Source organism: Bombina bombina, chromosome 4 (assembly GCF_027579735.1).
Source record: "Bombina bombina isolate aBomBom1 chromosome 4, aBomBom1.pri, whole genome shotgun sequence".
NCBI lineage: Eukaryota > Metazoa > Chordata > Amphibia > Anura > Bombinatoridae > Bombina > Bombina bombina.
This window is the reverse complement of record NC_069502.1, coordinates 328,193,913-328,266,001: the sequence shown is the minus strand read 5'-3', so window position 1 is coordinate 328,266,001 and position 72,089 is coordinate 328,193,913.

Here is a 72,089-nt window from a genome sequence, read left to right as displayed (position 1 = left end):
TAATTATTTCCCTATTCCCTTGTTTAAACATTTAACACTAAAATAAAAATTTACTTCATCACCTTTACATCGGCAGTCACTGATGGCTAGATTTAGAGTTTGGCGTTAGCCGTCAAAACCAGCGTTAGAGGCTCCTAACGCTGGTTTTGGGCTACCGCTGGTATTTAGAGTCAGTCAGGAAAGGGTCTAACGCTCACTTTGCAGCCGCGACTTTTCCATACCGCAGATCCCCTTACGTCTATTGCGTATCCTATCTTTTCAATGGGATCTTTCTAACGCTGGTATTTAGAGTCGTGGCTGAAGTGAGCGTTAGAAATATAACGACAAAACTCCAGCCGCAGAAAAAAGTCAGTAGTTAAGAGCTTTCTGGGCTAACACCGGTTTATAAAGCTCTTAACTACTGTGCTCTAAAGTACACTAACACCCTTAAACTACCTATGTACCCCTAAACCGAGGTCCCCCCACATCGCCGCCACTCTATTAAAATTTTTTAACCCCTAATCTGCAGACCGCACACCGCCGCCACCTACATTATCCCTATGTACCCCTAATCTTCTTCCCCTAACATCGCCGACCCCTATATTATATTTATTAACCCCTAATCTGCCCCCCCCAATGTCGCCTCCACCTACCTACAATTATTAACCCCTAATCTGCCGCTCCGTACACCGCCACAACCTACGTTATCCCTATGAACCCCTAATCTGCTGCCCCTAATACCGCCGACCCCTACATAATATTTATTAACCCCTAATCTGCCGCCCCCGCTATCGTTGACACCTGCATATTTTTTTTAAACCCTAATCTGCCGCTCCGTAAGAGCTTTCTGGGCTAACACCGGTTTATAAAGCTCTTAACTACTGTGCTCTAAAGTACACTAACACCCTTAAACTACCTATGTACCCCTAAACCGAGGTCCCCCCACATCGCTGCCACTCTATTAAAAATTTTTAACCCCTAATCTGCCGACCGCACACCGCCGCAACCTACATTATACCTATGTACCCCTAATCTGCTGCCCCTAACACAGCCGACCCCTATATTATATTTATTAACCCCTAATCTGCCGCCCCCAACGTTGCCTCCACCTACCTACAATTATTAACCCCTTATCTGCCGACCGGACCACACCGCTACTATAATAAATGTATTAACCCCTAAAGCTAAGTCTAACCCTAACACTAACACCCCCCTAAGTTAAATATAAAAAAACAAAATAAATTAACTCTTATTAAATAAATTATTCCTATTTAAAGCTAAATACTTACCTGTAAAATAAACCCTAATATAGCTACAATATAAATTATAATTATATTGTAGCTATTTTGTAGCTATTTTAGGATTAATATTTATTTTACAGGCAACTTTGTATTTATTTTAACCAGGTACAATAGCTATTAAATAGTTATTTACTATTTAATAGCTACCTAGTTAAAATAATTACAAAATTACCTGTAAGATAAATCCTAACCTAAGTTACAATTAAACCTAACACTACACTATCAATAAATAAATTAAATAAAATACCTACAATTATCTACAATTAAACCTAACACTACACTATCAATAAATAAATTAAATAAAATACCTACAATTATCTACAATTAAACCTAACACTACACTATCAATAAATTAATTAAATACAATACCTACAAATAAATACAATGAAATAAACTAACTAAAGTACAAAAAATAAAAAAGAACTAAGTTACAAAAAATAAAAAAATATTTACAAACATTAGAAAAATATTACAACAATGTTAAACTAATTACACCTACTCTAAGCCCCCTAATAAAAGAACAAAGCCCCCCAAAATAAAAAAAATGCCCTACCCTATTCTCAATTAAAAAAGTTCAAAGCTCTTTTACCTTACCAGCCCTGAAAAGGGCCATTTGCGGGGCATGCCCCAAAGAATTCAGCTCTTTTGCCTGTAAAAAAAACCACATACAATACCCCCCCCCCAACATTACAACCCACCACCCACATACCCCTAATCTAACCCAAACCCCCTTAAATAAACCAAACACTAAGCCCCTGAAGATCTCCCTACCTTGTATTCACCACGCCGGGTTCACCGATCGGTCCAGAAGAGCCTCCGATGTCTTCATCCAAGCCCAAGCGGGGGCTAAAGAGTGAAGTCCATCCTCCAGCTGAAGTCTTGATCAAAGCGGCAAATGAAGAAGTCCATCTTCGGAAGTCCATCTTCGGGAAGAAATCTTCATCCTATCTGCGCAGAAGAGGACATCCGGACCGGCAAACATCTTCATCCAAGCCGCATCTTCTATGTTGTTCCATCCGATGACGAGCGGCTGATCTTCAAGACCTCCAGCGCAGATCCATCCATCTTCACCGACTACTTCCCGACGAATGACGGTTCCTTTAAGGGACGTCATCCAAGATGGCGTCCCTCGAATTCCGATTGGTTGATAGGATTCTATCAGCCAATCGGAATTAAGGTAGGAAAATTCTGATTGGCTGATGGAATCAGCCAATCAGATTCAAGTTCAATCCGATTATTGGATCAGCCAATCGGATTGAACTTGAATCTGATTGGCTGATTCCATGAGCCAATCAGAATTTTCCTACCTTAATTCCGATTGGCTGATAGAATCCTATCAGCCAATCGGAATTCGAGGGACGCCATCTTGGATGACGTCCCTTAAAGGAACCGTCATTCGTCGGGAAGTCGTCGGTGAAGATGGATGGATCCACGCTGGAGGTCTTGAAGATCAGCCGCTCGTCATTGGATGGAACAACATAGAATATGCGGCTTGGATGAAGATGTTTGCCGGTCCGGATGTCCTCTTCTGCCCGGATAGGATGAAGATTTCTTCCCGAAGATGGACTTCTTCATTTGCCGCTTGGATCAAGACTTCAGCCGGAGGATGTCACTCTTTAGCCCCCGCTTGGGCTTGGATGAAGACATCGGAGGCTCTTCTGGACCGATCGGTGAACCCGGCGTGGTGAATACAAGGTAGGGAGATCTTCAGGGGCTTAGTGTTAGGTTTATTTAAGGGGGGTTTGGGTTAGATTAGGGGTATGTGGGTGGTGGGTTGTAATGTTGGGGGGGGTATTGTATGTGTTTTTTTACAGGCAAAAGACCCGAATTCTTTGGGGCATGCCCCGCAAATGGCCCTTTTCAGGGCTGGTAAGGTAAAAGAGCTTTGAACTTTTTTAATTTAGAATAGGGTAGGGCATTTTTTTTTATTTTGGGGGGCTTTGTTATTTTATTAGGGGGCTTAGAGTAGGTGTAATTAGTTTAAAATTGTTTTAATATTTTTCTAATGTTTGTAAATATTTTTTTATTTTTTGTAACTTAGTTATTTTTTATTTTTTGTACTTTAGTTTATTTAATTGTATTTATTTGTAGGTATTGTATTTAATTAATTTATTGATAGTGTAGTGTTAGGTTTAATTGTAGATAATTGTAGGCATTTTATTTAATTTATTTATTGATAGTGTAGTGTTAGGTTTAATTGTAACTTAGGTTAGGATTTATTTTACAGGTAATTTTGTAATTATTTTAACTAGGTAGCTATTAAATAGTAAATAACTATTTAATAGCTATTGTAGCTGGTTAAAATAAATACAAAGCTGCCTGTAAAATAAATATTAATCCTAAAATAGCTACAATATAATTATAATTTATATTGTAGCTATATTAGGGTTTATTTTACAGGTAAGTATTTAGCTTTAAATAGGAATAATTTATTTAATAAGAGTTAATTTATTTAGTTAGATAAAAATTATATTTAACTTAGGGGGTTGTTAGCTTTAGGGGTTAATACATTTATTATAGTAGCGGTGAGTTCCGGTCGGCAGATTAGGGGTTAATAAGTGAAGTTAGGTGTCGGCGATGTTAGGGAGGACAGATTAGGGGTTCATAATATTTCTTATAGGGTTATTGAGGCGGGAGTGAGGCGGATTAGGGGTTAATACATTTATTATAGTATCTGTGAGGTCCGGTCGGCAGATTAAGGGTTAATAATTGTAGGTAGTTGGAGGCGACGTTGGGGGCGGCAGATTAGGGGTTAATAAATATAATATAGGGGTCGGCGGTGTTAGGGGCAGCAGATTAGGGGTTCATAGGGATAACGTAGGTTGCGGCGGTGTACGGAGCGGCAGATTAGGGGTTAAAAAAAATATGCAGGGGTCAGCGATAGCGGGGGCGGCAGATTAGGGGTTAATAAGTGTAAGGTTAGGGGTGTTTAGACTCAGGGTTCATGTTAGGGTGTTAGGTGCAGACATAGGAAGTGTTTCCCCATAGCAAACAATGGGGCTGCGTTAGGAGCTGAACGCTGCTTTTTTGCAGGTGTTAGGTTTTTTTTCAGCTCAAACTGCCCCATTGTTTTCTATGGGGGAATCGTGCACGAGCACGTTTTTGAAGCTGGCCGCGTCCGTAAGCAACGCTGGTATTTAGAGTTGCAGTGGCGGTAAATTATGCTCTACGCTCCTTTTTTGGAGCCTAACGCAGCCCTTCTGTGAACTCTAAATACCAGCGGTATTTAAAAGGTGCGGCCAAAAAAAAGCAAGCGTAGCTAACGCACCCCTTTGGCCGCAAAACTCCAAATCTAGGCCTGAGAGTTTGCACAAATCAATTAATTTACACAAACTGAATGTATGGGCACTTGAAAAACAGCCTTAAACAATAAATAGTCTAGCAAAACTTTAATTATGTATGTGCCTTTTGCAGTTTCATATGTTTAAAAAGTCATTATATGTGGATTTAGCTTTTAACATATATTAAAAATATATCTGTTTCATTAAACATGTATGGCACATTGTTATATGAAGCAATAATCATTTTATTGATTTACTATGCCATGTTTTATAGAACAGACCAAGAAAAGATTACAGGCTTTATGATACTATATGACTAAAGTCCATTTCACTTTTTATGGGTGTGTATATACCATATGTATATAAAATGCATAAAAATGTAATAACATTACTTAATTGTTAAGAGTTAAATGAAGTAATATAAAATATGTATAAAAATTTATTTAGCCCTATTTGAACTAATTAGGGTGATTGAAGAACATATCCTTTATCTGTTAAAGTAAATTAAACATTTACCTCATGTATATATAAATTCAGGATAGCATGGTTAATAACGATCTTACCATTGTTCATATACTTCACCTAAGACATAGTTTATCATGTATGCACTTTAATAAAGTAAACTGTGACAAAAATGCTACTGTATATTATTCAATGGCAAAAAAAACCCAACATCATTTTATGCCAGAGGCGACCAATATATGATCCCATAAATCATACCAAGGCATCAATAACAGTGTAGATTAATACTCTACACACTATTGTACAGTTACACACTATTGTGATTTTGTAGTATATTCTTTTATAGAAGAAAGCCTAATAATTAATTAATTATTTATCTTAATGTATACATTTTTTATTTATATATAGATATATTTATTGTACATAATTACTGAATTAAAGAAAATACTACAAACAATAAGTATAAAGAATTGATTTGTTTTTAATTTAACTACCCAATCAAATAATAATTTGGATAAATACAATATATCAGGGACGGGCAGCTGGTGCCCATAGACCACATGCGGCGCCCTGCACTAGTTTGTGTGGCTCCTAAGGGAAAAGCAAAACTATAAATCAGTGCCATTGTTTTTGTGGTCCCAGGAAAAAGCTCAACTTAATATGTTTTTGGAGATTCTGATGATGGGTAAAGTGACCCACAACTCAAAAAAGCCCTAAAGGTGAGAAGAGCAGATAGAAGGTACCCTGAAATCTTACCCAAACTGTTTCACTCTCACTTGCACAACCCCACTGTCATTGCTCTCTAGCCACTACAACTTACTGGATCTCATCCACTCTGCCTCTTGCAGGCTAAGCTCGTCACTGACTGAACCACTCACATTTTACTCATTCCCTTACAGACCCACTTGCAGACTGGGCCCTAAACACACTATTTCAGCCCCTCTTACAATATCAGCTACAATCTCTCCTCAAACACCACAATAACTAATCATCTGCAAATGTGTAGAAAAAGAAAAGAGGTCAGATGAGTTTTTAAATTAAAAATGTGCATGCTTGAAACATTATGTAAAATAATTAAGAGCACAAATAACCATGATCACTTTTGTTCAAACAAAAACTGAGCATGTGTAAAAAACATTACCTCTGAAAAAGAGTTGATTGTAGGGTTGGTTACAGAAGAGCTTAAACTTTTTTCACCTGGCATCCCTTGTCATGGGTATATGAGTATACAATCATTATTTTTTTTTATACATCAATATACCACATAAATCAGGGGATTATTATCAAAAATAAGTTAATTTAACAGTCTAACTCCATGTACCTTCTAGGTAGTCTTTTCTCAATGTGTGGCGATCATAAATGCCCACTCAGTATGTGTACTCTGCACGCAATGTTCCCTCTCATTTTGTGAGCACAAAAGTGTGAAAATGTGATCTTTGCCGTTTTTAACCAAGTGGCTAAAATGTGTGCATACTTTGAAGAGGTTTAAAATAAACTATGTTCCTGGGGGCGGAGTCTGCCCACGCTAGCTGATGGTCGCACACCGATTGTGCTCTGAGACCTTAAAACCTCTTATATAAGGTTAAATGCATCCAATAGCATATTGGAACTAAAATTAACAGCCCAAAACCTAAGAGAACTGATTGCATACTTAAACCAAGGAGCTTATGTGCTATAGCACTTGATGTACTGTGAAAATCATTAGACTGGACTGGGATTGCACTAGCGCGGGACACAGAACACAGTAGTCAGCCGCCAAACAGAGGAGGATAGCTTCGGCGATCCAAGAAGACTGTCACATATGTCAGCACTCAGCCTGCACAAGTGGAGGAAGGAAAATATGGGAGACACTACCTAAGACCACGACTATACCAGCTGGAAGTCCCGCCACTCACCTCTGCACGATTGCATTGCCTGCAAACTCCCAGAGAGGAAGGAGAAGTGTGGCGAGTGCTAACATCCTGCAGGCCCTGACCACCAGCATTGACCAAAGACTGGCATCACAGGTGGAGAAAGGGGTGAGTGACATCCATGGCTGCATGACTGCGAGATTAGCATAGGAGTCTAGGCGGAACCGCCAACACCATCCAGAGTCAGCAGAAACTACACAGCACCAAATAGGGATCACCTACCTACAACAGAGGGACTGTGTGGGGCCATACATAAAGTACTAGGAGTGGCCATCACATGATAGTGAGCATTGGGCTGCCTAGAGGGGATAAGGCAGATTGCCCACGACACGGCCAGGGCAGGACTCTGAAGTGTATAGTGATATTTGCCCATTTGGTACCAAGAGGGGCAACAATATAGAGGAAAACACTGTCATAGAACCTTCACTGCACTGTTTAGATTGAGAAGCTCCTACAAACACAATAATAATAGCTTTAAGCCTTCATGAAAAGAAGCAACATATTGTGGCCTTACTCTCTACTATAGAATAAGCGAGTAGACAATTATGTGAAATAGAAAGAACATAAAATCAACCAAGATCTCACAGTCTGTTAATATGGAGAGTTTTCTGATCCCGAAAGAAACAACCCCCTGCTCCTCTAGAGATTCATCAGAACATAGCAGACATGCCATCACAGCCCAATTGCATAATACAGAGCACCAGCCTGATTATGTGACTAAGGAAGATATCAAACACCTATGACAGGGGCCATGCTAGAAATGAAGCACATGTTTAGTGAGCTTAAAAAAGATATTGTGGCAGTAGATCATAGAGTCACACTAGTAGAGGAAATGCAGGAATCCTTGCGTTCTGATCTTCAACATCAGTAAAGCTGCATACAATCCCATGAAATGATAGTGCTAAACCTCACAGAATGAATAGAAGACCTAAAAAATAGGAGTAGGCGGAACAATCTCCGGCTTAGAGGGGTCCCAGAGTAATTGAATCCGCCAGATATAGGTCAGTACATTCAGGATTTGTTTAAAATTCATAAAAAAAATCTCCAACGGCAGAAGATATCCAAGTAGAGAGAGCCCATTAAACTTTGAGGCCTAAATCCCCAGCAAGAGCCCCGCCCAGGGATATAATTGTAAAACTCCTATCCTATAAAGACAAGGACGAAATACTCAGATAGTCAAGGAACAAACATCCTTTCACATATGAAGGTTCTAAAATACAAGTATACACGGACCTATGTCCAGCAACACTATAGAAGAGGAGGGATCTACGTTACATAACCTCAGTTCTTAAAGAACAAAAAATTCAATAAAGATGGGGCTTCCCCACCTGCCTCAAAGGATGGAGTAACAGCTACATTTAAGACGCCTGCTGACTTGCTGGCCTTTAATGAGGCATTGGGCACACAAATAAAGTCGCTGAACCTGGGAGCAGGCCCAGCACCACCTGGCCTAAGAGATGACTGTAATGAAGAGGAGATCCACCCCATCTAGAGACTAGCTCAGAATATAGCCATCTTGGCCGCAGTTGGCCGTTTTGGTCAGCCCTAGTGCACCCTGGGCTGAAACAACACCTACAGCTGCATACTGGACACTTCACAGCTATGTTTTTGCTCTTTTTTCATAAAGGGATAAGATTAGTTCACAACAGGTTGTAATGTTTTATTTAGTTCTTGACAGTGCAGCCGTCGGATTGGTCAGGACTCTTGTTGGATACCTAATAGAGTCTACATAGTGATTGATGTCACGGTGCGGACTCAAAGACAAAATGAAGGGGGACATTACCAGTCCCGATGACTTTGATTGCTTACTTTGCTACTGTTGTGTTCAGATGTACTTTGTTTTGATGTATCGCATATTAGATCGTACTTGCTGTTGTTTTTATATGTTTTCCTTTTATGCTTGGTCGTGGCCCTAAGCGCAGGCGCAGTATCACTTAATATTTGTATGCTCAGACAGAGTACCAGGTCCCCCCCCCCCCCAGGATATTCAGATCAATCTACACTGCACGGAACTCACCATTCTAGAACGCATTTTAGGTCCAGTGTATTTCAACACAAACATACTTACACACCTCTAGAGTACGTTATACGTGCACCCTAACCAAATAGCAATATGGATGCCCAAACACGTATCAATTAAATCACTCCTGTGCATCTCTAAGAGGCATCATATTCACTCCATGACGCAAATACAGGACAGCCATCTCCTACGACATCCGACACACCCTCAATAGGGATAACACTGCGCAACAGAACACACAGGAGGGTAACGGCAAAAAGCAATGGTACTGTGTATTATACTGACATAATGCTCAAATGCTGGGAGGCGAATCAATGTATACTCTAGTGCTTATTAACATGTTTAGAGCAGCATATAGCATAAAGGTTTAAATTGTATTTTATATAGGTTCCAATGATAGCAGAAAATATTTATTATGGTTGCATTTACCTACAAATGTTATAATATATATTTAAATTTAATTCTATGAGAGTAACAAGGTTACTACCCCTTAATATATATATATTTTCATTTGAGTGAGATACTAATTCTTCACCTTCAGAATAAATTAATACCTGAAGGTTTTCCGATACCCATTAGAATTATTTCCATAGGAATTCACTTTACCCCATTAGATTTTTTTCGCTAGGAATTCACTTTCCTAGCCCCTTGACATTACCCCGTTATCTGACTATAATCTATAACACCCTCCTACTTTCCTTCTAACTGTCTGTATACCTCCCCTAATGTGACTGCTTACCTATAATCCCTCCTTTCTTCTCCCTTTTTTTTCTCCTTGAGCCCCCTCCCTTTCCTCTTATACTAGCCCTCACCAAAACACCACTCAAATGACGGGCACACATAAGGGCGCTAACAATCTTGCTATGGACCTTTTCACAATAAACGTTAAGGGTTTTAATAGTCCCGGGAATTGCTCAATTATCACTAGAGACTTGCACAGAATGGGCGGATACATAATATATATCCAAGAGACATACTTTTCAAAACACAGGGAGCCAAAGTGGTTTAATCGTCAATACTCAACAGCATACATTGCATCAGGCTTCTCAAAAACAAAAAAAAACGAAGTGGGAATATTGTTTAGTGCCATGGTACCTTTCCAGCTAGACCAGATCATTAGTGACCCTGATGGCAGGTATTTGATTTTGGTTGGCACTTTACGTGGCAGGCCCATAACCCTGACTAACCTTTACTTCCCGAGTTGTGCACAGGATTCTTTTTTTAAAAAGATCTCTCACAAAATTTTAGAAGTTCAAAAAGGGATTCTCTTTATGGGGGGATTTTAATGTGTCACTCTGCTCCAGCATGGATACCTCAGATGGCCTCTCCAGCACCTCTCACAGGGTAGTTAAGCATCTTACCAAATCTCTAAGGGACCTAGTTTTTCATGACATATGGACACTTTGCACCCCACAATCAAAAACTATACTTTTTACTCTCATACACATAGGAAGTACACAAAAATTGACTATATCTTTACTGACCCAGCAGGTTTATCTATCACAACTAGTAGTCATATCAGCCCAATCACATGGTCGGATCCCGCACCAGTAAAATGTTCCATTGAATGGCCTAATACTGCAGTAACTCCCTATGTGTGGAGGCTTGACGAGTCCCTGTTAGACAACCAATTGCTGAAACAACAGCTAAATAGCCATATTGAGGAGTACTTACGTCTGAACTCAGACTGCACCATGGGCAACACCACTGTTTGGGAAGCACACAAGTGTGTCCTGAGGGGTGTCTTGATCAGACATAAGTCAGCAATAAACTGTGAAAAGTGAGAGCAATACAACACCCTTCTAGCACAGGTGGTACAAATAGATACAGCACATAAAGAACAACCTGCTAGCAAAACACTACAAGCTGACCTTGTGCGGGCTAGATCGGCCCTTTTGAGCCACTCATCAAAAGAAGGCGCTGATGCTTAGGCAATACTATTTTGAACAAAGCAACAAAGCAGGGAAATAGCGCGTCAGAGACTAAAAGCATATGTCTATGAGGTAGTGGATCAGAGCGGGAACTGCCATAGGGACAGACAATCCATTGCAAACACTTTTGGAAATTTCTATGAAGCCCTCTACAATATCCATCCGCCGGACCGTGAGCAAATAGGGCAACCGTACGGCCTCGCTTCTGAACAGGCTATAATAGATTATCTATCTGAAGTAGAAATGCCTAAGCTGTCGCAAGTAGAGGCTGACAAACTTGAGGCCCCATTCACTCTGGAAGAGGTCCTGCACGCTATTAAAGACCTCCCAGTTGATAAAAGCCCAGGCCCCGATGGGTTTGGAATGCGATATTATAAAACTTTCTCTGATATGTTGGCTCCTCGATTGCTCCAGATGTTTAATCAGCTTGCAGAGACTCCAAGCCTACCACATTCGATGTTGGAAGCATTTATCTCGGTCATCCCTAAGCCCGAGAATCAGCCCAGTCGTTATAGACCAATCTCTCTCCTTAACTCGGATGTTAAGATTCTGGCAAAGGATATAGCTAACCGCCTCAATAAGTTCTTGCTTCAACTGGTCTCCACAGACCAGGTGGGGTTCATCCCAGCCAGAGAGGCACGGGATAACACCCTTAGAGTAATTCAATTGATCTTTTACGCTCATGCGAACTCAGAGTCGGCAAAACAGAACACAACTTGGCCATGTATGCCGATGATATTCTTTTGACACTATCCAATACCCCATGCTCCCTTCAAGCATCACTATCAGAATTCGAGGCCTATGGGAGGGTATCAGTCTTTTTTCTTAATCCAACTAAATCAGAGATCATGAACATCTCTGAACCCTTGAATGTCTTTGAAGACCTGAGCTCCCATTGCCCGCTTAAGATCGCTCAACATCACCTAAAGTACTTAGGGATCACCTTAGTCCCTTCAATAAAAGACACTGTTGATTTGAATTCTAAGCGGATTAGGGATGATGTACTGAGAGATATGGCTAATTGGAAAATAAATCCATCTCATGGATGGGACGGATACACGTTGTCAAAATTAATATCTTACCTAGAGTGCTGTATATGATGCACACAATCCCTCTCTCATCCGCCTTTACACCTCATTCATCAGATCCAGTCCAAAATGGAATTGTATATCTGGAATGACCTAAAGCCAAGAATTAGCAAAAAAACTATATATCTCCCCATAGACAGAGGGGGCACGGGGGTCCCATTGCCAAGGGAATATCATAAAGCGATATGCCTCCAGCACCTTGTTGAGTGGAGTCATAATTCCGCTGGCAGGGCATGGATAGACTTGACAATGAGATATTGCAAAGGGGCAATGTTGGCTCACTTGCGTGGGTAACAGCTCAGCACCAGCCTCATTTAATTAGACAATATCCCCTATTGGAGGATGTTCTTCAAAATTGGGACAAACTAATCAAAGTTGAAAGTCATATTTCGACCATAAATTCACCAGTAACACAAGTGCACAAAAATCCAGATAATGGCTTAGCAGACAAAACCCTGGCCTCGGCCCCTACATATTCTCTAGCAGAAGTGGCCATATTTAATTCCTTTCATCGGGGGAAACTCAAGACGCAGGATAGCCTGATGGAGTGGGATTGTTGGTTGTTCTCCTCCTGCTTCAGAGTGTCGCAGTTTCATCACTACGTGAATGGGCACAAGGATAGGGCCTCTTTTACCAGGGAAAAAACATTCTTTGAAAAAATCTGCACTATGACAAATCTGCCGAGACACCTGATCTCCCGCTTATAAAAACTGCTGTTGGTAGGGAAAGACACCATCCTGCCTTCCTATGTAGATGTTTGGTACAGAGAACTAGGATCCAACATTGATGCAAACACATAGCTAAACAATTTTAAGAAAGCTAAGAAAGCATCAGTTTTAATAAGATTCCAAGAAATGCACTATAAGTTTTTAAGTAGGTGGTATTTGACACCTCAGAGGCTGAAAAAACATAATTTATGTAAGAACTTACCTGATAAATTCATTTCTTTCATATTAGCAAGAGTCCATGAGCTAGTGACGTATGGGATATACATTCCTACCACCAGGAGGGGCAAAGTTTCCCAAACCTCAAAATGCCTATAAATACACCCCTCACCACACCCACAATTCAGTTTAACGAATAGCCAAGAAGTGGGGTGATAAAAAAGTGCGAAAGCATATAAAATAAGGAATTGGAATAATTGTGCTTTATACAAAATCATAACCACCACAAAAAAAGGGCGGGCCTCATGGACTCTTGCTAATATGAAAGAAATGAATTTATCAGGTAAGTTCTTACATAAATTATGTTTTCTTTCATGTAATTAGCAAGAGTCCATGAGCTAGTGACGTATGGGATAATGACTACCCAAGATGTGGATCTTTCCACACAAGAGTCACTAGAGAGGGAGGGATAAAATAAAGACAGCCAATTCCTGCTGAAAATAATCCACACCCAAAATAAAGTTTAACGAAAAACATAAGCAGAAGATTCAAACTGAAACCGCTGCCTGAAGTACTTTTCTACCAAAAACTGCTTCAGAAGAAGAAAATACATCAAAATGGTAGAATTTAGTAAAAGTATGCAAAGAGGACCAAGTTGCTGCTTTGCAGATCTGGTCAACCGAAGCTTCATTCCTAAACGCCCAGGAAGTAGAAACTGACCTAGTAGAATGAGCTGTAATTCTCTGAGGCGGAGTTTTACCCGACTCAACATAGGCAAGATGAATTAAAGATTTCAACCAAGATGCCAAAGAAATGGCAGAAGCTTTCTGGCCTTTTCTAGAACCGGAAAAGATAACAAATAGACTAGAAGTCTTACGAAAAGATTTCGTAGCTTCAACATAATATTTCAAAGCTCTAACAACATCCAAAGAATGCAACGATTTCTCCTTAGAATTCTTAGGATTAGGACATAATGAAGGAACCACAATTTCTCTACTAATGTTGTTGGAATTCACAACTTTAGGTAAAAATTCAAAAGAAGTTCGCAACACCGCCTTATCCTGATGAAAAATCAGAAAAGGAGACTCACAAGAAAGAGCAGATAATTCAGAAACTCTTCTGGCAGAAGAGATGGCCAAAAGGAACAAAACTTTCCAAGAAAGTAATTTAATGTCCAATGAATGCATAGGTTCAAACGGAGGAGCTTGAAGAGCTCCCAGAACCAAATTCAAACTCCAAGGAGGAGAAATTGACTTAATGACAGGTTTTATACGAACCAAAGCTTGTACAAAACAATGAATATCAGGAAGAATAGCAATCTTTCTGTGAAAAAGAACAGAAAGAGCAGAGATTTGTCCTTTCAAAGAACTTGCGGACAAACCCTTATCTAAACCATCCTGAAGAAACTGTAAAATTCTCGGTATTCTAAAAGAATGCCAGGAAAAATGATGAGAAAGACACCAAGAAATATAAGTCTTCCAGACTCTATAATATATCTCTCGAGATACAGATTTACGAGCCTGTAACATAGTATTAATCACAGAGTCAGAGAAACCTCTTTGACCAAGAATCAAGCGTTCAATCTCCATACCTTTAAGTTTAAGGATTTCAGATCCTGATGGAAAAAAGGACCTTGTGACAGAAGGTCTGGTCTTAACGGAAGAGTCCACGGTTGGCAAGAGGCCATCCGGACAAAATCCGCATACCAAAACCTGTGAGGCCATGCCGGAGCTACCAGCAGAACAAACGAGCATTCCTTCAGAATCTTGGAGATTACTCTTGGAAGAAGAACTAGAGGCGGAAAGATATAGGCAGGATGATACTTCCAAGGAAGTGATAATGCATCCACTGCCTCCGCCTGAGGATCCCGGGATCTGGACAGATACCTGGGAAGTTTCTTGTTTAGATGGGACGCCATCAGATCTATTTCTGGAAGTTCCCACATTTGAACAATCTGAAGAAATACCTCTGGGTGAAGAGACCATTCGCCCGGATGCAACGTTTGGCGGCTGAGATAATCCGCTTCCCAATTGTCTACACCTGGGATATGAACCGCAGAGATTAGACAGGAGCTGGATTCCGCCCAAACCAAAATTCGAGATACTTCTTTCATAGCCAGAGGACTGTGAGTCCCTCCTTGATGATTGATGTATGCCACAGTTGTGACATTGTCTGTCTGAAAACAAATGAACGATTCTCTCTTCAGAAGAGGCCAAAACTGAAGAGCTCTGAAAATTGCACGGAGTTCCAAAATATTGATTGGTAATCTCACCTCCTGAGATTCCCAAACTCCTTGTGCCGTCAGAGATCCCCACACAGCTCCCCAACCTGTGAGACTTGCATCTGTTGAAATTACAGTCCAGGTCGGAAGCACAAAAGAAGCCCCCTGAATTAAACGATGGTGATCTGTCCACCATGTTAGAGAGTGTCGAACAATCGGTTTTAAAGATATTAATTGAGATATCTTCGTGTAATCCTTGCACCATTGCTTCAGCATACAGAGCTGAAGAGGTCGCATGTGAAAACGAGCAAAGGGGATCGCGTCCGATGCAGCAGTCATAAGACCTAGAATTTCCATGCATAAGGCTACCGAAGGGAATGATTGTGACTGAAGGTTTCGACAAGCTGCAATCAACTTTAGACGTCTCTTGTCTGTTAAAGACAGAGTCATGGACACTGAATCCATCTGGAAACCCAGAAAGGTTACCCTTGTCTGAGGAATCAAAGAACTTTTTGGTAAATTGATCCTCCAACCATGATCTTGAAGAAACAACACAAGTCGATTCGTATGAGATTCTGCTAAATGTAAAGACTGAGCAAGTACCAAGATATCGTCCAAATAAGGAAATACCACAATACCCTGTTCTCTGATTACAGACAGCAGGGCACCGAGAACCTTTGTAAAAATTCTTGGAGCTGTAGCTAGGCCAAACGGCAGAGCCACAAACTGGTAATGCTTGTCCAGAAACGAGAATCTCAGGAACTGATAATGATCTGGATGAATCGGAATATGCAGAAATGCATCCTGTAAATCTATTGTGGACATATAATTCCCTTGCTGAACAAAAGGTAAGATAGTCCTTACAGTTACCATCTTGAACGTTGGTATCCTTACATAACGATTCAATATTTTTAGATCCAGAACTGGTCTGAAAGAATTCTCCTTCTTTGGTACAATGAAGAGATTTGAATAAAACCCCATCCCCTGTTCCGGAACTGGAACTGGCATAATTACTCCAGTCAACTCTAGATCTGAAACACATTTCAGAAATGCTTGAGCTTTTACTGGATTTACTGGGACACGGGAAAGAAAAAATCTCTTTGCAGGAGGTCTCAACTTGAAACCAATTCTGTACCCTTCTGAAACAATGCTCTGAATCCAAAGATTGTGAACAGAATTGATCCAAATTTCCTTGAAAAAACGTAACCTGCCCCCTACCAGCTGAGCTGGAATGAGGGCCGCACCTTCATGTGGACTTAGAAGCAGGCTATGCCTTTCTAGCTGGCTTGGATTTATTCCAGACTGGAGATGGTCTCCAAACTGAAACTGCTCCTGAGGATGAAGGATCAGGCTTTTGTTCTTTGTTGAAACGAAAGGAACGAAAACGATTATTAGCCCTGTTTTTACCTTTAGATTTTTTATCCTGTGGTAAAAAAGTTCCTTTCCCACCAGTAACAGTTGAAATAATGGAATCCAACTGAGAACCAAATAATTTGTTACCCTGGAAAGAAATGGAAAGTAAAGTTGATTTAGAAGCCATATCAGCATTCCAAGTTTTAAGCCATAAAGCTCTTCTAGCTAAAATAGCTAGAGACATAAACCTGACATCAACTCTGATAATATCAAAAATGGCATCACAGATAAAATTATTAGCATGCTGAAGAAGAATAATAATATCATGAGAATCACGATGTGTTACTTGTTGCGCTAAAGTTTCCAACCAAAAAGTTGAAGCTGCAGCAACATCAGCCAAAGATATAGCAGGTCTAAGAAGATTACCTGAACACAGATAAGCTTTTCTTAGAAAGGATTCAATTTTCCTATCTAGAGGATCCTTAAACGAAGTACCATCTGACGTAGGAATAGTAGTACGTTTAGCAAGGGTAGAAATAGCCCCATCAACTTTAGGGATCTTGTCCCAAAATTCTAATCTGTCAGATGGCACAGGATATAATTGCTTAAAACGTTTAGAAGGAGTAAATGAATTACCCAAATTATCCCATTCTTTGGAAATTACTGCAGAAATAGCATTAGGAACAGGAAAAACTTCTGGAATAACCACAGGAGCTTTAAATACCTTATCTAAATGTTTAGAATTAGTATCAAGAGGACCAGAATCCTCTATTTCTAAAGCAATTAGTACTTCTTTAAGTAAAGAACGAATAAATTCCATTTTAAATAAATATGAAGATTTATCAGCATCAACCTCTGAGACAGAATCCTCTGAACCAGAGGAATCATCAGAATCAGAATGATGATGTTCATTTAAAAATTCATCTGTAGGGAGAGAAGTTTTAAAAGATTTTTTTACGTTTACTAGAAGGAGAAATAACAGACATAGCCTTCTTTATGGAATCAGAAACAAAATCTCTTATATTATCAGGAACATTCTGCACCTTAGATGTTGAAGGAACTGCAACAGGCAATGGTACTTTACTAAAGGAAATATTATCTGCTTTAACAAGTTTGTCATGACAATCAATACAAACAACAGCTGGAGGAATAGCTACCAAAAGTTTACAGCAGATACACTTAGCTTTGGTAGATTCAGCACTTGACAGCGATTTTCCTGTAGTATCTTCTGACTCAGATGCAACATGAGACATCTTGCAATATGTAAGAGAAAAAACAACATATATATAAAGCAAAATTGATCAAATTCCTTAAATGACAGTTTCAGGAATGGGAAAAAATGCCAAAGAACAAGCTTCTAGCAACCAGAAGCAATAAAAAATGAGACTTAAATAATGTGGAGACAAAAGCGACGCCCATATTTTTTCGCGCCAAATAAGACGCCCACATTATTTGGCGCCTAAATGCTTTTTGGCGCCAAAAATGACGCCACATCCGGAACGCCGACATTTTTGGCGCAAAATAACGTAAAAAAATGACGCAACTTCCGGTGACACGTATGACGCCGGAAACGGAAATAGAATTTTCGCGCCAAAAAAGTCCGCGCCAAGAATGACGCAATAAAATGAAGCATTTTCAGCCCCCGCGAGCCTAACAGCCCACAGGGAAAAAGTCAAATTTTAAGGTAAGAAAAATGTTAAATTAAAATGCATTATCCCAAATATGAAACTGACTGTCTGAAAATAAGGAAAGTTGAACATTCTGAGTCAAGGCAAATAAATGTTTGAATACATATATTTAGAACTTTATAAACAAAATGCCCAACCATAGCTTGGAGTGTCACAGAAAATAAGACTTACTTACCCCAGGACACTCATCTACATATAGCAGATAGCCAAACCAGTACTGAAACGAGAATCAGCAGAGGTAATGGTATATATAAGAGTATATCGTCGATCTGAAAAGGGAGGTAAGAGATGAATCTCTACGACCGAAAACAGAGAACCTATGAAATAGATCCCGTAGAAGGAGATCACTGCATTCAAATAGGCAATACTCTCCTCACATCCCTCTGACATTCACTGCACGCTGAGAGGAAAACCGGGCTCCAACTTGCTGCAGAGCGCATATCAACGTAGAATCTAGCACAAACTTACTTCACCACCTCCATCGGAGGCAAAGTTTGTAAAACTGAATTGTGGGTGTGGTGAGGGGTGTATTTATAGGCATTTTGAGGTTTGGGAAACTTTGCCCCTCCTGGTGGTAGGAATGTATATCCCATACGTCACTAGCTCATGGACTCTTGCTAATTACATGAAAGAAAAATGTATCCACACACAGGGGGAGAGTGCTGGAGGGGCTGCGGGGGAGACGATTCAATCCTACATATTTGGTGGACATGCCCCCACATCCAGCCCTTCGGGTAAAGAGTACTGATAGAGAGTGTTAGACTTCTGAAAATCATTTCACCGCCTAACCCAAATTACCTGATATACCACAACCTTCCAAAAATAACTGAGAAGACAAAACAGAGACTGTTCATTTTGATCCTGAATTGCGCCAAGGGACTAATCCCAAAGTACTGGAAGTAGTTGCGGGTCCCGAACTTGGGGGAGTGGAGGGCCGGAGTCAGAGATCTGCTTAGCTTGAAAAGGTATCACAACCTCAGGGTGGGGAAACTAGCAATACACAAGCACATGACTTTAATATGGGAGGGTAAAGACTTCTAAAACAGACTGACAATAGGGGAATATGTAACATTGCAATAGTTTAAATATCCTGTCTCCTAAATATACTTGCTCACACGTGTACCCGTTAAGACCTCTAAAACAGAGTGACAATAGGGGGAAATGTAATAGCGCAATAGTGTGAGAGTCCTGCCTCCTAAATTTTCTCTCTCTTTCTTCTTCTCTCTCACTCTCCCTCCCCTCTCTTCCCCCTTGCCTTTATCTTTTATATATCCTATATAATCTTACAATGAGTTGCCTCCTCCTTTAATTTCTCAGTGGGTGGGCGAGGTGGGCATTGATCGCCGCTTTGCTCAACACACTGATGAGCGGAGGCACGCTCACATGCACCATAGTAATCTTGGGTATGAATGAATACCCATGTTGACTTATAACCAAGTAAAACACTAATGTTTGAGATAGTATTGCATACAATTAAAACATAGGTTGATAACAATGAACAGTACTCCCAGCTATGGAGCGTTGGAAATATGTACAGTATATTGTTAATGATATAACAGTGTAGCTAATCTGTGTATAAATGTGATACTATTAGGCTCCTGTAAACTGTTTTCAATATAATACTGCCTATGTTTATTCAATAAAGCTTTTTTGGGAAAAAATTAAAAATAAACTATACCTCACAATAAGAAAAATATGTAAAAACAAGTTAGTCACTCATATACATACACTCACACATTCATTTATACAAACATGCATAGACACACACAACACACGCACTTATATATACACACAGACACTCCCTCTTATTATTATTATTATTATTATTATTAATATCAGTTATTTGTAGAGCGCCAACAGTTTCTGCAGTGCTAGCACTCATACTCATAAAACACACAGATATACTGAACATACACACAGCCAGGGTGTCCCATGGCATTAATACAAATACTTTTATTTGCATTCATTTTCCTTTATGAACAAGGTTGTGTGAAGAGATGAAGACATTTAGGTTGAGATTACATATGCAGCATAAGTTCCAGAGCAAGTGCTGAAACCCTTGTCGCCTGTAAGTTCACCTCGCACATTGGGTGAATCAATCACATAAACGGTGCCGGCAGATGCTATACTGCCATAAATCATTCAATCTGGCGAGGTTCAGAAATGTGTGCAACTACACATTTCTGGAGTTGCCAGAAATTTATGGCAGTATCTATTCCGGCTAAAAAAATTAAACCAACACGTCAAAATGCCATTCTAAAACCCTAATCCGCCATCCCACCACATTGCAATCAATAAAAAATAGTATTAATCCCTAATCTGCCATCCCCACACATTGCAAACTACCTAATAAAAGGTATTAACCCCTAAACCACCATCACCCCACATCACAAATACTAATAAAAGTTATTAACCCCTTATCCGCAATCCCCTCACAATGCAATCCACTATACAACATTAAACATTAAAATAAAAAAGCTAAGATTACAAAAAAATAAAAAAGCTAAGATTACAGAAAATAACAAACAAACGGCGAGATTACGAGTTTTGCGGTAACAGGGGTGCATTGCTAACGCTTAGTTTCAACTCACCGCTCACCTAAAGTAACGCTGGTATTACAGGTTTTTTTAAACCCGGGGTTAGCCGCAAAAAGGTGAGCGTAGACCAGAATTTAGCTCCACGTCTCACCTCAATACCGGCGTTGCTTACGGTAGCAGTAAGCTGGCTAAACGTGCTCGTGCACGATTTCCCCATAGGAAACAATGGGGCTGAACTGGCTGAAAAAAACCTAACACCTGAAAAAAGGCAGCGTTCAGCTCCTAACGCAGCTCCATTGTTTGCTATGGGGAAATACTTTTTATGTCTGCACCTAACACCCTAACATGAACCCCGAGTCTGAACACCCCTAATCTTACACTTATTAACCCCTAATCTGCCGCCCCCGACATCGCCGACACCTACATTATATTTATTAACACCTAATCTGCCGCTCCGGACACCGCTGCCACCTACATTATCCCTATGAACCCCTAATCTGCTGCCCCCAACATCGCCGAGCCCTACATTTTATTTATTAACCCCTAATCTGCCCCTCCCAACGTCGCCGCCACTATAATTAATTTATTAACCCATAAACCTAAGTCTAACCCTAACCCCCCCTAACTTAAATATAATTTAAATAAATCTAAATAAATTTACTATATTTAACTAAATAATTCCTATTTAAAACTAAATACCTGTAAAATAAACCCTAAGCTACGTACAATATAACTAATAGTTACATTGTAGCTAGCTTAGGATTTATATTTATTTTACAGGCAATTTTGTATTTATTTTAACTAGGTACAATAGTTATTAAATAGTTACTACCTAGTTAAAATAAGTACAAATTTACCTGTAAAATAAATCCTAACCTAGATTACAATTACACCTAACACTACACTATCATTAAATTAATTACCTAAACTACCTACAATTATTTACAATTAATTTAAATAAACTATGGTAAATTACGAAGAAAAAAAAAACACTAACATCTTCACCCAACCGGGCACAAGTGGACCTCCAGAGGGGCAGAAGTCTTCATCTGATCCGGCCAGAAGAGGACATCCAGACCGGCAGAAGTTTTCATCCAGGCGGCATCTTCTATCTTCTTCCATCCGGAGCGGAGCGGGTCCATCATGAAGACATCCGACGCGGAGCATCCTTTTCCTTCTTGATCCGAAGACTGAATGAAGGTTCCTTTAAGTGACGTCATCCAAGATTGTTTCCCTTCAATTCCGATTGGCTGATAGAATGCTACCTTGAGACGTCTTCACCCAGCCGGGCACAAGTGGACCTCCAGAGGGGCAGAAGTCTTCATCCGATCCGGCCAGAAGAGGACATCCAGACCGGCAGAAGTTTTCATCCAGGCGGCATCTTCTATCTTCTTCCATCCGGAGTGGAGCGGGTCCATCTTGAAGACATCCGACGCGGAGCATCCTCTTCCTTCTTGATCCGAAGACTGAATGAAGGTTCCTTTAAGTGACGTCATCCAAGATTGTTTCCCTTCAATTCCGATTGGCTGATAGAATCCTATCAGCCAATCGGAATTAAGGTAGTAAAAATCCTATTAGCTGATGCAATCAGCCAATAGAATTGAGCTTGCATTCTATTGGCTGATTGGAACAGCCAAAAGAATGCAAGCTCAATTCAATTGGCTGATTGGATCAGCCAATAGGATTGAGTTTCAATCCTATTTAATAGCTACCCCCTTTCTAGTTTAAAATTGTTGTAATATTTTTCTAATGTTTGTAAATATTTTTTTATTTTTTGTAACTTAGTTCTTTTTTATTTTTTGTACTTTAGTTAGTTTATTTCATTGTATTTATTTGTAGGTATTGTATTTAATTAATTTATTGATAGTGTAGTGTTAGGTTTAATTGTAGATAATTGTAGGTATTTTATTTAATTAATTTATTGATAGTGTTAGGTTTAATTGTAACTTAGGTTAGGATTTATTTTCCAGGTAATTTTGTAATTATTTTAACTAGGTAGCTATTAAATAGTTCTTAACTATTTAATAGCTATTGTACCTGGTTAAAATAATTACAAAGTTGCCTGTAAAATAAATATTAATCCTAAAATAGCTACAATATAATTATAATTTATATTGTAGCTATATTAGGGTTTATTTTACAGGTAAGTATTTAGCTTTAAATAGGAATAATTTATTTAATAAGAGTTAATTTATTTTGTTAGATTTAAATTATATTTAACTTAGGGGGTGTTAGGGTAAGGGTTAGAATAAGCTTTAGGGGTTAAAAAATTTATTAGAGTAGCGGTGAGGTCCGGTCGGCAGATTAGGGGTTAATGCTTGAAGTTAGGTGTCGGCGATGTTAGGGAGGGAAGATTAGGGGTTAATACTATTTATTATAGGGTTATTGAGGCGGTGTTAGTGTTAGGGTTAGACTTAGCTTTAGGGGTTAATACATTTATTATAGTAGCGGTGAGGTCCGGTCGGCAGATTAGGGGTTAATAAGTGTAGGCAGGTGGAGGCGACATTGGGGGCGGCAGATTAGGGGTTAATAAATATAATATAGGGGTCGGCGGTGTTAGGGGCAGCAGATTAGGGGTACATAAGGATAACGTAGGTGGCGGCGGTGTGCGGTCGGCAGATTAGGGGTTAAAAATTTTTAATAGAGTGGCGGTGATGTGGGAGGGCCTCGGTTTAGGGGTACATAGGTAGTTTATGGGTGTTAGTGTACTTTAGAGCACAGTAGTTAAGAGTGTTATGAACCGGCGTTAGCCCAGAAAGCTCTTAACTCCTGACTTTTTGCTGCCGCTGGAGTTTTGTCGTTAGATTTCTAACGCTCACTTCAGCCACGACTCTAAATACCGGCGTTAGAAAGATCCCATTGAAAAGATAGGATACGCAATTGACGTAAGGGGATCTGCGGTATGGAAAAGTTGCGGCTGGAAAGTGAGCATTAGACCCTTTCCTGACTGACTCCAAATACCAGCGGGCGGTAAAAACCAGCGTTAGGAGCCTCTAACACTGGTTTTGACGGCTACCGCCAAACTCTAAATCTAGGCGTTAGGGTTTATTTTTATTTTACAGACAAGTTTGTATTTATTTTAACTAGGTAGAATAGTTACTAAATAGTTATTAAATATTTAATAACTAACTAGCTAAAATAAATACAAAAGTACCTGTAAAATAAAACCTAACCTAAGTTACAATTACACCTAACTCTACACTATAATAAAATAAATTAACTAAATTAAATACAATTACCTAAATTAAATTAAATTAGCTATAGTACAAAAAAACAGCAACACTAAACTACAGAAAATAATAAACAAATTACAGAAATTTAAACTAATTACACCTAATCTAATAGCCCTATTAAAATAAAAAAGCCCCCCAAAATAAAAAAAACCCTAGCCTAAACTAAACTACCAATAGCTCTTAAAAGGGCCTTTTGCGGGGCATTGCCCCAAAGTAATCAGCTCTTTTACCTGTAAAAAAATACAAACAAGCCCCCCCATCAGTAAAACCCACCACCCACACAACCAACCCCCCAAATAAAAACCAATCTAAAAAAACCTAAGCTCCCCATTGCCCTGAAAAGGGCATTTGGATGGGCATTGCCCTTAAAAGGGCAGTTAGCTCTTTTGCCGCCCAAATTCCCTAACCTAAAAATAAAACCCACCCAATACACCCTTATAAAAACCTAACACTAACCCCCTGAAGATCGACTTACCGGGAGACGTCTTCATCTAAGTCGGGCGAAGTGGTCCTCCAGATGGGCAGAAGTCTTCATCCAAGCCGGGCAGAAGTGGTCCTCCAGATGGGCAGAAGTCTTCATTCAGACGGCATCTTCGATCTTCATCCATCCGGCGCGGAGCGGGTCCATCTTCAAGACATCCAACATGGAGCATCCTCTTCTGGCGACGACTAAAACCGAATGAAGGTACCTTTAAGTGACGTCATCCAATATGGCGTCCCTTAGATTCCGATTGACTGATGGAATTCTATCAGCCAATCGGAATTAAGGTAGAAAAAATCCTATTGGCTGATGCAATCAGCCAATAGGATTAAAGTTCAATCCTATTGGCTGATCCAATCATTCGGTTTTAGTCGTCGCCAGAAGAGGATGCTCCGCGTCGGATTTCTTGAAGATGGACCCGCTCTGCGCCGGATGGATGAAGATAGAAGATGCCATCTGGAAGAAGACTTCTGCCCATCTGGAGGACCACTTCTGCCCGGCTTGGATGAAGACTTCTGCCCGTCTGGAGGACCACTTCGCCCGGCTTGGATGAAGACGCCTCAGGTAAGTCGATCTTCAGGGGGTTAGTGTTAGGTTTTTTTAAGGGTGTATTGGGTGGGTTTTATTTTTAGGTTAGGAACTTTGGGCAGCAAAAGAGCTAACTGCCCTTTTAAGGGCAATGCCCATCCAAATGCCCTTTTCAGGGCAATGGGGGGCTTAGGTTTTTTAGATAGCTTTTTATTTGGGGGGTTGTTTGTGTGGTGGTGGGTTTTACTGTTGGGAGGGTTGTTTGTATTTTTTTTACAGGTAAAAGGTAAAAGAGCTGATTACTTTGGGGCAATGCCCTGCAAAAGGCCCTTTTAAGGGCTATTGGTAGTTTAGTTTAGTCTAGGGGTTTTTTATTTTGGGGGGGGCTTTTTTATTTTAATAGGGCTATTAGATTTGGTGTAATTAGTTTAACCTCTTAAGGACATATGACGTAATTTTTCCGTCATAAAACAATTGAGCAAACTGAAAGCTGTGTCCTTAAAGGGTTACATTTCTGTATTTTGTTTATTATGTCTGTAATTTAGTGTGTTTTTTTGTACTTTAGCTAATTTAATTTAGGTAATTGTATTTAATTTAGTTAATTTATTTAATTATAGTTTAGTGTTAGGTGTAATTGTAATTTAGGTTAGGTTTTACTTTACAGGTACTTTTGTATTTATTTTAGCTAGTTAGTTATTAAATAGTTAATAACTATTTAGTACCTATTCTACCTAGTTAAAATAAATACAAACTTGCCTGTAAAATAAAAATAAAACCTAAGATAGCTACAATGTAACTATTAGTTATATTGTAGCTAGCTTACGCCTAGATTTAGAGTTCTGCGGCCAAAGGGGTTCATTAGCTACGCATGCTTTTTTCTGGCCGCACCTTTTAAATACCGCTGGTATTGAGAGTTCACAGAATGGCTGCGTTAGGCTCCAAAAAAGGAGCGTAGAGCATATTTAACGCAACTTCAACTCTCGATACCAGCGGTGCTTACGGACGAGGCCAGCTTCAAAAACGTGCTTGTGCACGATTACCCCATAGAAAACAATGGGGCTGTTTGAGCTGAAAAAAAACCTAACACCTGCAAAAAAGCCGCGTTCAGCTCCTAACGCAGCCCCATTGTTTGCTATGGGGAAACACTTCCTACGTCTGCACCTAACACTCTAACATGTACCCCGAGTCTAAACACCCCTAACCTTACACTTATTAACCCCTATTCTGCCGCCCCCCGCTATCGCTGACCCCTGTATATTATTTTTAACCCCTAATCTGCCGCTCCGTAAACCGCCGCTACTTACATTATCCCTATGTACCCCTAATCTGCTGCCCCTAACACCGCCGACCCCTATATTATATTTATTAACCCCTAATCTTACCTGTAAAATAAATCCTAATATAGCTACAATATAAATTATAATTATATTATAGCTATTTTAGGATTTATATTTATTTTACAGGCAACTTTGTATTTATTTTAACCAGGTACAATAGCTATTAAATAGTTAAGAACTATTTAATAGCTAAAATAGTTAAAATAATTACAACATTACCTGTAAAATAAATCCTAACCTAAGTTACAATTAAACCTAACACTACACTATCAATACATTAATTAAATAAAATACCTACAATTACCTACAATTAAACCTAACACTACACTATCAATAAATTAATTAAATACAATATCTACAAATAAATACAATGAAATAAACTAACTAAAGTACAAAAAATAAAAAAGAACTAAGTTACAAAAAATAAAAAAATATTTACAAACATCAGAAAAATATTACAACAATTTTAAACTAATTACACCTACTCTAAGCCCCCTAATAAAATAACAAAGCCCCCCAAAATAAAAAATGCCCTACCCTATTCTAAATTAAAAAAGTTCAAAGCTCTTTTACCTTACCAGCCCTGAACAGGGCCCTTTGCGGGGCATGCCCCAAAGAATTCAGCTCTTTTGCCTGTAAAAAAAACACATACAATACCCCCCCAACATTACAACCCACCACCCACATACCCCTAATCTAACCCAAACCCCCCTTAAATAAACCTAACACTAAGCCCCTGAAGATCTTCCTACCTTATCTTCACCATACCAGGTTCACAGATCGGTCCTCGGAAGTCTTGATCCAAGCCTCGGAAGTGTTGATCCAAGCCCAAGCGGGGGGCTGAAGAGTGACGTCCATCCTCGGGCTGAAGTCTGGATCCAAGCGGCGAATGAAGAAATCCATCATCGGGCTGAAGTCGGAAGTCCATCATCGGGATGAAGTCTTCTATCAAGCAGCATCTTCAATCTTCTTTCTTCCGGAGCCATCATCTTCCAGCCGACGCGGAACATCCTCTTCTCCCAACGCCTACTTGCCGAATGACGGTTCCTTTAAATGACGTCATCCAAGATGGCGTCCGTCGAATTCTGATTGGCTGATAGGATTCTATCAGCCAATTGGAATTAAGGTAGGAAAACAGCCAATAGAATGCGAGCTCAATCTGATTGGCTGATCGGATCAGCCAATCGGATTAAACTTGAATCTGATTGGCTGATTCCATCAGCCAATCAGAATTTTCCTACCTTAATTCCGATTGGCTGATAGAATCCTATCAGCCAATCGGAATTCGACGTACGCCATCTTGGATGACGTCATTTAAAGGAACCGTCATTCGGCGACTAGGCGTCGGGAGAAGAGGATGTTCTGCGTCGGCTGGAAGATGATGGCTCCGGAAGAAAGAAGATTGAATATGCTGCTTGATAGAAGACTTCATCCCGATGATGGACTTCCGACTTCAGCCCGATGATGGATTTCTTTAGTCGCCGCTTGGATCCAGACTTCAGCCCGAGGATGGACGTCACTCTTCAGCCCCCCGCTTGGGCTTGGATCAACACTTCTGAGGCTTGGATCAAGACTTCCGAGGACCGATCGGTGAACCTGGTATGGTGAAGATAAGGTAGGAAGATCTTCAGGGGCTTAGTGTTAGGTTTATTTAAGGGGGGTTTGGGTTAGATTAGGGGTATGTGGGTGGTGGGTTGTAATGTTGGGGAGGGTATTGTATGTGTTTTTTTTACAGGCAAAAGAGCTGAATTCTTTGGGGCATGCCCCGCAAAGGGCCCTGTTCAGGGCTGGTAAGGTAAAAGAGCTTTGAACTTTTTTAATTTAGAATAGGGTAGGGCATTTTTTTATTTTGGGGGGCTTTGTTATTTTATTAGGGGGCTTAGAGTAGGTGTAATTAGTTTAAAATTGTTGTAATATTTTTCTAATTTTTGTAAATATTTTTTTTTTTTGTAACTTAGTTCTTTTTTATTTTTTGTACTTTAGTTAGTTTATTTCATTGTATTTATTTGTAGGAATTGTATTTAATTAATTTATTGATAGTGTAGTGTTAGGTTTAATTGTAGGTAATTGTAGGTATTGTATTTAATTAATTTATTGATAGTGTAGTGTTAGGTTTAATTGTAGGTAATTGTAGGTATTTTATTTAATTAATTTATTGATAGTGTAGTGTTAGGTTTAATTGTAACTTAGGTTAGGATTTATTTTACAGGTAATTTTGTAATTATTTTAACTAGGTAACTATTAAATAGTTATTAACTATTTAATAGCTATTGTACCTGAATAAAATAATTACAAAGTTGCCTGTAAAATAAATATTAATCCTAAAATAGCTATAATATAATTATAATTTATATTGTAGCTATATTAGGGTTTACAGGTAAGTATTTAGCTTTAAATAGGAATAATTTATTTAATAAGAGTTAATTTATTTCATTAGATTTAAATTATATTTAATTTAGGGGGGTGTTAGTGTTAGGGTTAGACTTAGCTTTAGGGGTTAATCCATTTATTACAGTAGCGGCGAGATTCGGTCGGCAGATTAGGGGTTAATAATTGAAGTTAGGTGTCGGCGATGTTAGGGAGGGCAGATTAGGGGTTAATATTATTTATTATAGGGTTATTGAGGCGGGAGTGAGGCGGATTAGGGGTTAATAACTTTATTATTGTAGCGGTGAGATCCGCTCGGCAGATTAGGGGTTAATAAGTGTGGGCAGGTGGAGGCGATGTTGAGGGGGGCAGATTAGGGGTTAATAAATATAATATAGGGGTCGGCGTAGTTAGGGGAAGCAGATTACGGGTACATAGCTATAATGTAGGTGGCGGCGCTTTGCGGTCGGCAGATTAGGGGTTAATTATTGTAGGTAGCTGGCGGCGACGTTGTGGGGGGCAGGTTAGGGGTTAATAAATATAATATAGGGGTCGGCAGTGTTAGGGGCAGCAGATTAGGGGTACATAAGTATAACGTAGGTGGCGGTCGGCAGATTAGGGGTTAAAAAAATTTAATAGAGTGGCGGCGATGTGGGGGGACCTCGGTTTAGGGGTACATAGGTAGTTTATGGGTGTTAGTGTACTTTAGAGCACAGTAGTTAAGAGCTTTATAAACCGGCGTTAGCCCAGAAAGCTCTTAACTACTGACTTTTTTCTGCGGCTGGAGTTTTGTCATTAGATTTCTAACGCTCACTTCAGCCAAGACTCTAAATACCGGAGTTAGAAAGATCCTATTGAAAAGATAGGATACGCAATTGATGTAAGGGGATCTGCGGTATGGAAAAGTCGCGGCTGCAAAGTGAGCGTTAGACCCTTTGCTGACTGACTCCAAATACCGGAGTTAGCCTAAAACCAGCGTTAGGAGCCTCTAACGCTGGTTTTCACGGCTACCGCCAAACTCCAAATCTAGGCCTTTGTGAATAGGTTGTACGGATAATGTGGTAATTAGGATGATTCAAAAGAGTAAACAGACAATTCCAATCTTAGTTCATTTAAAAATATTTTATTTATTTATCAGATGTGTAATTTTATTAACACACATATAATACTTCTGATTAGTATAAATATTACATTACTTCTTTAGTTCAAGTTGTTAAAGGGACATGAAACCCACATTTTTTCTTTCATGATTTAGAAAGAGAATGCATTTTTAAACATCTTTCTAAATTACTTCTATTATCTAATTTGTTTTATTATCTTGATATTCTTTGCTGAAAAGCATATCTAGATATGCTCAGTAGCTGCTGATTCGTTGCCGCACATAGAAGCCTCATGTGATTGGCTCACCCATGTGCATTGCTTTTTCTTTAAATAAGGATATCTAAAAAATGAAGCAAAATAAATAATAGAAGTAAATTGTAATGTTGTTTAAATTTGTATGTTCTATCTGAATCATGAAAGAAAGATTTTGGGTTTAGTGGCCCTTTAAGGACCACCCAAATATGTACAAACATAAAACAGTTCTGAGTTTTAATATCTACATTAATAAATATACACTACAAGAAGGCCTAAAGATTTGTATCAGCTATTTCTGATATTCCCTGTCATATTGTATATGCGGGAGCTGATTGGTTCCTTGTCTCTGAACAAACTCTAAATCTAGGCCTTAGGGTTTATTTTACAGGTAAGTATTTAGTTTTAAATAGGAATAATTTAGTTAATGATAGGAATTTTATTTAGATTTATTTAAATTATATTTAAGTTAGGGGTTTTAGGGTTAGACTTAGATTAAGGGGTTAATAACTTTAATATAGTGGCTGCGAATTAGGGGTAAATAAATGTAGGTAGGTGGCGGTGATGCTAGGGACGGCAGATTAGGGGTTAATCATATTTAACTAGTGTTTTTGAGGCGGGAGAGCGGCGGTTTAGGGGTTAATATATTTATTATAGTGGCGGCGATGTCCGGTTCGGCAGATTAGGCGTTAACATTTTTCTTTTAGTGTTTGCGATGTGGGAGGGCCTCGGTTTAGGGGTTAATAGGTAGTTTATGGGTGTTAGTGTACTTTTTAGCACTTTAGTTAAGAGTTTTATGCTATGGCGTTGTAGTGTAAAACTCTTAACTACTGACTTTAAAATGCGGTACCAGTCTTGACAGGAGAGGGTCTACCGCTCACTTTTTGGCAGACTCATAATACCGGCGCTATGCATGTCCCATTGAAAAAAAGGATACGCAATTTACGTAAGTGTATTTGCGGTATTTCCAAGTCTGGCCAAAATAGTGAGCGGTACACCTGTACCTGCAAGACTCGTAATACCAGCGGGCGTTAAAAATCAGTGTTAGGACCGTCTAACGCTGCTTTTTAAGCCTAATGCAAAACTCGTAATCTAGCCGTTAGTTTGTTATTTTCTGCAATCTTTGGGGGTTTTTTTTAAATTTGTAATCTCAGCTTTTTTATTTTCTGTAGTTTTAGCTTGTTTATTTTTTGTAATCTTAGATTTTTTTTATTTTATTGTAATGTTAGGATTTTTTTATTTTAACGTTAAATTAAGATTTTTTATTTTGGATAATGTTAGGGTTTATTTATGTTTTTTATTTTTGGTAATTTTTAATACATTTTTAAGGCAGATAGTATTTTGTTATTTTATGTTAGTGTAGTTAAGTTAGGGGGTGTTAGGTTAGGGGGCATAGTTATTAGATTAATACTTTGTAATGTGGGGGGTTGGCGGTATACGGGTGAATAGTTTTATTAGCTGCGCTTGCCTATGTGTGGCGAGGTGGATTTGGAGTAAAATGTCTCCATGTTGCACGCGCAAATCCTTGCGCTGAATATGTGATACCGACTCGCGAAGCCGGTTCTATGTTAGTTTATGAGAGTAAAAACTAAGGGCGATGGGTAAAATATATGTGCGTAACTTGTATGTGGCGCCGTATATGTGATTGCTAGATTCAGCAAAAAATTGTCAACGTCGGGTTTTGTGCCCTACGCCGCATATGTAATCTTGCTTTTAGAAAGAAGAGACTTAGGTACTGTGCTACACTAATGAACTTAAATTCCACTCTACACACATATCCCATTCCTTGGCAGGTAAAATATCCAAAACAAAAAATAAGAGGGTATTCAATTCAACACACTTATTTATGGAAAATTATGAAGTCCCCAAAAGGACATACAAATAGTAGATATCCATTTTTAAAAGTCACTCAGGTAGATTACAAGTTATGGGCGCAACGGGGTGAGAAATGAATGCAACAAAAGTTGGGTTATTTCACACTCCATTGCGCTGCCATTACAAGTTTTCAAACAGCCGGCTTGTGCGTGTGATATGGTTGCGTTGAGCTCCATACCGCACAATGCCAGCACTATGGAAATCCCACACAAAAACGTCAGTGCAGACTGACGTTGCGTTACAGGCTAAAAGGCTTGCGGTACAGCTATACCGACAAAACTCGTAATGGCTGTGTTGCTGTTTTAATGCTGAAATGGCCATTTTTTCAGCATTGAAGCACGAACGCAAAACTCGTAATCTAGGTGACTGTAAATTGCGGTTTCCCAGTAAATTCAATTAAAAAAAAATTTAAAAAAAAATTAAAAATGAGAATAAGAACCACCTTAAAAGTAAAAAATGAAAAATAAAAATGCAAAGACCCCAGTTATGTTCTTACAACTTCCAATTGAGTAGTTATTAGCAATATCCAACATAGATATCCCAAATAAATATCATATCATGTAACTCAATGTGACTTCAAGTTCCTTTAATAATCGAGGAATCCTTATCTGGCTTCCAAATTGGCACCTTTTAGTGGCTGCAAAAGTAGGCACAACTAGTCAAGTCAGGCAGTCCTCACCACATTACCTCATTCAGACTTCCCATTCCAGGGTCTCCTTAGTTGGCTTACAGTGATCAGTATCTCTCGGTCAGCATCTCGCCTCTCCTCGGGGCTGCTATTCTCTGGTGTACAACACTCTCACCCAGCCAGGGCTCAAGCAGTTTCTGTTAAGTAATCACGTTAAGCTTAGCAAGAAAACCTGCACTTAGTACAGAACTGTGTTCAGGACATGTACACAATATTAGATAGTGGAAAATATTCAATATCACTTGAAAACAAAATAATAGTCAACGTGTTTCACCCTTAAGCAGGGCTATTTTGCATTTATAGTATATGTAATTGTGGTGATTTCCTAATGTTTAATAAATAAGTGTATTGATTTGAAAATATAGATTTAAATGCCCTCTAATTTTTTGTTTCTTTCTTATGAAGACATTTGAAGAACACGCTGATGTCAGCAGCAATCTCCTATTCCTTTCTGCCTATTTTACTGCTGTTTGGCTTGTAATTGCAACTTAACCTACCATTGTCCCTCCTGCTCTCCTGTCTCCCTGTGCAAAGCACATTATCAAATCTTATGGGGACGCACTAATATTTATAAGCAATCCCTGTTAGGTCCTGACCTTACAAAGCCAGTTGAAAAACAAGATAGTTTTCTAATCAATTGGAATGGCCTTCAATTGGAATAAAAGACAATCTAAATGAAATGGACCATATTTTTTAGATATATGATGAAGTGCATTTACCTAGAAAGGGAAAACTGAAATAACTAACATCTGTATGTGAGAATTGGTGATAAACATGTCACAAATAAATACAATATTCAGTCATTTAGGATTGTGTATACAGTCGTTTTGTACTATATAACCTGTAAGTGACAGCATAGAGGCAAAATGAAAAATGTAAACATAATTTCTACATTAGATAAAAGGACCATACAATAGAATTGAATAAATAACAAATGCATAATAAAAAGACAATACAATAAAACTTAGAGCCTTATGAAAAAACAATAAAAAAAAAACAACAACTTGCCAACACAGCTTTTTTGAGCATTATATTACAATAACAGAATAGAACACAGCAATGACCAAGGGGGAAAATAAAACATAACGTTTAATGTGGCAATTAAAAAGCATCCAAGTACAAAAAATGTCTTTGTCAAAGTTAGTCAACAGACCCTAGCAGTCCAACCTGAGCGTTTTGTGCCACATCCTCCGAATTTTTATTTCCCCCTTGGACGTTGTCTTGGTTCTATTTTGTTATCATATTCATTTTGGGCAAGTGGGAGTCATCAGGCGGCTTCCATCCGGGATTGATGACCTCAATGGAGCTGACACAAGATATGTAGGGGAGTAATGAGTGGCACAGTACTGCTCTACACAGAGGATTACAATGGAGCTGCCACAAGTTATGTAGTGGAGTAATGAGTGGCACGGTACTGCTCTACACAGAGGATTACAATGGAGCTGACACAAGATATGTAGCAGAGTAATGAGTGGCACAGTACTGCTCTACACAGAGGATTACAATGGAGCTGACACAAGATATGTAGCGGAGTAATGAGTGACACGGTACTGCTCTACACAGAGGATTGCAATGGAGCTGACACAAGATATGTAGTGGAGTAATGAGTGACACGGTACTGCTCTACACAGAGGATTGCAATGGAGCTGACACAAGATATGTAGCGGAGTAATGAGTGACACGGTACTGCTCTACACAGAGGATTGTAATGGAGCTGACACAAGATATGTAGTGGAGTAATGAGTGGCAGGGTACTGCTCTAGGCAGAGGATTGCAATGGAGCTGACACAAGATATGTAGTGGAGTAATGAGTGACACGGTACTGCTCTACACAGAGGATTGCAATGGAGCTGACACAAGATATGTAGCGGAGTAATGAGTGACACGGTACTGCTCTACACAGAGGATTGCAATGGAGCTGACACAAGATATGTAGCGGAGTAATGAGTGACACGGTACTGCTCTACACAGAGGATTGTAATGGAGCTGACACAAGATATGTAGTGGAATAATTAGTGGCAGGGTACTGCTCTACGCAGAGGATTGCAATGGAGCTGACACAAGATATGTAGCGGAGTAATGAGTGGCACAGTACTGCTCTACACAGAGGATTGCAATGGAGCTGACACAAGATATGTAGTGGAGTAATGAGTGGCACGGTACTGCTCTACACAGAGGATTGCAATGGAGCTGACACAAGATATGTAGCGGAGTAATGAGTGGCACAGTACTGCTCTACACAGAGGATTGCAATGGAGCTGACACAAGATATGTAGTGGAGTAATGAGTGGCACGGTACTGCTCTACACAGAGGATTACAATGGAGCTGACACAAGATATGTAGCGGAGTAATGAGTGGCACAGTACTGCTCTACACAGAGGATTGCAATGGAGCTGACACAAGATATGTAGTGGAGTAATGAGTGGCACGGTACTGCTCTACACAGAGGATTGCAATGGAGCTGACACAAGATATGTAGTGGAGTAATGAGTGGCACAGTACTGCTCTACACAGAGGATTGTAATGGAGCTGACACAAGATATGTTGTGGAGTAATGAGTGGCACGGTACTGCTCTACACAGAGGATTGCAATGGAGCTGACACAAGATATGTAGCGGAGTAATGAGTGGCACAGTACTGCTCTACACAGAGGATTGCAATGGAGCTGACACAAGATATGTAGTGGAGTAATGAGTGGCACGGTACTGCTCTACACAGAGGATTACAATGGAGCTGACACAAGATATGTAGCGGAGTAATGAGTGGCACAGTACTGCTCTACACAGAGGATTGCAATGGAGCTGACACAAGATATGTAGCGGAGTAATGAGTGGCACGGTACTGCTCTACACAGAGGATTGTAATGGAGCTGACACAAGATATGTAGTGGAGTAATGAGTGACACAGTACTGCTCTACACAGAGGATTGTAATGGAGCTGACACAAGATATGTAGTGGAGTAATGAGTGGCACAGTACTGCTCTACACAGAGGATTGTAATGGAGCTGACACAAGATATGTAGTGGAGTAATGAGTGGCACAGTACTGCTCTACACAGAGGATTGTAATGGAGCTGACACAAGATATGTAGTGGAGTAATGAGTGGCACGGTACTGCTCTACACAGAGGATTACAATGGAGCTGCCACAAGATATGTAGTGGAGTAATGAGTGGCACGGTACTGCTCTACACAGAGGATTACAATGGAGCTGACACAAGATATGTAGTGGAGTAATGAGTGGCACGGTACTGCTCTACACAGAGGATTACAATGGAGCTGCCACAAGATATGTAGTGGAGTAATGAGTGGCACGGTACTGCTCTACACAGAGGATTACAATGGAGCTGACACAAGATATGTAGCGGAGTAATGAGTGGCACGGTACTGCTCTACACAGAGGATTGCAATGGAGCTGACACAAGACATGTAGTGGAGTAATGAGTGGCACGGTACTGCTCTTCACAGATGATTGTAATGGCTACGTTCTCTCAAGGCAAAAGAGTAAGTAGCGAAGTTACTTGAGCCTGAGCATCTGCCTGCATATAGATACATATAGATACATATAGATACATATGCCGGTGAGTGTATTCATCGTCTTCTTGTGTTACATTTTTGAGGGACCTCACATTACTGACAAGACTCCTTAGGTTATCTCACCAGACTGGAGAGCTTTAGATCATGGATCTGGATTTTAGAGTATTCTGACGAATATCAAAGTAGCTTTTATTTTATCTGCCACCTGTTTTATGTGACAGCCATTAGACAATCACAAAGCACATATATGTATATACTGTGAAGTCTTGCACATGTTCTGTAGCAGCTGGTGCTTCAGAAAAAACCCAATTATGCACATTTTGATAATAGAAGTAAATTATAAAGATTTTTTTTTTTAAATTGCACATTTTAACTTAATTATTAAAGTTTAACTTTGACTTTAGTATCCCTTTAATATTGCTTACTGGTTCTTTCTATAATGTATATGAAAGAGCTGCAGTTAAACAGATTATAAACATTATATACAACTTAATCTTGGGACTCTATTGCTCATTGGCTGATAGAAAACAACACAGAAAAAAAGTTTTATTCAGCAGGAAAACATATTTTCACTGTAATACATTTTGAAACAATATTTTTTTTAGGTGACACAGAGAAAATAATTTCCTTTCTTGTCTTATTAAGGCAGCTGGGGGATTGGTAAATGGCCAAATCTCACTGGGTTAGATTAAAACAGACACTCCATATTTTCCACTCTCAACAGATCTTATCCTGTTCTTTTATGCCCATTTCATTAAAGGGATATGAAATCCACAAATTTTCTTTAGTGATTCAGACAGAGCATACAGTTTGAAAAAAAAAGTTTCCAATTTACTTCTAATATCAAATTTGCTTTGTGCTCATGATCAGGGCCGGCGCTTGCATATAGGCAAGTTAGGCATCGGCCTTAGGGCGCCACAGTATGGGGGCGCAAACTGCCGGTGACAAGCAGCAACTTTTTTTTTTTTTTTTTACATTTGCGGTCCACTCCGCCCCCAGTACAGACAACATTGAATTTTCTTTGGGCAAATTGGGGTGCCGTGCTAATACTGCCATGCTAGTAATACATACGTAGCTTACATTTTTAAAATATTGTCTCAAATTCAAATGTTTCCCGCGCGCACAGGCTGCATCTGTTCAGTGCGCGCAGGCTTCTGTAGGTAAAGGAGGAGGGCATGGAGCTGCTTGAGCAGCTATGCAGGAGCTGCACTGTGCTGGCTGGAACGGATTTGCAGAAGTAGCTCAGTTCTGAATTGGCAGCAGCAGACAGTCAAGTCAACTCACAGGTAAAGCAAAGCCTGTTACCAGTTTCTATAGAAAAAACAAAACTTGTCCTTTAAAAGCAATTGTTTATTTAAGCAAACAGCTCAGAAACTGCACCACGGAAAATAGATCAGACAGTTAAGTACAAGTTTACTTTTACTCCACTGTCTGAGCTATTTTCCATGCTGCATGTTCTGAACCGTTTGCTTAAATAAACACTTGCTTTTAAAGGACAAGCTTGCTTTGTTTTTTAAATATATATTTTTTCTCTGATTTATGCAGGGCTGTTGGATATATGTTGATTTTCTAAAATTGACGATTTTGATTGGGGAGCGCTGTGTTTTAAACCTTAGTGCCATGATTTGTGGGAGTATCTGCTTAATGCAGTCCAAGCTCCGTGCAGAGTCAGAGAGATACCGTGCTGTGTTAAACATGATTAATAAGCCAGGGAGCTGTTCCTGCAGAGGGAGGTCACAATTTAACTAGGAAATCAGACACAAGCCCCTCACAGTAAGCAGAGGGTAGGCAAACAGGAGAGGGGGGATGGGTAGGGAGAGAGTTTTGCTCGGCTGTGTCTGTTCACTGAACTGAAGTGTTTGCTAGTTCAGCTCAACTTGGGGATATAATATGTGATTTTAATAAGAGTGACAATCATGACACTTATGCTGCTGTAAACATGTGTGTGTATGTTTGTGTAAATGTGTGTGTATGTATGTGTAAATATGAGTGTATGTATATGTAAATATGTGTGTGTGTAAGTGTGTGTATGTGTAAATGTGTGTGTGTGTGTATGTATGTGTAAATATGTGTGTGTATGTATATGTAAATATGTGTGTGTGTGCATGTGTAAATATGTGTGTGTGTGTATGTATATGTAAATATGTGTGTGTATGTATATGTAAATATGTGTGTATGTATATGTAAATATGTGTGTGTATGTATATGTAAATATGTGTGTGTATGTAAATGTGTGTGTGTGTGTGTGTATGTATGTATATGTACATATGTGTGTAAATGTGTGTGTGTGTAAATATGTGTGTATGTATGTGTAAATATGTGTGCATGTGTATATATGGGTAAATATGTGTGTGTGTGTATGTATCTGTAAATATGTGTGTGTGTGTGTATGTATCTGTAAATATGTGTGTGTATGTATGTGTAAATACGTGTGTGTATGTATGTGTAAATATGTGTGTGTATGTATGTGTAAATGTGTGTGTGTATGTATGTATGTTTAAATGTGTATGTATGTATGTGTAAATATGTGTGTGTGTGTGTGTGTGTGTATGTATGTGTAAGTGTGTGTATGTATGTGTAAATGTGTGTGTGTGTATGTATGTGTAAATGTGTGTGTGTGTGTGTATGTATGTGTAAGTGTGTGTGTGTGTATGTATGTGTAAATGTGTGTGTGTATGTATGTGTAAATGTGTGTATGTGTAAGTGTGTATGTATGTGTAAATGTGTGTGTGTGTATGTATGTGTAAATATGTGTGTGTGTATGTATGTGTAAATATGTGTGTGTGAAAATATGTATGCATGTGTAAAATTGTATGTATGTATGTATGTGTGTGTGCAGGTAAATGTTGTTACCTGCACATTATGTCATGCAGAAATATCTACTACACATTACTAGAACATTTTGTTAAGTAGCAGGGTATATCTTTTTTTTTTTTTGGGGGGGGGGCGGCAAAATGTGTCTTTGCCTGTGTAGCCAAAAATCCTAGCACCGGCCCTGCTCATGATATTCTATGTTGAAGAGATACCTAAGTAGGTGTCTGATGCACTACTGGGCAGGAAATAGTGCTGCCATATTGTGCTCTTGCACAACATTTAAGCAAAACTGCTGCTATATAGAGTTCCAGATATGTGCACACCCCTGAGCTTTTTTTTTAACAAAAAATACCAAGAGAACAATAATAATAGAAGTAAATTAGAAATTGGTTTAAATTAGCATGCTTTATGTTAACGATGAAAGAAAAAAATGTGTTTCATGCCCCTTTAAGTTCACACAGCTGTTTATTATTTAGTCAATGGTGGGCTTGGAGAGAATGAAGAGATCAGTGAGGCTAGAAAGACTATTAGCCAATGTACTTCGCTAAGGGATATGGACCAGCTCCACACCACAGGGCCAGATTACATGTGCAGCTGTATTTAATGCTCCCACTTGGCGCTAATTCCGCTAGAAGTAAGCTATTAGTGCGTGTCGGGTAGCGCTCAAATTACAAGTTGAAAGTAAACTGTTTTCGCATGCTCCCTGATAAGCGAAAAAAGCTGAACTTGAATATGTGTGATGACGTATTCTCCCATAGAAGTCAATGTGACGAACATTAGAAGAACAATATGAACATTAAATAAATATGCTTTTACATGTTTCCATCTACTTGACTGCTATAGGCTTCAATGCACCTATATATATAAGTGCTACCGAATTTGGCGGCGCTATATAAATAAATGATATTAATAATATCTATAGATGTGTTATGTATACATATGTATTTATGTGTTTATATGTGTAAATACATGTCTGTAAATACATACAGTATATACACATGTCAATATATGCATATGTACACACATATAAACATATAAATATATATATATATATATATATATATATATATATATACATACATACTAGACATATTTAGAGATGTATATTTATGTATATCTATATTAAAGCCCTTTACCTGCGTTTTATTTTCTAGCACCTGAGACCTCATATCTTTGAGCCCTTATAACTTTTTTTGTGCAATATGTTTTTTATTAATTTTTATTAGATAGTGTTATTATGAGTGTAACTGTTCTTTGTGTTGTATTTTTTATCGGCTAGATTTAGAGTTTTGTCGGTAACGACCCGCGTAGCTAACGCTGGCCTTTTTCTGGCCACACCTTTAAAATAACTCTGGTATTGAGAGTCCACAGAATGGCTGCGTTAGGCTCCAAAAAGGGAGCGTACAGGCATATTTAACGCCACTGCAACTCTCGATGCCAGAGTTGCTTACGGACGCGGCCAGCCTCAAAAACGTGCTTGTGCACGATTCCCCCATAGGAAACAATGGGGCTGTTTGAGCTGAAAAAAAACCTAACACCTGCAAAAAAGCAGCGTTCAGCTCCTAACGCAGCCCCATTGTTGTCTATGGGGAAACACTTCCTACGTCTGCACCTAACACTCTAACATGTACCCCGAGTCTAAACACCCCTAACCTTACACTTATGAACCCCTAATCTGCCGCCCCCGCTATCGCTAACCCCTGCATATTATTTTTAACCCCTAATCTGCCGCTCCGTAAACCGCCACTACTTACATTATCCCTATGTACCCCTAATCTGCTGCCCCTAACACCGCCGACCCCTATATTATATTTATTAACCCCTAATCTGCCCCCCACAACGTCGCCTCCACCTGCCTACACTTATTAACCATTAATCTGCCGAGCGGACCGCACCACTATTATAATAAAGTTATTAACCCCTAATCCGCCTCACTAACCCTATAATAAATAGTATTAACCCCTAATCTGCCCTCCCTAACATCGCCGACACCTAACTTCAAACATTAACCCCTAATCTGCCGACTGGAGCTCACCGCTATTCCAGGTTCACCGATCGATCCAGAAGAGCTCCTCCGATGTCCTGATCCAAGCCCAAGTAGGGGGCTGAAGATGTCCATGATCCGGCTGAAGTCATCATCCAAGCGGGAGCTGAAGAGGTCCATGATCCGGCTGAAGTCATCATCCAAGCGGGAGCTGAAGAGGTCCATGATCCAGCTGAAGTCTTCTATCAACGGCATTTTCAATCTTCTTTCTTCCGGATCCATCTTGAAGACCTCCGACGCGGAACATCCTGCTGGACCGACGGACTACCGATGAATGAAGGCTCCTTTAAGGGACGTCATCCAAGATGGCGTCCCTCGAATTCTGATTGGCTGATAGGATTCTATCAGCCAATCGGAATTAAGGTAGGAACAGCCAATAGAATGCGAGCTCAATCTGATTGGCTGATCGGATCAGCCAATCGGATTGAACTTGATTCTGATTGGCTGATTCCATCAGCCAATCAGAATTTTCCTACCTTTTTTTCTGCTGCTGGAGTTTTGTCGTTAGAATTCTAACGCTCACTTCAGACACGACTCTAAATACCGGAGTTAGGAAGATCCCATTGAAAAGATAGGATACGCAATTGACGTAAGGGGATCTGCGGTATGGAAAAGTCGCGGCTGAAAAGTGAGCGTTAGACCCTTTCCTGACTGACTCCAAATACCAGCGGTAGCCTAAAACCAGCGTTAGGAGCCTCTAACGCTGGTTTTCACGGCTACCGCCAAACTCCAAATCTAGGCCTATGTGTTTTGTGATACTTTTTTGTTTTGTTAAACAGTTAACAAGAGCTCTGAGGACGCGACAAGTGTTAACTTCAATTGTGCTCAAGCGATCATGTTTACTTTCAACTTGTAATATGAATGAAAAAACAGATACGCATAAAACACCCGTGACAAACCCCTTTTCGCTTGCACATAACTGTTAGGGCTCCACTATATGAAGACTCTTACAACCCCAATTCTGAAAAAGTTGGGACAGTATGGAAAAAGCAAAAAAAAAAAAAGTCCAAATTCAATTCACCCTGTATTATATTGAAAACACATTAACATATTGTTTGATGTTTTACTTTGTGAATTTAATGTATTTTTTAAAAATATAAATTCATTCCAAATCTGATGACTGCAACACGTTCCAAAAAAGTTGGGACAGGGGCAATTTAGGACTAATAGCGATGTGACAAGTTGAAATAAAAAGGTGATGTCAAACAGGTGAGGCAATCTTTTAATCATTGTATAGACCTAGTCCTTCAAGAGCAAGGATGGGTCGAGGCTCGCCTATCTGCCAACCAATGCGTCAGTGAATAATCCAACACTTTGAGAACAACATTCCCCAAAGACAAATCTGTAGGATTTAGGGCATTTCCAATTCTGCAGTACACAATATAATTACAAAATTCAAGGAAAACTGGTCAAATCTCGGTGTGTAAAGGGCAAGGCCAAAAACCACTTCTGAATGCATGTGATCTCCAGATCCTTTAGATGTCACTGTCTCAAAAAGCGTCATGAGTCTGTAATGGATATCCTGACATGGGCTTGGGAATACTTTGGTAAACCTTTGTCAGTCAACACCATTTGCCGCTACCTCCACAGATGTAAGTTAAGGCTTTACTATGCAAAGCAGAAGCCATACATCAACACTGTCCAGAAGCGTTGCCAACTTCTCTGGGTTCGGTCTCAACTGAGATGGACAGTAGCACAATGCAATTGTGTTTTGTGGTCCGATGAGTCAACATTTCAAATAGTTTTTGGAAAAAACAGCCATCGTGTTCTACTGGCCAAAGAGGAAAAGGACCATCCAAGCTGTTCGTCAGGTCTGAAACCCAGCGTCTGTCATGGTATGGGGGGGTGTCAGTGCCAATGGTATGGGTAACTTGCATATCTGTGAGTGCACCAGTAATTCAGAAAGATATGTATACATTTTTGAACAACATATGCTGCCATCCAGATGTCATCTTTTAATGGGATGTCCCTGCAATTTCCAACAGGACAACGCCAAACCAAATTCTGCTCAGATTACAAGTGCATGGTTACGTAAGCAGAGAGTGCAGGCGCTAGCATGGCCTGCCTCTAGTCCTGACCTGTCTATGATTGAGATTGTTTGGTGCATTATGAAGTGCAAAACAAGGCAACGAAGGCCCTGTACAGTTGCGCAGCTTAAGACATGCATAATGGATGAATGGGGGGAAATCCTGCTTGCTAAACATAAACAACTGGTATCTTCAGTGTCCAAACGCTTTATAAGAGTTATTAAAAGAAAAGGTGGTGTTACACAGTGGTAAACAGTCGACTGTCCCAACTTTTATGTAGTGTGTTGCAGTCATCAGATTTGAAATGAATGTATATTTTCAAAAATACTCTAATTCACAAAGTAAAACATCAAATAATGTGTTAATAATATGTTTTTAATATAGTACAGGGTGACTTAAATTTTCAAATGACTCTTTGTGTTTGTTTTTCTGCATTTTCCATACTGTCCCAACTTTTTCGGAATTGGGGTTGAAGTTGCAGGAGAGTCCCTGGGTAAGGGTATCCATTAGATTTTGGAGGTGTTCTTAGATGTCATATAGGGGATTCCTTTAGCTCAAGGCAGTATGGAGATAATCATGGTGTAGAAAATCCCACATGATACGAATTAATAAGATCAGGTAGGTTGATTCCTTTGACAATGTATTAGGTAACTCAGAGATATCTAGAACAACCTGTGAATTTAGATTAGTCTCTTAGGCCTAGATTTAGAGTTGGGCGGTAGCCGTCAAAACCAGCGTTAGAGGCTCCTAACGCTGGTTTTTACCGCCCGCTGGTATTTGGAGTCAGTCAGGAAAGGGTCTAACGCTCACTTTCCAGCCGCGACTTTTCCATACCGCAGATCCCTCTACACCATTTGCGTATCCTATCTTTTCAATGGGATCTTTCTAACGCCGGTATTTAGAGTCTTGGCTGAAGTGAGCGTTAGAAATCTAACGACAAAACTCCAGCTGCAGAAAAAAGTCAGTAGTTAAGAGCTTTCTGGGCTAACGCCGGTTTATAAAGCTCTTAACTACTGTGCTCTAAAGAACACTAACACCCATAAACTACCTATGTACCCCTAAACCGAGGTCCCCCAACATCGCCGCCACTCTATTAAAACATTTTAACCCCTAATCTGCCGACCGCACACCGCTGCCACCTACGTTATCCCTATGAACCCCTAATCTGCTGCCCCTAACACCGCCGACCCCTATATTATATTTATTAACCCCTAATATGCCGCCCCCAACGTCGCCGCCACCTACCTACAATTATTAACCCCTAATCTGCCGACCGGAGCTCACCGCTACTATAATAAAGTTATTAACCCCTAATCCGCCTCACTCCCACCTCAGTAACCCTATAATAAATAGTATTAACCCCTAATCTGCCCTCCCTAACATCGCCAACACCTAACTTCAAGTATTAACCCCTAATCTGCCGACCGGAGCTCACCGCTACTATAATACATTTATTAACCCCTAAAGCTAAGTCTAACCTTAACCCTAACACCCCCCTAAGTAAAATATAATTTAAATCTAACTAAATAAATTAACTCTTATTAAATAAATTATTCCTATTTAAAGCTAAATACTTATCTGTAAAATAAACCCTAATATAGCTACAATATAAATTATAATTATATTGTAGCTATTTTAGGATTAATATTTATTTTACAGGCAACTTTGTATTTATTTTAATCAGGTACAATAGCTATTAAATAGTTAATAACTATTTAATAGTTACCTAGTTAAAATAATTACAAATTACCTGTAAAATAAATCCTAACCTAAGTTACAATTAAACCTAACACTACACTATCAATAAATAAATTAAATAAAATACCTACAATTACCTACAATTAAACCTAACACTACACTAGCAATAAATTAATTAAATACAATACCTACAAATAAATACAATTAATAAACTAACTAAAGTACAAAAAATAAAAAAGAACTAAGTTACAAAAAATAAAAAAATATTTACAAACATTAGAAAAATATTACAACAATTTTAAACTAATTACACCTACTCTAAGCCCCCTAATAAAATAACAAAGCCCCCCAAAATAAAAAATGCCCTACCCTATTCTAAAATTAAAATAGAAAAGCTCTTTTACCTTACCAGCCCTGAAAAGGGCCCTTTGCGGGGCATGCCCCAAAGAATTCAGCTCTTTTGCCTGTAAAAAAAAACATACAATACCCCCCCAACATTACAACCCACATACCCCTAATCTAACCCAAACCCCCCTTAAATAAACCTAACACTAAGCCCCTGAAGATCTCCCTACCTTGTCTTCACCACACCGGGTCCCGATCTGTCCAGAAGAGCCTCCGAAATCTTCATCCAAGCCCAAGCAGGGGCTGAAGAGTGACGTCCATCCTCCGGCTGAAGTCTGGATCCAAGCGGCAAATGAAGAAGTCCATCTTCGGGAAGAAATCTTTATCCTATCCGGGTAGAAAAGGACATCCGGACCGGCAAAAATCTTCATCCAAGCCGCATCTTCTATGTTGTTCCATCGGATGACGAGCGGCTGATCTTGAAGACCTCCGGCGCGGATCCATCCTCTTCGTTCGACGTCCAACTGAAGAATGAAGATTCCTTTAAGGGACGTCATCCAAGATGGCGTCCCTCGAATTCCGATTGGCTGATAGGATTCTATCAGCCAATCGGAATTAAGGTAGGAAAATTCTGATTGGCTGATGGAATCAGCCAATCAGATTCAAGTTCAATCCGATTGGCTGATCCAATCAGCCAATCAGATTGACCTCGCATTCTATTGGCTGTTCCGATCAGCCAATAGAATGAAAGCTCAATCTGATTGGCTGATCCAATCAGCCAATCGGATTGAACTTGAATCTGATTGGCTGATTCCATCAGCCAATCAGAATTTTCCTACCTTAATTCCGATTGGCTGATAGAATCCTATCAGCCAATTGGAATTCGAGGGACGCCATCTTGAATGACGTCCCTTAAAGGAAACTTCATTCTTCAGTTGGACGTCGAACGAAGAAGATGGATCCGCGCCGGAGGTCTTCAAGATCAGCCGCTCGTCATCTGATGGAACAACATAGAAGATGCGGCTTGGATGAAGATGTTTGCCGGTCCGGATGTCCTCTTCTGCCCGGATAGGATGAAGATTTCTTCCCGAAGATGGACTTCTTCATTTGCCGCTTGGATCCAGACTTCAGCCGGAGGATGGATGTCACTCTTCAGCCCCTGCTTGGGCTTGGATGAAGATTTTGGAGGCTCTTCTGGACAGATCGGGACCCGGTGTGGTGAAGACAAGGTAGGGAGATCTTCAGGGGCTTAGTGTTAGGTTTATTTAAGGGGGGTTTGGGTTAGATTAGGGGTATGTGGGTGGTGGGTTGTAATGTTGGGGGGGGTATTTTACAGGCAAAAGAGCTAAATTCTTTGGGGCATGCCCCGCAAAGGGCCCTTTTCAGGGCTGGAAAGGTAAAAGAGCTTTTCTATTTTAATTTTAGAATAGGGTAGGGCATTTTTTTATTTTGGGGGTCTTTGTTATTTTATTAGGGGGCTTAGAGTAGGTGTAATTAGTTTAAAATTGTTGTAATATTTTTCTAATGTTTGTAAATATTTTTTTATTTTTTTGTACTTTAGTTAGTTTATTTCATTGTATTTATTTGTAGGAATTGTATTTAATTAATTTATTGATAGTGTAGTGTTAGGTTTAATTGTAGATAATTGTAGGTATTGTATTTAATTAATTTATTGATAGTGTAGTGTTAGGTTTAATTGTAGGTAATTGTAGGTATTGTATTTAATTAATTTATTGATAGTGTAGTGTTAGGTTTAATTGTAGATAATTGTAGGTATTTTATTTAATTAATTTATTGATAGTGTAGTGTTAGCTTTAATTGTAACTTAGGTTAGGATTTATTTTACAGGTAATTTTGTAATTATTTTAACTAGGTAACTATTAAATAGTTATTAACTATTTAATAGCTATTGTACCTGGTTAAAATAAATACAAAGTTGCCTGTAAAACATAATTTATGTAAGAACTTACCTGATAAATTCATTTCTTTCATATTAGCAAGAGTCCATGAGCTAGTGAGGTATGGGATATACATTCCTACCAGGAGGGGCAAAGTTTCCCAAACCTCAAAATGAGTATAAATACACCCCTCACCACACCCACAAATCAGTTTAACGTATAGCCAAGAAGTGGGGTGATAAGAAAAAAGTGCGAAAGCATAAAAAATAAGGAATTGGAATAATTGTGCTTTATACAAAAAAATCATAACCACCACAAAAAAGGGTGGGCCTCATGGACTCTTGCTAATATGAAAGAAATGAATTTATCAGGTAAGTTCTTACATAAATTATGTTTTCTTTCATGTAATTAGCAAGAGTCCATGAGCTAGTGACATATGGGATAATGACTAACCAAGATGTGGATCTTCCACACAAGAGTCACTAGAGAGGGAGGGATAAAATAAAGACAGCCAATTCCGCTGAAAAAAATCCACACCCAAAATAAAGTTTAAATCTTATAATGAAAAAAACTGAAATTATAAGCAGAAGAATCAAACTGAAACAGCTGCCTGAAGTACTTTTCTACCAAAAACTGCTTCAGAAGAAGAAAACACATCAAAATGGTAGAATTTAGTGAAAGTATGCAAAGAAGACCAAGTGGCTGCTTTGCAAATCTGATCAACTGAAGCTTCATTCCTATATGCCCAGGAAGTAGAAACTGACCTAGTAGAATGAACTGTAATCCTTTGAGGCGGAGTTTTACCCGACTCGACATAGGCATGATGAAACAAAGATTTTAACCAAGATGCCAAAGAAATGGCAGAAGCCTTCTGACCTTTCCTAGAACCGGAAAAGATAACAAATAGACTAGAAGTCTTTCGGAAATCCTTAGTAGCTTCAACATAATATTTCAAAGCTCTAACTACATCCAAAGAATGCAACGACTTTTCCTTAGAATTCTTAGGATTAGGACACAATGAAGGAACCACAATTTCTCTACTAATGTTTTTAGAATTCACAACCTTAGGTAAAAATTTAAAAGAAGTTCGCAACACCGCCTTATCCTGATGAAAAATCAGAAAAGGAGACTCACAAGAAAGAGCAGATAATTCAGAAACTCTTCTAGCAGAAGAGATGGCCAAAAGAAACAAAACTTTCCAAGAAAGTAATTTAATGTCCAGCGAATGCATAGGTTCAAACGGAGGAGCTTGAAGAGCCCCCAGAACCAAATTCAAACTCCAAGGAGGAGAAATTGACTTAATAACAGGTTTTATACGAGCCAAAGCTTGTACAAAACAATGAATATCAGGAAGACTAGCAATCTTTCTGTGAAAAAGAACAGAAAGAGCAGAGATTTGACCTTTCAAGGAACTTGCAGACAAACCTTATCCAAACCATCCTGAAGAAACTGTAAAATTCTAGGAATTCTAAAAGAATGCCAAGAAAAAATGATGAGAAAAACACCAAGCAATGTAAATCTTCCAGACTCAATAATATATCTTACTAGATACAGTTTTACGAGCCTGTAACATAGTATTAATCACAGAGTCAGAGAAACCCCTATGACTGAGAATCAAGCGTTCAATCTCCATACCTTCAAATTTAAGGATTTGAGAAACCTGATGGAAAAAAGGACCTTGGGATAGAAGGTCTGGTCTTAACGGAAGAGTCCACGGTTGGCAAGTGGCCATCCGGACAAGATCCGCATACCAAAACCTGAGAGGCCATGCTGGAGCCACCAGCAGAATAAACGAACGCTCCTTTAGAATCTTGGAAAAAGAACTAGAGGCGGAAAGATATAAGCAGGATGATACTTCCAAGGAAGTGACAATGCATCCACTGCTTCCGCCTGAGGATCCCTGGATCTGGACAGATACCTGGGAAGCTTCTTGTTTAGCTGAGAAGCCATCAGATCTATTTCTGGAAGTCCCCATATTTGAACAATCTGAAGAAATACCTCTGGGTGAAGAAACCATTCGCCCGGATGTAGCGTTTGGCGACTGAGATAATCCGCTTTCAAATTGTCTATACCTGGGATATGAACCGCAGAAATTAGACAGGAGCTGGATTCCGCCCATACAAGTATTCTAGAGACTTCTTTCATAGTCAGAGGACTGTGAGTTCCTCCTTGATGATTGACATATGCCACGGTTGTGACATTGTCCGTCGGGAAATAAATGAACGACTCTCTCTTTAGAAGAGGCCACGACTGAAGAGCTCTGAAAATTGCACGGAGTTCCAAAATGTTGATTGGTAATCTCGCCTTCTGAGATTCCCAAACCCCTTGTGCTGTCAGAAACCCCCATACAGCTCTCCAACCTGTCAGCCTTGCATCTGTTGAGATCACAGTCTAGGTTGGAAGAACAAAAGAAGCCCCCTGAACTAAACGATGGTGGTCTGTCCAACACGTCAGAGAGTGTCAAACAATCGGTTTTAAAGATATTGAGATATCTTTGTATAATCCCTGCACCACTGGTTCAGCATACAGAGCTGAAGAGGTCGCATGTGAAAACGAGCAAAGGGGATCGTGTCCAATGCAGCAGTCATAAGACCTAGAATTTCCATGCATAAGGCTACCGAAGGGAAAGATTGAGACTGAAGGTTTCGACAAGCTGAAACCAATTTCAGACGCCTCTTGTCCGTCAGAGACAGAATCAAGGACACTGAATCTATCAGGAAACCTAAAAAGGTTACCCTTGTCTGAGGAATCAAACGAACTTTTTGGTAAATTGATCCTCCAACCATGTTCTTGAAGAAACAACACTTATAAAAGACTGGAAAGGTTCTTTCTAGTGAAAATGAGCAAAGGGAATTGAATCCAATGCTGTGGCCATAAGACCTAAAACTTCTATGCATATATAGCAACTGAAGGAAATAATAGAGACAAAAGGAACCGATAGACGGAACCCAATAAAATTATCCCTTGTCTGATAGAGACAAGGACAGTGACACAAACTATCTGGAAACCTAAAAAAGGTGACCCTTGTGTGAGGAATCAAGAGCTTTTGAAAAAAGATCCTCTAACTATGTCCTGAAGAGCAAGTAAATCATATGAGATTCCGCATCCTCAGAAAATAATCTGAATGAAAACAGAAAAATGAAAATATGCATTTATTGTATCTAATGAAAACAAATAATGCTATCAATGACCATAAAAAGGCAAAATAGTTTGAATAAAACTCCAAAACCCGGTTCCTCAAAAGGAACTGGAAGAAATACCCCAGAAGATTCCAGGTCTGAGCAGCGCTTGAACCCCATGGGTGCCCAGCCATGCTTCAACAGTACCCAAAATATATAGGACAGAAACACAGTTAAAGAAAGTGTTAGCCTTACTGGAATAAAATCAAAGAAATTTGGACAAAATAAATTTCAAAGAAGCCTTAACCTGCCCCTTACCAGCCAAGCTGGAATACGGCACGAACATCGCAATATTAGGGAGCTGATTTCGAACTCCAATTATAGACATGTTACTTGGGAAAGAACTCAGGAATTCGTTCCTTAATAAGAACAACCAAACCAGTATAAGCTTAAAGTTTTAGTCTTAGAACTCAATCTTGAAGCCCAGAGTAACAGTTAAGAATTGAATCCAATTATAAAACAAATAATTGATTATCTTAGAACAAAAGAAATATGGATTTTTTTATTTTTTTTTTAAAAATCACAAAATTCTTCTAGCTAAAAAAGCTAAAGACATAGATTAACCCTCATTTGCGAAAATATTCAATAAAATGAAGACACAAATGAAATTATTAGCATGATAGTCCAGTTTAAAGGACCAGCCAATACAGTGGACTTGCATAATCAATAAATGCAAAACAACAAGACAAATGCAACAGCACCTAGTCTAGTAAATGTTGTCCCTTTAACAATGCTAAAATAAATCATAATCTGATACTTGATCTTAAAGTAAACAGAGAAAATGAAGCAATTGCAATATCCAAATAAATCACAGGACCAAGAAAAGTACCTGAAACTAAAGGAAATAAATACTATTTTGCTATAGAAACAATAGCATAATTAGTAGAATTAGAGATAGCCCCAATAAATTGGAGAACCCTCCAAATTGAGTTTAACTGCTGGCAAAGAATATAGTTTAAAACCTTTGAAGAGGAAATAAAAGAAAATTCTCAGTCTATTCCATTCCCTAGTATGGGGAATTGGACAGAAAACCTCTGAAAACACAGAAGAAATAAATAGGCAGAAATAATGTCAGCTAGTCTTAAAGAACTAGTTACCTTAATATCCAAAATAATCAACACCTTTTCAACAAAGAACAAATGTAGTTTAACAATAGAAAAATAATAAAAAAGTAGATTTGTTAGTGTCAATATCTGATGAAGAAAATTTCTGAAAGAGAAAAAAACATCATCAGAGAAGGATAAATCAGTATGTTGTTGGTCATTTGAAACTTCAATAATTAAAAAAGAAGTGAAAAAAGACCTACAAATTTTATTAGAAGGCACAAAGTCAGACAAAGCCTTTAAAATAGAATCAGAAAAATATTTCTTATAAATCTTCTAAATATTTCTTGTAAGAAAGGAAATATATAAAGCATAAATAATTCCGCATGTAAAAGTATAACATAATAACTTATTACAAACCATAGCTAAAGATAAACATTTATAACATTTAAAATAAATGAACTTAGCTTTGGTAGAACTGAAACTCAGTTAAGCGTTTTTCCAGAAGTGGCTTCTGATTCAGAGTCAATCTGAGACATCTTGCAATATGTAATAGAAAAATCAACATATAAAGCAAAATTGATCAAATTCCTTAAATGACAGTTTCAGGAATGGGAAAAAAATGCCAATGAACAAGCTTCTAGCAACCAGAAGCAATAAATAATGAGACTTAAATATTGTGGAGACAACAATGACGCTCAAATTTTTTAGCGCCAAAAAAGCCGCCCACATTATTTGGCGCCTAGATTGAGACTGAAGGTTTCGACAAGCTGAAACCAATTTCAGACGCCTCTTGTCCGTCAGAGACAGAATCAAGGACACTGAATCTATCAGGAAACCTAAAAAGGTTACCCTTGTCTGAGGAATCAAACGAACTTTTTGGTAAATTGATCCTCCAACCATGTTCTTGAAGAAACAACACTTATAAAAGACTGGAAAGGTTCTTTCTAGTGAAAATGAGCAAAGGGAATTGAATCCAATGCTGTGGCCATAAGACCTAAAACTTCTATGCATATATAGCAACTGAAGGAAATAATAGAGACAAAAGGAACCGATAGACGGAACCCAATAAAATTATCCCTTGTCTGATAGAGACAAGGACAGTGACACAAACTATCTGGAAACCTAAAAAAGGTGACCCTTGTGTGAGGAATCAAGAGCTTTTGAAAAAAGATCCTCTAACTATGTCCTGAAGAGCAAGTAAATCATATGAGATTCCGCATCCTCAGAAAATAATCTGAATGAAAACAGAAAAATGAAAATATGCATTTATTGTATCTAATGAAAACAAATAATGCTATCAATGACCATAAAAAGGCAAAATAGTTTGAATAAAACTCCAAAACCCGGTTCCTCAAAAGGAACTGGAAGAAATACCCCAGAAGATTCCAGGTCTGAGCAGCGCTTGAACCCCATGGGTGCCCAGCCATGCTTCAACAGTACCCAAAATATATAGGACAGAAACACAGTTAAAGAAAGTGTTAGCCTTACTGGAATAAAATCAAAGAAATTTGGACAAAATAAATTTCAAAGAAGCCTTAACCTGCCCCTTACCAGCCAAGCTGGAATACGGCACGAACATCGCAATATTAGGGAGCTGATTTCGAACTCCAATTATAGACATGTTACTTGGGAAAGAACTCAGGAATTCGTTCCTTAATAAGAACAACCAAACCAGTATAGCTTAAAGTTTTAGTCTTAGAACTCAATCTTGAAGCCCAGAGTAACAGTTAAGAATTGAATCCAATTATAAAACAAATAATTGATTATCTTAGAACAAAAGAAATATGGATTTTTTTATTTTTTTTTTAAAAATCACAAAATTCTTCTAGCTAAAAAAGCTAAAGACATAGATTAACCCTCATTTGCGAAAATATTCAATAAAATGAAGACACAAATGAAATTATTAGCATGATAGTCCAGTTTAAAGGACCAGCCAATACAGTGGACTTGCATAATCAATAAATGCAAAACAACAAGACAAATGCAACAGCACCTAGTCTAGTAAATGTTGTCCCTTTAACAATGCTAAAATAAATCATAATCTGATACTTGATCTTAAAGTAAACAGAGAAAATGAAGCAATTGCAATATCCAAATAAATCACAGGACCAAGAAAAGTACCTGAAACTAAAGGAAATAAATACTATTTTGCTATAGAAACAATAGCATAATTAGTAGAATTAGAGATAGCCCCAATAAATTGGAGAACCCTCCAAATTGAGTTTAACTGCTGGCAAAGAATATAGTTTAAAACCTTTGAAGAGGAAATAAAAGAAAATTCTCAGTCTATTCCATTCCCTAGTATGGGGAATTGGACAGAAAACCTCTGAAAACACAGAAGAAATAAATAGGCAGAAATAATGTCAGCTAGTCTTAAAGAACTAGTTACCTTAATATCCAAAATAATCAACACCTTTTCAACAAAGAACAAATGTAGTTTAACAATAGAAAAATAATAAAAAAGTAGATTTGTTAGTGTCAATATCTGATGAAGAAAATTTCTGAAAGAGAAAAAAACATCATCAGAGAAGGATAAATCAGTATGTTGTTGGTCATTTGAAACTTCAATAATTAAAAAAGAAGTGAAAAAAGACCTACAAATTTTATTAGAAGGCACAAAGTCAGACAAAGCCTTTAAAATAGAATCAGAAAAATATTTCTTATAAATCTTCTAAATATTTCTTGTAAGAAAGGAAATATATAAAGCATAAATAATTCCGCATGTAAAAGTATAACATAATAACTTATTACAAACCATAGCTAAAGATAAACATTTATAACATTTAAAATAAATGAACTTAGCTTTGGTAGAACTGAAACTCAGTTAAGCGTTTTTCCAGAAGTGGCTTCTGATTCAGAGTCAATCTGAGACATCTTGCAATATGTAATAGAAAAATCAACATATAAAGCAAAATTGATCAAATTCCTTAAATGACAGTTTCAGGAATGGGAAAAAAATGCCAATGAACAAGCTTCTAGCAACCAGAAGCAATAAATAATGAGACTTAAATATTGTGGAGACAACAATGACGCTCAAATTTTTTAGCGCCAAAAAAGCCGCCCACATTATTTGGCGCCTAAATGCTTTTGGCGCCAAAAATGGCGCCACATCCGGTAACGCGACATTTTTTGGTGCAAAAACGTCAAAAAAATGACGCAACTTCCGGCGACACGTATGACGCCGGAAATGACAAGAAAATTTTTGCGCCAAGAAAGTCTGTGCCAAGAATGACGCAATAAAATGAAGCATTTTCAGCCCCCGCAAGCCTAACAGCCCACAGGAAAAAAAGTCAAATTTTAAGGTAAGAAAAAATTGAATTATTCATATGCATTATCCCAACTATGAAACTGACTGTCTGAAAATAAGGAACGTTGAACATCCTGAATCAAGGCAAATAAATGTTTAAACACATATATTTAGAACTTTATATAAAAGTGCCCAACCATAGCTTAGAGTGTCACAGAAAATAAGACTTACTTACCCCAGGACACTCATCTACATGTAGTAGAAAGCCAAACCAGTACTGAAACGAGAATCAGTAGAGGTAATGGTATATATAAGAGTATATCGTCGATCTGAAAAGGGAGGTAAGAGATGAATTTCTACGACCGATAACAGAGAACCTATGAAATAGACCCCGTAGAAGGAGATCATTGAATTCAAATAGGCAATACTCTCTTCACATCCCTCTGACATTCACTGCACACTGAGAGGAAAACCGGGCTCCAACCTGCTGCGGAGCGCATATCAACGTAGAATCTAGCACAAACTTACTTCACCACCTCCACAGGAGGCAAAGTTTGTAAAACTGATTTGTGGGTGTGATGAGGGGTGTATTTATAGGCATTTTGAGGTTTGGGAAACTTTGCCCCTCCTGGTAGGAATGTATATCCCATACGTCACTAGCTCATGGGCTCTTGCTAATTACATGAAAGAAAATAAATATTAATCCTAAAATAGCTACAATATAATTATAATTTATATTGTAGATATATTAGGGTTTATTTTACAGGTAAGTATTTAGCTTTAAATAGGAATAATTTATTTAATAATAGTTTATTTATTTTGTTAGATTTAAATTATATTTAACTTAGGGGGTGTTAGGGTTAGGGTTAGACTTAGCTTTAGGGGTTAATACATTTATTATAGTAGCGGTGAGATCCGGTCGGCAGATTAGGGGTTAATTATTGTAGGTAGGTGGAGGCGACGTTGTGGGGGCAGATTAGGGGTTAATAAATATAATATAGGGGTCGGCGGTGTTAGGGGCAGCAGATTAGAGGTACATAGATATAATGTAGGTTGCGGCGGTGTATGGAGCGGCAGATTAGGGGTTAATAATAATATGCAGGTGTCAGCGATAGCAGGGGCGGCAGATTAGGGGTTAATAAATATAACATAGTGGTCGGCGATGTTAGGGGCAGCAGATTAGGGGTACATAGGGATAACGTAGCTGGCGGTGGTGTACGTAGCGGCAGATTAGGGGTTAATAATAATAAGCAGGGGTCAGCGATAGCGGGGGCGGCAGATTAGGGGTTAATAAGTGTAAGGTTAGGGGTGTTTAGACTCGGGGTACATGTTAGGGTGTTAGGTGCAGACTTAGGAAGTGTTTCCCCATAGGAAACAATGTAGCTGCGTTAGGAGCTGAACGCTGCTTTTTTGCAGGTGTTAGGTTTTTTTTCAGCTCAAACAGCCCCATTGTTTCCTATGGGGGAATCGTGCACGATCACGTTTTTGAAGCTGGCCGCGTCCGTAAGCAACGCTGGTATCTAGAGTTGTAGTGGCAGTAAATATGCTCTACACTCCCTTTTTGGAGCCTAACGCAGCACTTCTGTGAACTCTAAATACCAGCGGTATTTAAAAGGTGCGGGAGAAAAAAAGCCAGCGTAGCTAACGCACCCCTTTGGCCACAGAACTCTAAATCTAGCCGTTAGTTTGTCCCCTGCAGTCATGTCAGTTATGTGTAAGTATCAATGGCAATTTATACACAATGATACTCTAAAGAAATATACATAGCTAAAGTAAAACAACTTTTAAATCCTTAGAAAGTATAAAAAAAGGAACCAGGACTGCTTAAAAATACTGCAGTATGCTGCTGAGACTATATTCACTCTTTACTATTGTCCAAGAAAATATTTACTGATTGATAATACCCTTAGTAGTGCTTTTCTGTGAAGCACAAAGGAAGAATAGACCAAGACATTGAGACTATCAATGTAATTGAATATGTACCCTTATCCTGTGGCTAACTAAAAGCAATACAGAAGATGACAAGACATTGCAGCTTTTGAAAGACTTAATTCTACAAGGCTGGCTTATTTCTAAATGACATGCACAAGTGATTTTTCTCCCTTTTCCATGCAAGAGATGAGCTGTCAACATAGTGTGAAATAATATTTAAGGGTCAAAGTTATATCTCAAAGTCTCAGGCAAGACATAACACAGAGACTTGAATAGAAGGTTTATCAAATTCTGCAAAGAAACAAAAAGGCACCTCATGATGGTCATACTGTTTGGTTTTATTTAATTTTTTTGTTTTTACATAAAAAAGATGCTTACAAACAGAATAAAAGTGTTGGCCTCAATAATTCCAGCATATGTTCCAGCCTAAGGAAAATGCACCCACTAGATATTCCAAAATTGCCTTGGTCAACAGCAGACATATACTTGTTCACTTTGAACAACAAAAGCTTTTTTAAAAACTGATGACTATTTTTTTCTTTTTTGGGAATTAAATCATTTAAAGGAAACTAGATCCAAAACAGAAAATGGAATACAATTTTTTATGTATGTAATGTATTTAAATATTTCAGTAAAGTCATAATTAAACATTCATGATAGAGACAGCACACAATTTTAAACAACTTTCCAATTTAGTTCTATTATTTAACCCCTTAGTGACCACAGCACTTTTACATTTTCTGACCGTTTGGGACCAGGGCTATTTTTACATTTCTGCGGTGTTTGTGTTTAGCTGTAATTTTCCTCTTACTTATTTACTATACCCACACATATTATATACCGTTTTTCTCGCCATTAAATGGAATTTTTTACAGATACCTTTTTTTATCATATCTTATAATTTACTATAAAAAAATATAAAATGAAAAAATGGAAAAAACACACTTTTTCTAACTTTGATCCCCTAAATCTGTTACACATCTATAACCACCAAAAAATACCCATGCTAAATAGTTTGGATGAGTTTAGAAATACCCAATGTTTACATGTTCTTATCTTTTTTTGCAAGTTATAGGGCAATAAGTACAAGTAGCACTTTGCTTTTTCCCAAACCATTTTTTTTTTTACAAAAAAACAAATGGGACTCTACTTATTCTGAGTAGTATGTCCAGAAATAAGGTGCGCCTAATTTATGCTATTTCATACAAAAAATAAAAATAAATAAATCCTAAGTTGTATGTCTGGAAATAAACAACAGATGTGAACTGCATAATTATAGATACAAATACATAACATTAAATATAGTCACCACAATCATATGGTGAAGAAATAAACGTCCATTATAGCAAGTGAATGTCCCAATATAGAGTGGTGTCCAATCTGGAGTGATGTCCCAAACGATAGCTGCTCTCTCCAGAGGTGTTGAAAAAAAAAGAGATGACTTGCGTTCTATAAAGAAACAAAAAAGAGAGGCGCTCTGGTACAGATAATCCTTGGCTACAAATGGATCTAAACTAACGGTTCAGAGTAATACTCACAAAGATGTTTGCACATGCAGTGCAATAACAGGTGAGCCGAAGCTTCAGAGCCGCTCGGCTGACTCGCTAAGGGTGAAATCAGCTGTTCACTGGGTAATCACTTTACCAACGATTTAAGGAAAGAGCTACCTATAACAAAAAATAGATACCGCCCTTGGTGCAGATTATCCCAGACACAGAATACACATACGGCAAGTGTCGAGAAGTTTATACTCACAAGCGGAGTTGCACAAGCAGTGCAATATCAGGCGTGCCGAATCTTTAAGAGCCGTTCGGCTGACTCCCTGAGACCTGTACAGCTGCTCCCTAATGAACCAGGATCGCTGGAAGAGTGGTGGGGATTAGAAGTGGCTATGCCAATAGAAGTTAATCCGTGTAAGGGATCAATTGGGCAGATAGGGCAAATATTCCACAGCAAGGTAGAAGAAATAAAAGTTTTTATTAAAAACATAAAAATTGCTTAGCAACGCGTTTCTCGGCTAACATGCTGTTTCATCAGGCTACATAATTCTAAAAGCTACCTTGCTGACTTAAAAGGACTGACAGGACCAATCAAAACCCTGGTAATTCACACACCTCCCTTACTCAGGTGTACTATCAGATTGTAGGGCGTCGCCCTGATATACAAAGCCCCTCAAATTCTCACAACACCTTTGATTTATTTGTTAATTTGAACAGATACACGCAGAAACTTACTATGCAGAAATACTTTGCTGAGAAAAGAAACAAAGAATCCAATGCATTACCTATACTTACAGATACTATGGAAACAAGAATATATTTTGGTATTCCCATATATGAACCAGATACACTATTGGCACAACTAAGTGAGGGTTATATTCAGACAAACTTTAGGAATAAGTCCAATTTTAATCCACAGGTTTCAAATAACACATATATAGAAATCTTTAAAGAATTAGTTTTAGAGGAATTGGAACAGCTTCCTAAAAATATTTCTAAACACAATCTATATCCTAATGAGATTAAGGCTCTTGAAACATTAAGGAACAATGCTGAATTGATAATTCGCCAAGCAGATAAGGGGGGAGGCATTGTTCTTCAAAATTATCTGGATTATATCAAAGAAGCAAATAGAATTCTTATGGATAAATCATATTACTCTCCCCTTAAAGAAGATCCAACCCCCAAATATCTAAAAACTTTGACAGGTTTAATCAATTTTGCCCATCAAAAAGGCATTGTTTCCAAAAAAGAAAAGGAATTTTTGATTCCCAGTGAGCCTAGCTGTGCCTTCTATTACCATCTGCCCAAAATCCATAAGGATATTGTTAATCCTCCGGGCAGACCGATAATAGCGGGCATAGGTAGTCTCACTGAGAATGTATCAGCTTATATCTATTATTTTCTCCAAAAGTATGTAATTAATTTGGAATCATATATCAGAGATTCCATGGATCTATTGGATAAATTAAGGTGTATACCCATCACTAGCGACTATATATGGATTACTTGTGACGTGGAGGCTTTATACTCCAATATTCCTCACAATCAGGGTGTGAATGCTATATCAGCTTATTTAGAAGAAGACCAATATATTCCCCCACTACAAAAACAATTTATATTACAACTCATATTATTTGTTTTACAACACAATTATTTTTTATTTCAAGATGAATATTTTTTGCAGGTGAAAGGAACCACCATGGGCAAAGGGGTTCGCCCCGAGTTTTGCGAACCTATACATGGGGAGCTTTGAAAACAGTTACATCTACCAATCAGAATTTGGGGCGAACCTGGTGTTCTATGGTAGGTTCATAGATGATTTAATTTTTATTTGGAATGGTACTCAAGATAGAGCATTAGAATTTGTAAACCACTTAAATCTCAAGAATAGAGGATTGAAATTTACTAGTTGTATCCATAAGGAGAGTGTGGTTTTCCTAGATTTATCTCTGCGTTTTAACAATTCAGGTGGAATAGATAGCTCCACCCATTTCAAAACTGTTGATAGCAACAGCTATCTAGATTTTAAAAGTAATCATCACTATCCTTGGAAAAGGAATGTCCCATATGTACAATTCAAACGGATAAGGCGTAATTGTAGTTTAATATCGGATTATGATAAGCAGAGTACCACGCTCAAAGAGAGGTTCATAGAAAAGCATTATCCAGTAGACCTTATTAATTCTAATTATCAAAGAGCTAGAAATGAAAATAGAGAGACATACTCAATAAACATTACAATACTCAACAGGGAGATGATAAACCAACCGAAATAAGATTTATTACACAGTACAATTGTAATTATAAACATATAAGTGAAAACTTCAAAAAACATTGGAGAATCCTGAAAAGAGACCCCATTCTAAAGGATTTAATTGGAGATACTCCTTCTATTGTGTATAGAAAGGCCCCAAATCTTAAAAATATTTTGGCACCTAGTAAAGTAGTGAAACATAAGGCCAAACAAGAACATCATAAATTCAATAACAGAAGAAATTTGAATTCTCCAATAAAAGGCAGAGGAATATACAAATGTAGAGCATCCAGATGTAAAATGTGTGACCACATAGGACATGGTACTCAAGTATTTCAATCTTTTGTGGATAAAAAAACCTACAAGATCAAGAGTCGAATGACTTTTGAGTGCCTCAAAGTATGTAATTTATTTAATCTCTTGTGTATGTGGGATTCAATATATCGGCCAAACTATTAGACGATTGAGTCATAGGTGGTCAGAGCATTACTGCAGTATTTTAAAAAAATAAAAAATCACACAGTGTTATCAAACACTGCCATAAAAAGCATAAAGGGAACCCCAATTGCTACACTATAATACCTATAGAAGAAATTTTACCATCTCACATATATAATAGATTTTTGAGGCTTAGGCAGAGAGAGACTTATTGGATTCACAAACTAAAAACTCTACATCCATCAGGACTTAACCTTAATGTAGATTTGGCAGCCTTTTAGACTATATTTATCAGCTAGAAGCATAAAGCTTTTATATATACATCTCTCTCTGCCTACCAAAATTACTCATGGCTGTATGTATTAGTATAGTATAAAATTAGCATTTGAATGATCTTAACAGATCTTATGTAATTCTTAAAATCAATCTACATTTATTGACAAAACATATACCAATGTATTACTGGTTCGTCAATTAATCATCTACCTACATTATTATAATGTTCAACACATAATTTCATTACATAGTAGTTGTTAAGTCACATTATTCATTATGATTATTAATATTATACTTTACATATGAACCCAACCTAAATACTGGAATATAGTATTGGTCATAGTATCTTTAAGACCATTTGACTACTTTTTGCATACATACATTATATGTTCAGCTGTGGCCCAGTGGTTAAGTTGATAGTTTTATATCATGAGGTCGGGAGTTCAAATCCGGCCACCATTGTATATGTGTATTAATATACATCATATCTTATTTTTGTATATTAAATTAATGATATAGCTGCATGAGAACACATTAGCACATCAAACATGTTACACGAATACACTGATTATTCTTAATATTCACCCACAATTTCCTTTTAGTAATTTTTAATATATTAGCACTCTAATAATCACTAGTACTCCTTATTATATTGGGGCCTAGTTATCAACGTGTCTACTTTTCCTGCCTTCGCCATCCCAATACGCCCGCCTAAGCTCGCCTCACATCACCGCGGACCTGCAAAAATTCGCCAAATTTATCAAAAAAGCTGTCAAAAAGCCGTGCACCAAGTACGGGGCGATGAGAGTTATCACTCATCCGATCTCGCTGCTCTTCGGCTTTTTCACAGCTTTCTTGCTAGCCTGTCACTAAGCACCCACACTATACTATACTGTTCTACCCCCTATACCGGCGCCCCCGGAGCCTCCCGCAACTCAATAAAGTTAGTAACCCCTAAACCGCCGCTCCTAGACCCCGCCACAACTCTTATAAATGTATTAACCCCTAAACCGCCGCTCCCGGACACCGCTGCCACCTACATTATACCTAGTAACCCCTATCCTGCCCCCCCTATACCGCCACCCTCTATAATAAATTTATTGACCCCTATCCTGCTGATCCCGCACCTCGCCGCAACTAAATAAATAGTTTAACCCCTAAACCGCCACTCCATGACCCCGCCGCAACCTATATTAAAATTATTAACCCCTATCCTGCCCCCCCTACACCGTCGCCACCTATAATACATTTATTAACCCCTATCCTGCCCCCCACTACACCGCCGCCACTGTAATAAAATTATTAACCCCTAAACCTAAGTCTAACACTAACCCTAACACCCCCCCTAACTTAAATATTAATTAAATAAATCTAAATAATATTTCTATTATGAACTAAATTAATCCTATTTAAAACTAAATACTTACCTTTAAAATAAACCCTAATATAGCTACAATATAAATAATAATTATATTGTAGCTATCTTAGGATTTATTTTTATTTTACAGGTAACTTTCAATTTATTTTAACTAGGTACAATAGCTATTAAATAGTTATTAACTATTTAATAGCTTGCCTAGCTAAAATAAAGAGAAATTTACCTGTAAAATAAAAACTAACCTAAGTTACAATTACACCTAACACTACACTATACTTAAATAAATTATTCCTATTTAAAACTAAATACTTACCTGTAAAATAAACCCTAAGATAGCTACAATGTAATTAATAATTACATTGTAGCTATCTTAGGATTTTAATATAATATATTATTTATATTGTAGCTATATTAGGGTTTATTTTAAAGGTAAGTATTTAGTTTTAAATAGGATTAATTTAGTTCATAATAGAAATATTATTTAGATTTATGTAATTAATATTTAAGTTAGGGGGGTGTTAGGGTTAGTGTTAGACTTAGGTTTAGGGGTTAATAAATTTATTACAGTGGCGGCGGTGTAGGGGGGGCAGGATAGGGGTTAATAAATCTATTATAGGTGGCGACGGTGTAGGGGGGGCAGGATAGCGGTTAATAAATTTAATATAGGTTGCGGCGGGGTCATGGAGTGGCGGTTTAGGGGTTAAACTATTTATTTAGTTGCGGCGAGGTGCGGGATCAGCAGGATAGGGGTCAATAAATTTATTATAGAGGGTGGCGGTATAGGGGGGGCAGGATAGGGGTTACTAGGTATAATGTAGGTGGCAGCGGTGTCCGGGAGCAGCGGTTTAGGGGTTAATACATTTATAAGAGTTGTGGCGGGGTCTAGGAGCGGCGGTTTAGGGGTTATTATGTATAGAGTAGCTTGTGGTGGGCTCCGGGAGCGGCGGTTTAGGGGTTAACATATTTATTATAGTGTCGGTGGGCTCCGGGAGCGGCGGTTTAGGGGGTAATAACTTTATTTAGTTGCGGCGGTGTAGGGGGCAGATTAGTGGTGTTTAGACTCGGGGTACATGTTAGGGTGTTAGGTGCAGACAGCTCCCATAGGAATCAATGGGATATCTGGCAGCAGCGAACTTGTACTTTCGCTATGGTCAGACTCCCATTGATTCCTATGGGATCCGCCGTCTCCAGGGTGGCGGATTGAAAACCAGGTACGCTGGGCCGTAAAAGTGCCGAGCGTACCTGCTAGTTTTTTGATAACTAGCAAAAGTAGTCAGATTGTGCCGCACTTGTGTGCGGAACATCTGGAGTGACGTAAGAATCGATCTGTGTCGGACTGAGTCCGGCGGATCGAAGTTTACATCACAAAATTCTACTTTTGCCGGTCTCTAGCCTTTGATAACTAAGGTGAATCAGCCTTGCCACAAATATGCTGCGGAATTCCAGCGTATTTGAGGTTGACGGCTTGATAACTAGGCCCCATAGGCTCTTAGTCAATTTTTATATCCAGCCATCACATCAGTATGTTAACTAACACGATACACATTTTTGCTATGGCAAAACATAGCAATCTATCACATATTGGTTTATTCATTTTATTAATTTTATCTATATATATATCACTATAAAGGTAAATACACCTATCTATCATGCACTAGCTGTTAGGTACAACATATTTCATTAACACATCCTTTCACATACACGCTCACTTTGCATACTGCATTATCTGCACTAGTCACAGTATTGTCAAGATCAATCTAGTACACTTTGTACACCAGCATTAGAGGCCCGTTTGTAGCCTGGTGGCTCGGCTGATGGTTTCCCAGCCACTAGGTCGTGAGTTCAAATCCGGCCACTACAATTAGTAATATGATCAATTTTATGGTTTTATTTTTATATTCATATATAATATGTCACTATACCATTCATACACTTATTATAAACTTATCACTGTTTATCCACCAATTGCATTTATAAATATTCGATCATTATATCGTATTTTTATATATTATATTATCATATTGTTTGTATAACCGGAATATCAAAATATTATTGTTCCAATCATTGAGAACATATCTTGTTATTGACTTGTGCAAATTTGTCCGTTATATATATAGAAAGATTTTTTAAGTTTGTATAAATTGTAAATTAAAAAAGTGCTATGTATATCAGGGCGACACCCTACAATCTGATAGTACACCTGAGTAAGGGAGGTGTGTGAATTACCAGGGTTTTGATTGGTCCTGTCAGTCCTTTTAAGTCAGCAAGGTAGCTTTTAGAATTATGTAGCCTGATGAAACGGCATGTTAGCCGAGAAACGCGTTGCTAAGCAATTTTTATGTTTTTAATAAAAACTTTTATTTCTTCTACCTTGCTGTGGAATATTTGCCCTATCTGCCCTATTGATCCCTTACACGGATTAACTTCTATTGGCATAGCCACTTCTAATCCCCACCACTCTTCCAGCGATCCTGGTTTATTAAGGAGCAGCTGTACAGGTCTCAGGGAGTCAGCCGAACGGCTCTTAAAGATTCGGCACGCCTGATATTGCACTGCTTGTGCAACTCTGCTTGTGAGTATAAACTTCTCGACACTTGCCGTATGTGTATTCTGTGTCTGGGATAATGTGCACCAAGGGTGGTATCTATTTTTTGTTATAGGTATCTCTGTCCTTAAATCGTTGGTAAAGTGATTACCCAGTGAACAGCTGATTTCACCCTTAGCGAGTCAGCCGAGCGGCTCTGAAGCTTCGGCTCACCTGTTATTGCACTGCATGTGCAAACATCTTTGTGAGTATTACTCTGAACCATTAGTTTAGATCCATTTGTAGCCAAGGATTATCTGCACCAGAGAGCCTCTCTTTTTTGTTTCTTTATAGAACGCAAGTCATCTCTTCTTTTTACAAAATTAGCAGTAGTTACATTGTAACACTGATATCTATCAGGAATCCCTGAATAACCCTTCAAATGTATATATTTTTTAAAAGACGAAACCCTAAGGTATTAAACTTGGGGTATTTTGACTCTTTTCATGCAACCATTTTACCACCAATCTATGCCAAATTTGGTGATTTTTTTACAAAATAGCAATTTAAGAATAAATTTACTAAGAATGTTGAGGGTTACTCCGAAATAACACCCCAATATGTGTTCAGCAACAACTCCTGAGTACAGTGATGCCACCCATGTATAGGTGTGTCGGATTCTCTGAGGTCTAAAAGACCTTATTTTTAGGGGGCGCATTCCATTTTTCCAACTTGGAATTTTCGCATCTGTTATCATGCACCCATGTCCTATTTGGGACATTTCTGAAGCCGACCAATTTAATTTACCCCATCAAACCATATATTTATGAAAAGTAGACATCCTAGGGTATTTGAAAAGCTGGTGTTTTAACACTTTCCAAGCACGAATTTAACCTTTGTCAATCTTTTGGGTAGTCATTTTTATGTGTTATTTTTCCCACACTTTGTAATTTAGGCATGGATTCTTGGTTCCTGTTATGTGTTACTGCCAAAAAACACCTCAATATGTGTTCAACAACATCTCCTGAGTACAGCGATACCGCCCATGAATAGGTTTGTCGGTTCTCAGGGGGCTAAAAGGACTTATTTTTAGGGGGTATATCCCAGTTTTCCGACTTGGAATTTTCACATCTCATGCACCCATGTCCTGTTTGGGACATTTCTGAAGCTGACCACTGTAATTTACCCCCATTAAACCATATATTTTTAAAAAGTAGACACCCTAGGGTAGTTGAAAAGCTGGTATTTTAACACTTTCCATGCACTAACTCAGCCACCTGTCTTTGTCAAACTATTGGGCAGTATTTTTTTGTGTTATTTTTCACACACATTGTAATTTTGGCATGAATTCTCAGCTACTGTTATGTGATATTGCCAAAGAAGACCCCAATATGTGTTCAGCAGCATCTCCTGAGTACAGTGTTACCACCTATGCATAGGTTTTTTTGGTTTGTTTGGGGGGGTGCAATGCCAAACTTCTGTGTTTGTGATTTTTTTCATATTTAACATATCTTCTTTGCCCATCTTCTTCTTAGGGGCCTTTTTACATACCCCAATGTATTTGCTTGCCATGAATGTGCATACATTTGAAAAGATGACACCCCAGTGTATTGTATATGGAGTGTTTTGATGCCTTTGATGCAACTGTTTTAGCCAAAATAAGAATGGAGAAAGTGTATGGTGGTAATTTTTCAATTTTTATTTTTACACACACATTGCTTTTTTACTATGATTTAGGTGAGCATCTTGTAAGTTATTGTAAGAAAACACTCCAGGTTGTTTTCTGCAAGACCTCCTGAGTACGCCCATGCCCCCCATGCTTAGGTTTGTCGGGATTTTGGGAAGGTTCAGTTACAACTGTATGACTTGTAATTTGAGTTGAAAGTGAGAGTATTTCTCCTGATAGGCCTATCTATCGTTTGGGGCCTATTGGATACCCCAGTTTTATTTATTACCATGAAAGTGTATTTATTTGAAACATTGACACCCCACATTATTGTATATGAAGTGCGTTGATGCCTTTGATGCTACCGTTTTAGCCACCTGTGCACCCCTTCTTTGTTCTCAGTCTGTTTGGCTTTGTGAGCTTGCATGATGGTGTGGCTGTGTTAGGGACTCAGGCGATGGAAAGGACCTTGACGTGGTGCCTGAGCTTTCCCATTTGGCCAGATGCGGTGACTAACCTTTCCAGTTGCGATTTTATCTTAGCTGTGAGCTAGCTGGTGAGTGCTGGGTGTTTCTATGTGTTGTATTACTTTTTATTTGTAATCCCCCTTGTTTCTTGCACCCATTCCGGACTGGGGTTAACTGCCTGTGGCTCTGGTGACATCACAGCTTTTTTGGAGTGCTATTTAGCACCCAGGGCTGGATGCTGCTGAGTCACATGATGTGTACCTGGTCCGGTCTTGGAGTGCAGTTCCCTTCCATGTTTTGTATTTTCTCTGAGTGATTACAGCCACCTGTGCACCCCTTCTTTGTTCTCAGTCTGTTTGGCTTTGTGAGCTTGCATGATGGTGTGGCTGTGTTAGGGACTCAGGCGATGGAAAGGACCTTGACGTGGTGCCTGAGCTTTCCCATTTGGCCAGATGCGGTGACTAACCTTTCCAGTTGTGATTTTATCTTAGCTGTGAGCTAGCTGGTGAGTGCTGGGTGTTTCTATGTGTTGTATTACTTTTTATTTGTAATCCCCCTTGTTTCTTGCATCCATTCCGGACTGGGGTTAACTGCCTGCGGCTCTGGTGACATCACAGCTTTTTTGGAGTGCTATTTAGCACCCAGGGCTGGATGCTGCTGAGTCACATGATGTGTACCTGGTCCGGTCTTGGAGTGCAGTTCCCTTCCATGTTTTGTATTTTCTCTGGGTGATTACAGCCACCTGTGCACCCCTTCTTTGTTCTCAGTCTGTTTGGCTTTGTGAGCTTGCATGATGGTGTGGCTGTGTTAGGGACTCAGGCGATGGAAAGGACCTTGACGTGGTGCCTGAGCTTTCCCATTTGGCCAGATGCGGTGACTAACCTTTCCAGTTGTGATTTTATCTTAGCTGTGAGCTAGCTGGTGAGTGCTGGGTGTTTCTATGTGTTGTATTACTTTTTATTTGTAATCCCCCTTGTTTCTTGCACCCATTCCGGACTGGGGTTAACTGCCTGTGGCTCTGGTGACATCACAGCTTTTTTGGAGTGCTATTTAGCACCCAGGGCTGGATGCTGCTGAGTCACATGATGTGTACCTGGTCCGGTCTTGGAGTGCAGTTCCCTTCCATGTTTTGTATTTTCTCTGGGTGATTACAGCCACCTGTGCACCCCTTCTTTGTTCTCAGTCTGTTTGGCTTTGTGAGCTTGCATGATGGTGTGGCTGTGTTAGGGACTCAGGCGATGGAAAGGACCTTGACGTGGTGCCTGAGCTTTCCCATTTGGCCAGATGCGGTGACTAACCTTTCCAGTTGTGATTTTATCTTAGCTGTGAGCTAGCTGGTGAGTGCTGGGTGTTTCTATATGTTGTATTACTTTTTATTTGTAATCCCCCTTGTTTCTTGCACCCATTCCGGACTGGGGTTAACTGCCTGTGGCTCTGGTGACATCACAGCTTTTTTTGAGTGCTATTTAGCACCCAGGGCTGGATGCTGCTGAGTCACATGATGTGTACCTGGTCCGGTCTTGGAGTGCAGTTCCCTTCCATGTTTTGAATTTTCTCTGGGTGATTACAGCCACCTGTGCACCCCTTCTTTGTTCTCAGTCTGTTTGGCTTTGTGAGCTTGCATGATGGTGTGGCTGTGTTAGGGACTCAGGCGATGGAAAGGACCTTGACGTGGTGCCTGAGCTTTCCCATTTGGCCAGATGCGGTGACTAACCTTTCCAGTTGTGATTTTATCTTAGCTGTGAGCTAGCTGGTGAGTGCTGGGTGTTTCTATGTGTTGTATTACTTTTTATTAGTAATCCCCCTTGTTTCTTGCACCCATTCCGGACTGGGGTTAACTGCCTGTGGCTCTGGTGACATCACAGCTTTTTTGGAGTGCTATTTAGCACCCAGGGCTGGATGCTGCTGAGTCACATGATGTGTACCTGGTCCGGTCTTGGAGTGCAGTTCCCTTCCATGTTTTGTATTTTCTCTGGGTGATTACAGCCACCTGTGCACCCCTTCTTTGTTCTCAGTCTGTTTGGCTTTGTGAGCTTGCATGATGGTGTGGCTGTGTTAGGGACTCAGGCGATGGAAAGGACCTTGACGTGGTGCCTGAGCTTTCCCATTTGGCCAGATGCGGTGACTAACCTTTCCAGTTGTGATTTTATCTTAGCTGTGAGCTAGCTGGTGAGTGCTGGGTGTTTCTATGTGTTGTATTACTTTTTATTAGTAATCCCCCTTGTTTCTTGCACCCATTCCGGACTGGGGTTAACTGCCTGTGGCTCTGGTGACATCACAGCTTTTTTGGAGTGCTATTTAGCACCCAGGGCTGGATGCTGCTGAGTCACATGATGTGTACCTGGTCCGGTCTTGGAGTGCAGTTCCCTTCCATGTTTTATATATATATATATATTCATTAAAATAATTTAAAATAATGGTGGAGATAAAAATCTGAAATTAAAATCCTCCATGTCACTAAAGTAAATCAATATAAATTGTTGCACAGGAAAAAAGCACATCTAGGCAATTGCCCCTGCTTGCGTTCACCCAGATACACTGCATATACACTGTTGCCAATGCACAAAGTTTGACATAAGCTAAAAAATGTTTATAATTTTATAAATAGTTTAAAGAACTAATAGAAATATTGATTGGTTTAATATTATCAGTGACATTTTTCCTAATAAGGAAATTTACTTTGATATCAATTTCCAAGAACACTCAACTACAAACAGTTCTTTACTTTATTCTAGATAAATCTATTTCAAATCGAATAATTCCTTGCCATCTCTGTTTTTCTAACATTGCTTATGACATTTCGACAATTCAATAGTAATACATATTATATGTATAAGCTATTGCTAAAGCTAAATAAATATGATTAACATAACATTTTACACTTTTACCATTTTGTTTGTAAACTTTTGGGTTCTTTGGGAACATGCAGAAATATATCTATAGACAAGGTAGTAACACTGATTTTTAAAGCCATGAAGCTACTGGCCTTGGTAAAGTGGGGGCTTCTCATAGCCTGGTCTCTCTATTTCCTACCTATAAGTTAACTATTGTGTATTATTTAACTTAAAATCTGTTTTGCTGTTTCATTGTAATCAGAGATATTTGTGACTAACATTTTTTTTCCATCCCTGTTGGTTATAAATTGAACACATAGTAAATAATTATAACTAGAACATACAAACCCATACCAATAACTTGGTAATCGTTAGTTGATATCAGAAAAAAATGGATAATATCAAGGTAAATAAAACTGCAGGTCCAGATGGAATACATACAAGGATCCTTAGGGCATTGTTATTGCCAAAGCTCTACTCTTACTTTTTGAAGAGTCATTATCCTCAGTCATAGCACCCCAGAACTGGTGTAAGGCTGATCTAATGACACTTTTTAAAAGGGAAGCAGGGCTGATCCAGGAATCAGTAGAGAGGAAGATAATGCAACGGGATATAAAGTATTATATTATATTCATGACAAATCACCATGGTTTTATGAGAAATAGACTTGTGAAATGAATCAAATTAGTTTCTAAAGGGGAGTAAGTAAGAATATAGATAATGGTGAATCAGTTATTTGATATATTTTGATTTTTTAAAGTATACCGGTGCAACCTGAGATTATTGTACAAAATAAAGGGACGGAATAGCAAGAAATGTTAGCTCACGGATAAATAACTGGTTAAATGACAGAGAGGTTTACAAGTTGTAGTAGATCATACTATCGGCTAGATTTAGAGTTCGGCGGTAAAAGAGCTGTTAACGCCACGCGTGTTTATGTCTAACGCACGGCATTGTTTGACTCCGGTATTTAGAGTTAAAATAAGACCATCTAACGATGCTCCTAACGCGTGTATGTCACACGCGTAATACTGCCCGCGTAAGACAGTCTCCCATAGAGATCAATGGGAAAGCAAAAAAATAGCTTTTTTCACCTAACACTCGATCTCGCGAGAATACGCACAGCTCAGTCATATGACGCATACCACATCATGCACAACAATAACACGCCGCAAATGTCACAACAACAATCAATCAACAAATCACACAAGCATTACACATTCACAAGCGGGGGATGTTTTAATAAAATTTTATACGGGGAATACGCATATACTTTAAGATGCGGAAAATCGCTAAATAACAACAAGGATTAAAAATGATATACATACACTAGAAAAAAGATCGTATTCAATATCACTATATATTAGGACAAACATACATATACAACACTTCACAAAGAACACACCATCGCAAATTCACATTTAAAAAGAATACTATTGGACAATGTTAGAGAAAACGACCACTATGACATCATCGCATTCTACACATTCCACAAATACCAACTCAAAATGAGCATGCGCAAATTCACACACCTAATACACATTGCAATAATATTAATTGCTAATAAAGCACACCTGAACACTATTTACAACGCAAATAGGTACATCATTAAATATTTACACAGGGTATATAAGCACCACACAAGCATGGCTTCTTTGACTGTGTTGCTGTTGGGTCTTTGGAGATTGGAGGTTTAAGAATAGAGAGTTTGCGAATTTTTGAGAGTTAGTGTTAGCGTGAGAGAGTCAGTTGGTAGTGTTAGCGTGAGAGAGTGAGTGAGTTAGTGGTAGTTAGTGGGAGTGGGAGAGAGTCTGTTAGTGGGAGCGTGAGTGAGTTAGTGGGAGTTATTAGTGAGAGTTGTTAGTGTGAGCGTCAGTTAGTGGTAGTTAGTGAGCGTTAGTGGGAGTGTTTGTTAGTGAGAATTAGAAGTAGTGTGAGTTAGCGAGCGAGTGATTTTTCTGTACACTTAACACATTTACACGCAAACACATTCAATACATACATACACTTATCAATAACACTACATACACTCCATACCCCCTACCCCCTCATACTACACTCCATACCCCATTCCTTGTAGTCCCATTCCCTTTCATCCCATTTACTCTTATCCCATACCCCATACCCATCCCATACCCATCCCCTAGTTACATTTAGTTTACATATCCTCCTTTTAGTCTTATTCTTTTCGTTTATTTAAAGACTCCTTACCCTCTTTGTTTTTTACATCCCTCTCACACTTTAAGCACCTTTTTTGTCTTTTTAGTTCTTTATTTTGACCCCCTTTAATTTCATCACACTCACTTTTTGTTTGATTATTTGGGGTTTAGTTTAGGGAAGAGATGGAGGCCAGGCAGGGGACAGGTAGAGGGGGTAGTAGAGGGAGGGGGAGAGGAACAGGGCAGGAAGGGGGGCAGGAAGCGGGGGTGGAAGCGGTGGGTGGACCCAGCCACTTGGTTCAAGATGA